The sequence below is a fragment of the Colius striatus genome, chromosome 1 (genome assembly GCF_028858725.1).
Source record: "Colius striatus isolate bColStr4 chromosome 1, bColStr4.1.hap1, whole genome shotgun sequence".
NCBI lineage: Eukaryota > Metazoa > Chordata > Aves > Coliiformes > Coliidae > Colius > Colius striatus.
In genome coordinates this window covers 91,659,539-91,731,627 of record NC_084759.1, presented here as the reverse complement: position 1 = coordinate 91,731,627, position 72,089 = coordinate 91,659,539, and the positions used below count along the sequence as shown (strand labels likewise).

At 40.5% G+C, this 72,089-nt stretch overlaps 1 protein-coding gene across 1 annotated transcript; it reads left to right on the top strand.

The window, feature by feature from the left end:
* The first annotated feature begins 23,591 nt into the window (after window positions 1-23,591).
* Window positions 23,592-71,586, top strand: BACE2 (beta-secretase 2). Its single transcript, XM_061988623.1, has 9 exons — window positions 23,592-23,903; window positions 45,609-45,697; window positions 52,762-52,978; window positions 54,578-54,706; window positions 55,881-56,015; window positions 59,183-59,284; window positions 63,255-63,404; window positions 64,588-64,756; window positions 70,825-71,586. Exons 1-9 carry the CDS (start codon window positions 23,592-23,594, stop codon window positions 71,076-71,078), a joined length of 1,557 nt encoding a protein of 518 aa, XP_061844607.1. The 3' UTR covers window positions 71,079-71,586.
* The last annotated feature ends 503 nt before the right edge of the window (window positions 71,587-72,089 follow it).

The window sequence follows — 72,089 nt, the reverse complement described above, 5'->3', positions numbered from 1 at the left end:
CTCCTTGAAATTTCATCGTCATGCTTGGCACAAACATGGAGAAACTGGCAGACTGAGGGGCTCTCTTTCATTGATCACCCCTGCCTAAGTTAAAGCCCAGTTCTCAGCAGCTTTCAGATACCCTAGCACTGCGATTTAGGATTGTCCTCTCAAAGCAGACCTCCTTGCTTTAAATATGTTGTGATCTATGCAAGTGGTTAATTATGTATTATTTTTTTTTCATAGTTGAAAATGATAGTGCATATTTTGTGAAATAAATTTTCTCAGTGTTGCAAACTGTTCTCTAAAGAAAAGTTGATTAAATTATTCAAGGTTGAAGCTAGAGATTACACTACTTTGTTCTTTAATGGTAATGGCTCTACAAGGTAATGTTATGTCTTTACATGCTGGCCCCAACTGGGACTCTAAATATTAACCCTTCAGCTTTCAGAGAGACCTGGTGACATCTGGCCTTTCACAGCAGAGAATTTACAATCTGGACAGCCATGAACCACCACCACCCCCCAAGTTAGTAACTGGGGTACTGACCATGCTGTGGTCAGACGGCAGCAAACTGTGACCGGGTTGATTAGAGATTACATCAAGGCTTTTCTCTCACAGCTTCTCTTACAGCAGATGAAGCAATTCAAAGCCCACCAGCCTAAACTTCTTTCTCTGTAAAGGTTACCATTGTCGAATCATTGCTTAGGTAACCCACTTGCACTTTCTATCTAGTATCACAGAATCACAGAATGGTAGTGGTTGGAAGTGACCTCTAAACATCACCTAGTCTAACTCCCTGCTAAAGCAGATCTGCCTAGATCAGGTCACACAGGAACGTGTCCAAGTGGATTTGAAAACCTCCAGAGGAGACTCCACAACCTCCCTGAGTAGCCTGTACCAAGGCTCCATCACCCTCACAATAACCTTTTTTACTTACATAAGAACACAAACATATTTTAGCTTCAATCTAGCCATTGCAGTTTAATCCCCCAAAAGGAAGTGGTTTTGCTCATTTGCTTGTTTTGTACACAGAAACAAACGCTATTAAACTTCTCCCCGTGTACATAGATATAACACCCTGCCAAGATATCCAGAAGTCCCTTCTGCTAAGAAAAGCTTATAGTTTAGGCCAGTACACGCAAAATAAAATACTAGTTGTAAAGTAATTTTGGTGTGTTACTGTGGAAATGGTTGGGATGTAAACAGAGACTAATATATGTTCTGTGTTCTCTGACTGGACTTACAAGAGCTCAATATTTTGCAGACAAGGGATCTAGGATATTTCTATGCAGTGATAGTCTCAAGAATTTGCTCAGACTAGTTTTAAATTACTTAATTCTGCTACATCCCTTGAAGTCCTGCAATGAAAGGCTTCCCTGTTATCTGTCCTAAACCTTCCTCTTCATTTCATACTGTCATATCTAATTACACAATTACTCTCTTCCTAGACTGATATTTATGTTGTTTAGAAACATGCTAAAAGTGTTTTTAGACAAGACATATAACATAACACAAAGCAACGTTTCTCTGATAAAAGGAGGAAAAATGTATCGCAACTTTTCAGTTCCCATGACTTTAAAGATGAGATAAAGTCCATGAGACAAAAGTCAAGAATGAATAAAGAAACTGTGCAAGGCTCCCAGCACAGAAATGAGACTCCAGCTATTAATGCTCTTTGGATTTCTGCCCTACAAGCGAAATAGGAAACAGATACTAATCTCATGTCTTAAGCCCTCTGTTTTTATCCTGAGGACACCTCTTCCAGCACTTAGAATCATAGAAAGATTTGAATTAGATGACATGGTCCACACTGCTTCTCATGGTGTAGCCAGCTTCACAGTGAGATCAAGTTGCTCCAGGCCCGAGGATGGAGATATCACAAGCTTCTCTAACTACCTGTTCCAGTATGAAGCACTCTCCTGCATGGCACATTCCCTCCCAATTCCAGTATTTCCTTCTTCACCAAAGAATCACAAGATAAGTGATAAGTCTGCATATAATTTGTTAATCAAACAACTACAAAGTATGACATTTCCAGTCCAAACTACTCACTTTGGCCAGTGGTGAGCTTCAAGGTACATTCTATCAGTCTCTCCATGACAGTCAGGTGCAATTTGGGAAATTCCACGTAAACAAACAAAAAATCAGCACATATTTTTCCCCAGTCTTCTTTTGGAGTTCCTCAACTGTCAACAGGTAGCAATTTACTCAAATTCTCCCTGACTCCAGGATCATTCAGCCAGTCAAACAGTTGCAAGTTAGCTTTTGTGAAGAGAGAGTAAGAAGAAAGTTTTGTCTCCTGTGAAAGATGGCAGTCATTTTTAATGCCTTGCTTCCCTTTCCCAGTGTCTACAGTTCCAAACAGTCCCCTAGATTACAACTCCTAGCTGACATAAATATTTTAAGAAAAACAGAAACACTTTACCATCCCAAATATTCAGTGCATATATCACCAGAATATTAAATAGTAAGTAGACAGACAGCATTGACACTTGGCCTAAGGCTGGCACAGCCAAGTGATGTTTAAGAATGTGTCTTTGAATTCTGAAGCACTCTTATTCTCTTTTCTGTTCATGTATCCCTGCTTTGAAGTTCATAAACATTCCAGTGAATGGCTTTCTGATTCATGTGAATGCTTGAAAAGTATCTATTCTCTGCAAAATGCCTGCACATAATTGAGTTTTTCAATGCAGCAGCACAAATATTTACTATTCAGTATTATACTGCCTAAAAATCTGACCTTCAGTCCAGGAACAACTATACAGCCATGCAATCAGCCATGCATCAGAGAGGGAAAATAGTTTGCACATGTAAATTGAAAATTGTTCATCTATATGATCCACTGAACACATTTGCAGAATACAGATACAACTTATAAACAGTTCATGAACAGCAAAAAGTATTTTCACAGTAATCAGTATTTTCACTTTTTGGACCATTATTCCATATTACCTTTTGCTTAAAAGTATGAAAACTGCCACATATTTCAGCGCTTTTTTTCTTTTTTTCTTGTGCATTGATGACAATGAATGATGAGAATCTGCTGCATTTCTCAACTGCAGATGAGACGGTTTGGTACTGTAGATAATCACAACATTGCCCTGGAGCAAATACCCCAGCACACCATACTTGATGGACATTTATTTAATCGTGGAAGTTTCAGTTATTAAAGAAATGAAAGTGTTTTGCAATCCTCACAAACTAGTCTTGCATAGATCGAAAGTGAAGCATTGTGACTCGAAGTCCAGCATTTGTGACAAATACTAAGCTTCATATATTCCCAAGGGAAAAAATCATATCCATAGGGTACTCACCTGTTAGAGTAGTTGTGTGACTGAAAGTACTCCTTGTGAGCTTGATTCTGCATCTTAAGCTTGTGTCCTGAAACATCAGTTATATTCCCAGCTATATTTTTATAGGTACAAACCCTACCTTTTGATGTTGTGGAAAGACGGAAATAGCAGAAGGCAACATGAGGCTTCTCACATGGCTCATTTACCATCAGGAAGAGCTAACACAATGGCCTTTTGTTAGCATTTCTCTCAATTCCTGCTGTAGGAGTGTCTATTGAGATGATGCTGCCATGCAGGACACAAACAGGAGCAACACGAGTTATAGATCCAGCCTCTTTCTCCTTCACACAGCTACAAGGGGCCCAGGGACGTAGCAAGTGACTAAATCTTCTCTGAAACTGGTCCAGCTTATGTCTGGCATTGGGTGAATGTTTGCCAGGCTGTGAGCTCAGAAGGCACATGGTCTGATGCGGCTTCCCCAGTCATCCTCAGCTTCTATGCCACGAGGAAATGAGCCCTTTATGCCCATTGCCTGCAGCAGGTAGCTATTACACAAAACAGTTGTGGTTTGACTTGCTTGTTATGATTTCACCGCCTTTTCACTCTTGTAAGGAAACTTCTTGCTCTTTGAAGTGGGAAAGAGTTTCAAGAGGGGGGAAAAAAAACCCTGTTTCATAATCATAGATCATAATCTTTTAATCTGAACTCTTTACCAAGTTATACAAGCAGTTCTTATCTACCTTCATCAAATTATTCTGATCTCAGATAATTTGATAATCTCTTGTTTCAAACTATAGAAGACTGGCCCAGTTAACCCTTCTTTGGATCATTACCTATGATAAAACAAGGGAAGATGTCAGTCTCATATGGTTCTGTTGCCCTTGCCCTAATGATAACACAAATACACTAAACATAGCAAATGTCCTAAGTATGAAGACTAGTTTGACATCCTACATATTACTTCTTTTTTAGCCCTTTCCAAAGCACACTGAAGGCTACAGTGCATCGCAACTTAACAAATTACCACGTACCAGCTGAGCCATGGTCATTATATCAGCATTACTGTGCTATGAAAACAAATAAATCCCCAAGGAAAACATCTAACACTGATGCATTATTTTGCATTAGATGCAGTTGTAGAGCAAGATTGTTTCATTGACGTGAAGGTTGTCTGAGACATTTTCAACAGATATTTTCAGACAGAACACACAGGACCTCAGCTAAGGCAGAGTCAATCTGCTGCAACACAAAGCTGTTATTTTCTAAATCGGCATTTGCAGTTTACACTAATTCTCTGAGAACCTCCCAACAGTACATGCACAGACAGTGTGGACTTCAACACAGGCACAGAGATGGACAATGCAAAAAGTGGCGGTATATACAACATTTCTTTTTTCCTTAGTATTCAAAGTTCAGGCCTTTTACAATTTCTTTGTGCTTAGCACAGAATCTGGGAAGGAGGGCAGACAATAGTGGGAGAGCAATTGGTTGCAGATTATACAAAAAAAAGTTAGTCCAGATCTGCAAAATTTGCAAAAGAGTTCTGAAAGTGCTGGCTGATGACACAGCAAGGCCTCTGTCTGCTATCTACACAAAATCATGACAATCAGGGAAGGTGACTACCGGAAAAAGGGAAGTAGCTGACATGTCGAACGGTCGAGCTTAAATCCAGAGGAACCTTGTAGAACCAAAAGATTGGTATAACAGAAACCTTCTGGCATTCAACAAGAAGCACCAAGTTTTGTAGCAGAGAGGAAACAATTCCATGCATCAGGATAGATGGAGAAGCAATTGAAAAGGGCTAAAAAGGACTTGAGGTTAGGTGAACACCAGGCTGAATAAGAGCCAACAGCATTCTTACTCTGTGCATGCAGCAAAGTCCATACCAGGCCACATTTTGAGGGCCACAGACAACACATCTGAGGAAGATGCTTACACCCTCTGGTCAGCACTGGTGAGACCACACCTAGAACAGGCTGTGGCCAGCTCTGGCAACCCAGTTCAACAGGGATCTGCGGACAGAGCAAGGGTATAGTCAGAGGGCTACCACATAGGTTTGGGTCCACAGATACAGGACCTGTGATGAGAAGCAGAGAGGAGACAGTTTTGCTTTTGCAGACAAGAGGTAAAGGGGAGATCTCATAGCAGCTGACAACAACTTGAAATTCAGCTGCAAAGATGACACAGACAAACTGTTCTCTGTAATGCCAGACAACAAGTCAAAGGGCAACACCCGCAAGTTACATTTTGTGAGGTTCAGGTTGGACATTAGGAAATATTTCCTCCACAGGAGAGCATAGCACAGCATTGATGCACACTGCTCAGTGAGATGATGGATCCTTCATCTTCAGAGGTTTATAGGAGAAGTTGTATGAGCAGAGACATAGTTGACCTAATGTCAGGAATATTGTGACTGCAGGTAGGAACCTGATCTCCATAACCTCCAGGAGTCCTTTCCAATCAGATTTTTCCATGATTTTATGACATTAAGGTGATTGAATGAATGTCCCTACATATACAGGAAAAACAGATATATTTTAGGATAGTAAAAATGCTAGGGGAGAGGAGAGAAGACAAAAGAACTCAGCAGTTTCCAAGTTTAGATGGTAACAAGCATGAGGTTCTCAGGATCAGAGTTTGGACTGAAATGCCTAAAATCCACATAGAAATTTCATGGCTTTTGAACAATTCTGTGCAGAAAGACAATGAGTAAAATAAAAATTCACTGCTGACATGACAGAATGGCATGTTGTGACTTTTGCCCAGAAAGGTGTGCAAGCCCAATTCCCATGCTATTGCAGATAGGTGGGAAGCACATATAAATCTCTTCCCTCCCACCCCTTAAGCCAAATTAGCCCAACTAACCTGCCACTTTCTATAATCTATTGCTAATATAGCCCAGCTGTGAGTCTGCATAAACACTCTCTCAGAGCATGTAAGAAACTACACTTCAGAGAGGTTTTTCTCCTGGAGAACAATTCCTTCCAGAGATGTTGTGGGAATGCAGAAAATACAATACCCTGCAGTATAGGAAACATAAAAAGACCTACATGTTGAGTTCAGCATGCAGATCAGCTTCATCAGTCTACATCCATCTCATAGCTGCAGGTGTGTCTACAACTTTTAGAGGACCACGGGACAGATATTTCCCAGGCCAACAAACCTGCCTGGTTCAGTATAGCAAAACCCATACATGCTGGTTGAGGTCCAAAAGTACTATAACTGTGTTGTGCAATCTGATAATCAAACTAAAGAATTCCTTTACACGGGATGAACTACTTCTGCATCTCGGCAGTCTCCTGAGGAGTCAAGGAAGCAGCAACAAATTGGCTATCAGAGCCACTGAACTAGGCCCATAGTTTTAATAACATATTGAAAGTGGCCACAGGCTGGTCTCACCTTCTAGGATAATGACACACTAGTTTTATTTGATTCCCCTATCTGACCCTTCCTCCCCCCATAAAAAGCCCAGGGCAGCTGTATGGAGTGAAGACCAGCATCCCTTAAGCTTCACTTACCCAAAGTCATTCTCTTCCTTTCTGAGAAGCATGATAACTCTCTCCTCTCTTCCTACGCCAGTTCCTATAAGTCAGACAGGAAATCAAATACTTGGTCTAAAACCCTGCAGCTGTGCATCACTGAATTGCACAGGAGAGCCAGCCATCCTTCCAGGTCTTTAAAGAGCCTGTGTGTTTTCTAATAGGTGTCCAAGATTCACACCTCTGAACCAAGGTCATAAACCCATTCCAGACTTAGCTACAGCTAAAAGCAGTTTTAAGAGACCTTTATCCTCTCAGGCATGCCTCCACATGAAACAGTTTCTCATAGTTCTCTCCCAGTTTCCATACGACCTAGCCTTTCCTCAGTAATTGTATCACATAAACCCAACGTCTTCAGTGATTTTTCCCATGGAAATACTTTCTCTCACTGCCCTTCCTATTACAAAGACCTACCAAATGAAATGATCCTTAACATATCTCCCCACTTCTGGTAGGAATAAGAAGTGTTTGCATGCAGTACTGTCAAATTCTGATTGCAATGGCAAACTACAAATCACCTGTCCTCCAAATCAAGAAGATGGACTTAAAAATCAAGATACAATTAAAAATAAAAAAAACTTCATACAACCACCACATTCTGGTTTATGAACCTTTCAGACATAGTCATATCAAATGTTCTTTCCTCTACAGATGTAAAGGATAGATACAGAGAGGTTTTTCGGTGAAAGAAGAAATTTGCACCAAAAATAACTGTCTACAGGAGCTAAGTGTTAAATCAAATACAGAAAGGCCCAAAATGAAACTGGGACCCTAAACAATATGGTGAATCCCCAATACAGAAGTATTTTATTTTGTCTTTTGCAGTTGGGTTCTGCCTCCAGGCTTACAGGCACCCATGAATCACAGTTTTGTAGTCTTTTTCTTTCTCCTTGTGGATCATTCAGCACTTTCAAAATCTGTGACTGACTGTATTTGGCATATGAGAGATGAAAAAGCATAGGATAAAAAAAGGCCAAGAAACTGTCTGCAACCCAAGGTGTTACATTTAGCTAGTCCTTGAACATGATCCAAAGTTTTCCTCTCCCTTCCACAGTTGGGTTGTCCAATGCAATATTTTTTCAGGCACTAAAGAAGATGTTTGTGAGTTCTTACATCTTCGATGCCTTTTCAAAAGCAGTCTTCATATATTTTTGTCTTTCTGGGAAATAAAATCCTACAATTATCCTAGTTTTAAGCAGAAACAGAACAATAATGAATATGGAAATAAAATGCCTATACTTGTAATGGTTTCCAATATGACATTTGGAGGAGGACTTCATACAAAGAAACAAATAAAACCGTAAAAACATCAGGCAGGCTCAACATCGTCCATGGTAGTGTAGCCTAGTAAAGAAAAAAAACAATGCTGATCCATGATAGACAGTATGCTTGGGATTAAGTATCAAAACAGTGAAAATCCTTTTGAGAAAAGATTTAAACTATGAAAACAAACAAGAAGTGAAAGGAGTTATTAAAAAACTCCAAAGGACAAGATGAGAAAAGCAGGAAATAGGAAAAGCAACGAATGAGAGAAGTGCTAAAATGCAAAATCTGAATTGGCAGGCAGTGAGTGAGGGAGCTTAGAAGAATCAACAGAACATCCATAATATGGATAATGTAAAAACAGTAGACTAACAATAGGTAGTCTTCAGAAAAGATGGGGATCATGAGAAACAGAGAAAAGTGAAAAAAATCTGTCTGATTTGCACAAGCATTAAAACACTGCAGAGGGTAGGTAGGAAAATAAAGAAATAGCCATAGATAGAATGGTTGATACCGAGCCACAAAACAAGAGTACATGGAAGGGCTTTTCCGCTGAATCAAAATTAAGACTCACAGTGAACTATGCTTAAAAACATACATGACTTTTTTTATAATGTGAGAGAGAAGGGTTCAGAGCAGAGCATCACTGTTTTTTAAAAAGGTATTTTCTTGGCAATAACAAAAATTACACAAATGTTGCTAGTGAGAAAAGAAAGATGAATAGTGAGAACCAGAGGGGAAGAAATGAATTTCTGGTTTTGTTATCTTTAAAGCAGTTTTATCTGTCCGAGAAGGAGATAAAGGAGGTAGAAACAGAATTATTGATGAGTATGTGAGCAGACAAGAAAGAAGGAACATACATGGGTGCTATAAGCATACCAATATTACTGGCCAGGAACAAAAGTGCTGCTGATAGGGTAAATATAAAGATAATGCAGAGACTAAAACCAATACCCTGGACACATTGCTAAGAGAAGCACCTCAAAGCTATTAAAAACTTGAGCAGAGTCAGTCAAGTTGGAAAAAAGGTGAACTGAAATCTCAGTACCGTGCTAAGGAAGAAGGAAGGAAACTGCTGTGTCAAATGGCACTGGCGATTTGATTCCTGAGCAAACCAAAAATGCTGGGTAGTAGCACAAACCAGAGCAAGAGCATCAAAGGGCAAAGTGCTATAAAGTGGCTCATCCCTTCATACTTGAGGATTATCATTAAGGTTACATTTCTTTCCTGCAGAAACTAGGTACCTTTCTAACTTGATGAATTCCATAAACTTTTGGCTGGGGTTTCTTTTCCCAGAAGGAGCAAAGCAGTCACAAAACAGGGTGAAGAAACAAAGTCTGAGGTGCAGAGAAGCATAGTACCATCATTTTTCTCTGATACAATAGGTATACTATCACTGCCCACTCCAGTAAATTGGTATTTTGACCTTATAGACTAGACTTCGGCTGTGGAGCAAACAGTTCTAGGGAAGGCTTCGAAAACAAGAGAATGGAAGTACTGAGTAACTATAGTTAAAATAACTATAAGTTATTTATATGTTATAAGGCAAAATAAGTTACAGGGTGAGGGTGAGAAGAAGACTTAAAGACTCCTCTAGTCTGTTGTCTGTAGAATAGAAAGATGCTTTAGAATGCAATGTTTTTGCAAAAAAAACCTCAACACGTTCATGCCAGCTTATATGGTAGGAAAGCATTTTAAGATTACAAAGAAATATACGGAGAAAGAGGAATCAGAACTAAGGAAGAGAAGGCAATGTTAAACTATGTGACTGAAAAAAACATAAGACAAAAACACTGATCAAATGAACTTGAAAGAGTTAAAGTAACATTAATTATATCCTTGTACATATCTTAGAGAAATAATCCCTGTAGATCACAGAATCATGGAATCACAGAATGGTAGGGGTTGGAAGAGATCTCTAAAGATCTAGTCCAACCACCCTGCTCAAGCAGGTTCCCCTAGATCAGGTCACTCAGGAATGCGTACAGGTGGGTTTTGGAAACCTCCAGAGAAGGAGACTCCACACTCTCCCTGGCCAGCCTGTGCCAGGGTTCCCTCACCCTCACAGTAAAGAAGTTTTTCCTTAAGTGGAACTTCTTATGTTCCAGCTTTTGTCCATGATCCCTTGTCCTGTCACTGGACATTGCAGAAAAAAAGTGCTACCCCATCCCCCTGACATATACCTTTCAAATACTTGTAAATATTAATGAAGTCCCCACCTCAGATGAACAAAAATAGTAGGTAAGTCCATCATAGGTACCTTGATAGTTTCAGTAGTGACATACCTAAATCTGGTTTTGCTGCCATTTAAAACAAAGTGTTCTTTATTTTTATTTTAGGTTGAAATGTAGGACCTCTGGATATGCTCAGCAGTCACACACAAATGGTGACTTTTTAGTCTTTTGTGAATTCCAGTCCAGCAACACTTGTAAGAGTCAAAACTATACAGATGAGACATTCCACTCTAACCCCATGTTTTCACTGACTCAGACTTCTTGAAAGGGGAAAGCTAACAGAATCACTTCACATTTCTAATAAAAAAGGGAACCTCCCCCCACTCCTAAAATTTGAAAATTATTCTTTGGACTACAGGGGTTTGCAAAGAGGATATGTGGACATGTTTATACCAGAAATACTTCAAAAAAGATCCCATCAAGGATACATAATGAAACGTTAAGTTAAATTCAGAATTAAAGTTGTCAGTATAGTTTTCTCTCAGGCTCCCTCCCTTTTTACTAATTATTATTTAGTATCATTATCACATTCATTTTTTTCCTGCAGGACGTCTTCCTCATTTCACTCACAAGGCAGCCAGCAATCAGTAAAGGTAATAGGTCATCACTTATCTTTTATCCTCAATATTCAGTGAGTGCTCCATGAGTTAATTATCATGACATCCAAATCCAACTTATTTTAGAGTGTTTTTATGATGCCTTTATTGTTGTGTACTAGTTCTTCACAAACAGTAAATATATTTTCACCAAGCTCTTCATGTAACTGACTGGCATTACACCTTATCACTTGAAAAGTTTAAACAAAAAGTCATTTAATACTCCACAGTACGTAATATGTATGCCCACATGGTCCTACAAAACATTGTCCTGACTCTCCTAGGAAATGTTGACCTGAAGACCAGATTCCCTGTCCATCCAGGCAGCAAGACTGAAAGCATAAACCTAGGCATGGCTAGAGGGTAACTCCACAATGCACAGAAAAACCATGTGGGGGATTAGGACCCTCTGAAACAGTCAGTTTTAAATAGGACCTTTTATTTGGAACTGTGAGGGACTACTGGGCAATTTCATTGGAGTTTTTTCACAACAGGGATATACACATAATATCTCCCAAAGACACATATTCTAGTATTCCAAGGACAAGAAAACAGTGACATTTTAGGCAAAACAGTCTGTTGGAGAGAGAGAGGTATCTCTCTTTCTAATTAGAGAGACCTACTCTATGAGACTTCATCCATCTCAAGTTGATACAAGGATCCAAGGACTACTTATGCATTGAAACCCTTCTTTCAGAGAATTCCCTTTGGTATTCGCAGATCCATGCAGACCTGGCAACACTGATCTGCAAGGGACAGGTAGGGAGGAAACGGTCTCCATCCATTTTTCTTCCTCCCCAGTTTTATTACGTAGAGGAAACACCACCTACATTTTACAGTGGAAACTGGGAGTCAGAGGGTGCATACAGCAGTGAATAAGGGTGCTACCACATCAATATCAATAATAACTTGCATAACTGACATGTGCATATCACCCATTACCACAGCAATGACAAGAACACTGATTTCTGTATCACCATGTAACAATGCTTTAATTTTATCTGCACTTTTTCTGGCAGTTATCCTGCAATTCTTTCAGAAGAAGAAACGTAACTTTTATACAGTTTTCCTAAAGCTGCTTTACTCTTATATGGAGCTTTTAACTGGGAAGAAAAGGGAATATGGAGGGAGAAGATACATCAGATTGTCCCCCACATCCATATGCATCTACAGCAAAGAGCAGAGAGAATGTTCCTCAAAACAGGTAATAAGATTCTTCAGCAAGCAAAAAATAGTACAAGTCTCCCCTTCTGTACATGCTTCACTCTTGGAAAAAAATGGTAGTGTAAGTTTAAAACTCTCTTTTTAGCTTGCGTGAGCTGCATTTCCTCAGCAGATTATAACTGATCTCACTGCCCTTGGTAGCATTAGAGGGGTCACATTTTCACATGGCTGAACTACTTGAACAATTTCTTCAAAGTATGAAATAAAAACATTCTTTCCTTCAAAGCAGCCATGCATGCTTTCTGCTTTATTCTGTTTGTTTCATTTTTCTTTTTAAGTCAATAAACACTTTATACCTTGTATTCATTGTGAGAAAAACAAATTACAGTCTATTACTAGTATCTACATTCTGTTTACAGCATCAGCTTCTGAAAATGAAGTATTTCACCTGTGTCTTAAATTCCCTTCTAAGATTTAAGTGCAATCCCTAAATAAATTTTCCCAGCAAAAGTTCTAATTGTATTTGGCAGGAATGGAGTGGGGAGTGACATCTCTGATTATCTTCTGCCCAGCTTCAAAGAGCTGCTGTGTCCTCTTTCCCAGCTCCCAGGAGAGAATCAGAACAGTAAACATCATCTTCTTAGGTACTACATGTAGCAGCAGCAGACACATTTGCAAAGGTCACCTAACAGAAGGCATTCCTGCCAACTTTCCTCCAAATCCAAATGGATATTACAAGCTATTTAAAGCAGAATGTGCTTATACATGGTGGAGTGAACCCAGACTGCATGCTATAGCTCTCTTTTGTTATAAGTGGATAAGATTTATCCAGGTATTAATAGGGTACTGAAGGTGGATAAGGGTATTGCTAATATAAAGTAACCAGAAACTAACTCGGTCCTTTTATATGGTCAAAATATGGCACTTCAGCCTATATGAACCCTAGGAAGATGAAATAACCATTCTGGGATGCTGCTTTTTTTTTTTATCTGTGAGCATGTATTCTTACACAAGTCTAATAAAGGAGATTATCTACAACATTGAGTCAACTTCTATTCCTTTTTTTGTTTCTAGACAGACTAATAGGATTATCAGTACTATATTCTGAAATTCATATTCAAAAGCAATAACAGTTGAACCTTTGCCATGGAGACCAGAATACTGTGAAGGAGGGGGTTTGTGTGGTTCTTCAGAAAGTATTAAAATGCAGTCAATAAACTCATCCAGCAGAGAGAAACTACGAAGGGAAAAGAAATGACATGCTTGTAAGAATCCAGAAGGTTTAGTTGCTCTCAAAGAAAGACAGCACAGATTTCTTTATGGTAAATCTTAATTAGTTAACAAACCACTTTATCTGAGGCATATTGGATTCATGCACTCATCTCTTCAATTGGTAAGAACTGTTATAACGTTGCTCTGGGCTTTTCTGCTCTGTCTTTTCCTACTATTCCAATATACTTACCCTTTTTTCCTTTCAAAGTCATTCAACTGTGCAGATCTGTGCACACTCACAGCTCTTCTGTCCATGTCCCTGTAGATGCCACGCCACATTGTGCTCCATTTCAGTGTGGATTTTGCATTCTCATCTTGCACTCTTCTGAGAGGTCTATTGTCACTTCTATAATCTCAGTCCTTGTATCCAGTACTGCAGTGGTAAGAGCAGTAACTCCAAAGAAGGTCTCACCAGGCCCCACACCAGGGCCAAACAGCTGTCTCCAGCCTGAAGGTGATGATTAACAAACAGATGGAATGTATTCAGTGTAAATGGGGCCCTTGGAACTAAGCTGCTAGATAGGTTGCCACTGAGTGTATATAAATTGATTTTTTATAGGATAATTATGACTACACTCAGACTTGTTTTTCTGAGAAAAATTGAAGAGATATACTTCATACATAAGCAATTTTCCTTTCAGTCTAGTATTGGGCTTGCACGGCAAGGTTTTGGTAGCAGTGGGGGAATACAGAGATGGCTTCATTAAGAAGTTACTAGAAGCTTCCCCAATATCTAACAGAGCCAACACCAGCCAGCTCCAAAACAGACCTGCTGTTGGCAAACGCCAAGCCCATCAGCAATGGTGGCAGTTCTTCTGGGATATTTAAGAAGCTGGAAAAGTTACAGCACAAGAGCAATTTGCTATCAGGACAGAACAGTGAGAATGACTGAGATAAACATCTTTGTAAACACCAAAGTCAGTGAAGAAGGAGGATGAGGAGGTTCTCCAGGAGATGGAGCAGAGATTGCCATGCAGCGCATGGTGAGGCAGGCCCTGCTCCCACAGCCATGGAGGTGATGGGAGAGCAAAGATCCACCTGCAGCCTGGGGAGGACTCCAGGCCAGAGCAGGTGGATGCCCGAAGGAAACTGTGACCCCCACAGGAAGCCCACACTGGAGCAGGCTCATGGCAGGATGTACGGATCCACAGAGAGAGAGGAGCCCACGTTGGAGTAGGTTTGCTGGCAGGACTTGTAACTCCATGGAGGACCCACGCTGGAGCAGTCTGTTCCTGAAGGACTGCACCCTACAGCAGAAACACATCCTGGAACACTTTGTGATGAACTGTAGGCCATGAAAAGGACACTGGAAAGATTTTGTGGATGATTCTCTCCTATGGGAGGGACCCCATGCTGAATCAGAAGAAGAATGTAAGAAGTCTTTCCCTTGAAAAGGAAGGAGTGGCAGAGTCATTCTCTTATGGACTGACTACATTCCCCATTTCTCATCCCCCATACCCCTGTTCTACTGTGGGGAAGGAGAAAATCAGGAGTAAAGTTAAACCTAGAAAGAAGGAAGGATGAAAGGTATTTTTAAGATCTAGTTTTTATTTCACAGAATCATAGAATGGTAGGGGTTGGAAGGGACCTTTAGAGATCATCTAGTCCAACCCCCCTGCAGAAGCAGGTTCACCCAGATCAGGTCACATAGGAACATGTCCAGGCGGGTCTTGAAGACCTCCAAGGAAGGAGACTCCACAATCCCTCTGGGCAGTCCAACTTCCCTGCAGAAGCAGGTTCTCTGATTTAACTGACAATAAATTAATTTCCCCAAGTTGGGCTTATTTTGCATATGACAGTAATTGGTCAGTGACCTCTCCTTGTCCTTATCTCAACCTGTGAGCTTTTATGTTTTCTCTCCTCTGTCCAGTTAAGGAGGAGAGTGATAGAAAAGCTTTGGTGGGCACCTGACATTTAGTCAAGATCAACTCACCACAAGTCTTTTTTTTGAGTACCTCGACATTCCATATCTAGTTCTCACACAGAAATACTCCAACATGAACTGGGCTTTCATTTTTTTTCTAAGCTGCAGAACAATGTGTTTTTCTCCAGTGCATTTCTCGGAAAGACCAGAAACAAACTTGCAGAAAATGCAATGAGTATTTGGCAGACCTACAGCCCAAAAAACTTCAGCCTCTAAGTTTAGTGAAGTTATAAGCTTCTCTAAATTGAGGTTCTGGGCATTATCAACCAGAAGTCATGCAACCAGTTCCAAGTAATGTATTTCTGATGCCCAACATAAGAAATAGTATAAATTATTAAGAAGGAAAGAAAAATTGAAGTAAAATGGCTAGATCTTGCACTTGCAAGCAGCAAATCAATCTAGCTTACTTCAGTGGGCTCTACAGTTACAAATGAGGGAAGAATCACCTGAAGTTTTTTAAGCTCTGTTTTCAGACTTCTGACTCTATTGGCTGGCTGCCTGTGAGTCTACATCTCTGAAACAGCCTCCCTGATGCATTGTTTCCTGAAAACAAAGAACACCAAAAAGCAAGCCTAATTACTCTCATTGTTGGATACTTGAAACAAATGTCTGGAGAAATAAATTATGAGAAGACCTATAAGCCTGTATCTGATGAGGAATACTAAACTATTGTAAAGACAGAGAAATATTGAAGTGCAAAGACATGTAACATTTTACACATTAATAATGGAATCAAACTTTCTAAGACAACAGAGATTTCTCTCTTTTTTTAGAAAGAGATCAGAGTGTTTTACCTTAAGACACATTTTATTTGGACCATTTCATTACCAGGTGACTGTAGGATAACCATCCTTGGACTAATTTACTTATTTAATCTTAATGTACCTAAACAATTTTTATCTCTATTCTGCAGAAAGACCAACATTCACATCTAAAAAAAGTTCATTATCTTTTTTTTTTTAAGTATGTGAGAGTTTTAAGTAGCATTTGGGGCTTATCATTAGCACAAAGAGGCTAAATACACCCTGATATATCATGAACTAGCATTACAGTTGTCACTGGAGTTTATTCTATAAAACATGATTCACTTCACCTTTCTCTAGCCCCAATAAAGCATTTCAGGGGTCTCCAGAGGCCCAGAAGGATAACAAGAAGTCATTATTTTACAAAGCTGATGGCTGCAAACCTCTCTTAGATGCACTGGGTTTTCCCCATGGCTTAGATGCCAAGAATATTTCAGTGCTTGTGGACTACTTTGCTAGTAACATATCCATTTTTCATGTACATGTTCATCTTCACGTGCATGAACAGAAAAACTTCCTTTTTTCTAAGAAGTATGGAAAAACAGAGCTCAAGTTTTGAGTTGTTTTTTTATTAGAAAGAAATGGGATACAGAGTAGGTTACTTAGATCAAGGTCACTGGGACCAGTGCAACAGTTTTATTTCCAGTGGCATGAAGACTTGACTCACATCTCTGTTATTATTTCAGACCAAAAAAAAGGGTAAAATTTATAAACAAAGTGTCACTTCAAAACTAAAAAGCCAAAAATAAAAAATAAGGAGCTCGCTGCCATACTGTACATAATCTTTTTTCAAAACAAAAAATATTTTTTAAAAATCTTGCATTAATCCTACTAATCACATATATGTAGGTTGTCATTCCAAATTCTTCTTCATCCAAGTGGCACTCAGACACCTGCTCTGAAATTTGTGGCTCACACTCAGCCTTCAGCATTTCAGACTTTATTTACTACTACAGCATCTCTAAAGTAGAATCTAGAAATCTACTGGTCCAGGAGGAGAAGGAAGGAAGAAACGAAGCTCTATGTCCAGCTGGCAGTCACTGAGTTAAGAAACCCAAGTTTCTTAATGAAACAGCAGATCATGATAGATTATGGCAAAACATATCTGCTGCATCTGGCCTTCAGAGGTTCTGCTGTGGTCAGGATCACAGAATCACAGAAAGGTAGGGGTTGGAAGGGACCTTTAGAGATCATCTAGTCCAATCCCTTTTCGGAAGCAGGTCCACCCAGATCAGTTCACACAGAAATGCATCCAGGCAGGTTTTGAAAACCTCCAGAAAAGGAGACTCCACACCCTCCCTGTGCCAGGGCTCCCTCACTTGAACAGGAAAATAGTTTTTCTTTATGCTTAAATGGAACTTTTTGTGTTCCAGTTTCTTTCCATTGTCCTGTCACTAGATATAACAGAAAAAAGGGATGCCCCAACATCCTGACACCCACCATTTAGTCATTTGTAAATATTAATGAGATCCCCTCTCAGTCTCCTCTTCTGCAGACTAAACAGCCCCAGTTCCCGCAGCCTTTTCTCATAAGGAAGATGTTCCAGTCCCCTGATCATCTTAGTGGCCCTGCGCTAGACTGTCTCCAGAAGTTCTCTGTCGCTCTTGAGCTGCACATAGTACTCCACATGATGATAAAGAAAGGTGGACCAAAAAAAACCCCAAAATAGTAAGTTATAAAGACAGCCTGTGGGAACTAATTTTGCCATGCATGACATCCTCTATTTCGTGAACTTTCCAGATTGAAGCAGTTGTGGAGACTACCACAAAAGACAGGCAGACAGCAAGTTCCCAGCTTAAAGCTGGCTGTTCAGAAAACGTGATCCACCACAAAATTTCCCAGTATCTCCATGAACGGGCATAAATAGAGACTCACAACTGTATTAGATGACAAACAAACAAACAAAAAAAAAAACCCAACAAAATCCTGATTGCAGTTTTTGAAGTGGAGTACAGCCAGGAGCGTGCCTGTAATGTCCTCATTGAACATCCGGCTCACAGGTGGTTTGGAAAAAAAACATACTCTGTGCATTTGCCTCCCCAAAGTAACTAGTGCCTAGAGTTCCAAGAGGATTGTCTATCCCATGTCCTCCACTTCCCATTAAACATTGTGGAGGTCTATACACTTCTGAAAAGTCTTGACCAAGCTGACTAGTTTTCTGCACATCCACTAACAAGAAGCTCCTTCTACTCTCACTATTAACAATAAATCATCTACCAGTGCTGGGGAAGTACATTGCAGTCCGTATGCTAATGAAAGCATCTGAGTAATCTTAGCAGTATGTGCCAACTTTCAGTGTGTTGTTTTTAAAGTGCTGTTATAGTTCACTGCATGTTTATAAATTTATAACCATTGCTGTTTGTGGTGTAGCAAGGTCTGGAATCAGAAGGTCGATATTGGATCATTTTAAAGTCAAACTCACAAATTATTTCTTCCGTGGTCCAGGGAATGGAATTGAGAAAGCCCACAGAGCTTACTGAGGAGAAATAACAGTTTTCTCAGAGTGGTCAATGTGTTCATCAAGAATGCGGCAGGCTGGCTCAGATGTGGGGCAGGAGCTTAAATCACCACTCCCGAGGTAGCAATGAGCTACACCTGGCCCAACGTTAGCAAGATTCAAATAAAAGGAGATAAAAAACAGACGAACCAAACACAATACCAAACTTATTGACAGAACTGTAGCATCAGGATGTCCATGGCCCTAAACTTGACCTCTGCTCTGTGCTGCCCCTTGAGCATATGGGGCCTGAGTAGGCCTTACTTGAGCCACTTGGACCTGCAGCTGTTTTCGTCTCATCTTCCTTTGCTCCTACTGTTTCTACAAAGGAGGAGTGGTGGATTCTGCACAGTCCATCTGCTCTAGCACTAGGACAGAAAACATGCTGATTTTTGCATCTCTTCCCTTTGATTGGTGATACATCATTTTGTCAGAGAAAAAGGGATTAAATGGGACAGAGAAGAGGGTGTTGTGTACGTAGACTTGAAGACCCAGGGGAGAAAGAAAACAACTTGGAGCATGGAGATTTCTACAGGAGAAAGGGCCTCATGCTCCGAACGGGAAAGAAGCTCACATTCTGTGAAATCTTTCTGGAGCAGAGAACCTTGTTCCAGGGAAGAAGATGCAAAACAGGGCCTCCAGCACCCAGCTGCATGGCAGCCTTTACCACAAAACAAAGTCTTGATATGACTTTTGAGATCAGCTCAGCCAGGTTCTACCAGTAATTACATACCTACAGCAGCAACTAAGTCTGATGTTTTGCTTGGTTTTTAATGGAACTTTGAAAGAAGACATCTGAATTTTCAACACCTTACCTGTCCAACTATAACCAAAAGGGGCTTATCATCATTCAGAAAACTAATTCCACAGGTAGTAATCAAAGAAGACATCCCTAGATTCTCTACCCACAGTAAGGAGATGAAGGGTACTAAACATTGGCACCTACATCGCCAGTCACATATTCCCTATCCTCAAGACTCATTTTGGATGAGGTCTATACATGGTGCATATGCTCAGTCCTTGAACAAGCCCCAGAACTGCCCATGCCCTCACTTTGGCACAGCAGATATTACCACAGCCCTAGCAGTACCCCTTGAATAGCTCTGCTGGTTGGTACATCTCTTGTCCCTTGGGGCAGCTGGTTTGTTTGTTGCCTTTGAAGACATACTGCCTTGGCAGGCATGCAACAGACCCAAATTGTGCAGCCTCTGCTGCCTCTTGATTTATTACTGTTCTGTTATTTAACAGCAATATTTCACTGGGTTAGGCCCAAAACCTAAAAAAAACCTGATTGCAAGATGCCTGCATACACAAAAGATCGTTTCAAAGTCAGGTCCGGGAAGAACAAAACTTCCCTCTCCCAAGGCTACCGCATTCTGCAAATTAACCGTTTCTGCACTGCAGGTCCAGCTGGGTTTCTTTCAGTACCAGTATGCAATTAGCAGTAAAGAACAATCAGTCTCCTCTAAAGCTGAAGGATTGATTATGCTGACGGTAGGAACACAGAAAGTAGACAAAGCAATTTTAGAACACAAGTCTTTATTTTCTACCCATCTGCCCTTATCATTGTGTAATGATAGCGCAGACCAGCCTGACTTCTTCAGATGCACAGCAGAGAACTGCTTCCATCTGAGCAGTCCTCTAATAGCTTCCTCTTTTGGAAAGAGCGGATCTCTTTTTAGCCAACCAGAGTTCCTCTGCTCGGATCAGCTCCAGCACTTCCTCTGCATCTTCAGATGCCTTCTCAATTCCTGCTTGTTTTCTCAACAATCCTGATTTAATATCTCCACATAGAAAGTGTCCTTCTGACTTATTTAATATATCTTAGTTAATATAACATACAGCAGTTGCATTTTTATGATGTGCTGTATTCTGTAATTACTGGTGGAAGGTTACATTATAGAGACATACGTTAATTCACTGTCAAGTGTCTAAAGGTTTAAAGAACCACAGTACCATCAAATTAAATTAATGCAGAGTTGGATCAAAGTCAAGATATCCCTGTCAATTTATACATGAGCAAATGACTTTTTAAAAAAGACCTGTTGAAAAGGGCTGACATTTAAAGATTTTTTTAAAAAATTATTTACTTAAAGAATAACAAAAATACAGAAAAGACTCTACAAATATTCTAGAAAACAAGGAATCTGGACACTTAAACCTATGTCTGAAATAGATGCTAATTGAATTTATTTTCTGTAAATGATACACAAATAAATAAATGTGCATATTGACTGTAGTGGCATTCATTAGATACAGACGATTTCCCCTCCAGGGACTATTGTTTAGGTTATAGTTATGGTCAGCTCCCTGGGTGGACTTTACAATGTCTTCTTTCAAAAACAGTTGTTGACATTGCTCTTTTAAGGCCCACTCCTGCCATTGTTCATACATTTATTGGGACTACTCACCTGAACATGGCACAGTCTAAACTTTATCAGATATGTTGGTAAATAAAGGTGGAGACAAGGCAAGGCACAAGTCTCACAATACACTATAGCTCAAGCCCTGCTGTAATGATGAGAGGACAGAAATGTTACCACTTCATATGCAGTAACTGTCTGATATACATTTACTATGAAAATCATCTATGTCTGTGCAAAATAGGACAAGAAGAACTTTTAACAAATCATATGAAAAAATACAAGTTTTCTCTTGAACACTTGTTGACTATGCTATGTCTTCTATACTTTGAAAACTATACACTTCTTTTGACTGTGATTGCTTTACCCAGAAGTATGGTAACGTATCTTAGCAACAGTGGCAAGGAGGAAGACTTACTGTACTATAAAAGAATTAAAACAAAATGCATATAGCTGCTGACTGTTATAAATACATCCCCACCACTCTGAGGGGGTGTTCAATTATACTCCTGATTACTTTTCACATTTCCCATTTCAAAGGGGCGGGGGCATTTCTCCAGTTCTTAGCTCACCCATGAAGAGCCCTAAGCATTTTAATTCCCCTTTAGCTTCAGTTCCGACTAGACAGACCTTACGGCACAACCTGTCACTAACCCTGCTACATTAGAAAAAGCCATTACTGGAGCACCCTGGAGATAGCCTCTTTGTGTGAGCCACACTACCACTCCCTCAGGTGTTCAGCTGCCATCAGGCCACAGCAGCATTTTCCAGCTCTATCTAGAGCAGGTGAGACTAGACATATCAGGACTGCAATCTCTCACATTCCTACTTGTCAGCCACATCAAAAGCTTCCTGCAGCAGGGGAAGTTTGCACAGTTTCACCTTTTACTAAGGTGTGTAGTTTCCCACAAGTATCATAGAATCATAGAATGGTAGGAGTTGGAAGGGACCTTTAGAGATCATCTATTCCAACCCCCCCCCCCCCCCAGAAGCAGGTTCACCTAGATAAAATAACCTCCTGAGCACAAGCTTCATCCATGTCCTCTACCCACACCCCCAACCAGGCCAAGCCCCTTTTGCAGGCTTCCCACCTTCCCAGCTGCAGCAAAGTAAGGTTAAGAGCACTTTTTACCTTCTGCACAGAGCTCGGTGGGCATCAGAGACAGGGAGAACGTCTACCTCCTGCTCTGGAGGCAAGGGAACGTGCTCTAACTGCACCAGAGGCACTGAACTGATCTAAGGGAGGAGTTATGAAGTTAGAACAAGGATTCCAGATTTTAAGTGACAAAGAGATGCAGTACTGAAAACATGAGTGAAAAAAAGTCAAAACACCTTTTTCCTTCAGCAAGGGCAGTTGGGCTCCAATTTTCTTTGTAAGGATTATTCTCTGCAAGCAACTCTGACAACAGCTACAACGGACAGCCTCACCTAAGTACCCTTATGGCAAATAATTTGCTCATCCTTACTGCAAAGGCACACTACTACTGTCTACCTCTTAGTGGAACTTCATTTAATATCTGTGAAACACCTGGAAATCTCACAGATGATTATTCCCTCTCAAAGAATGGCAGGGGAGGGATCTCAGTCGACACAGTTTTCAGCAGATTTACACACAAGGACAAATTACGTGGTTGCCTAGGACAGCAAACTGGTCAGGGGATACTGAGAGTTCGCATGACTTGAGTTGGGTATTTTTCAACTTTACCTGTTACAGAGAATGGTGGGGGAGGGGTTAGAAACAAAGTGACTGTTTAGACTTTCTCATTGTTGCTTTTCGAGGCTTTTGGAGTATTTTTCTCTACTCAGTGACCTATCTGGCACTGTCATTACTCCAGAGGTGCAGAGACTAATTCCATCCTAAGTGTTCCCATCTTTCAAAAGGCCACACTTGACTGCTGTTATTAATTCCGTGCATGATGAAGACATTTAAAGGCTCGCAGGCTTTCTCACAAGCGGATGTCTTGCATGCCTCGCTCTTATTAGTACAGCAGATGAATTTCCACACACACCCGGCTCCTCACACCAGCCGCCGCCGCTGTGAAACGCGGCTGCTGTCACCCACGCCACACGCACACATACCACCCGCATCCTCGAATGCTCCCGCACTCCCGCCTCCTCCATCACCATCAGCATTATCCTCCACCACCAGCACCTCCTCCCCGACCACAGCCTCCCCTCCCGCGAGGTCCCGAGGCCGGTAGTGAAGGGCGATCCGCCGCCGTCACACCGGGAGAGTACCGGAGCCCTGTTTCTCCGCCCGCCGTTCTCCCTTTCAAGGCTTTAGGAAACTTTTTTCGCCACAGTGCCGTCACGCTTCGTTAGTGGGGCTACGGGCTAGGCTGAGAAGAGTGGGGAAGTTTCTCTCACGGGCGCCGAACCGCAGCAACTTTCCTTTATGGTACCCGAGTAGCTGGAGCAGACTGTGACTCGTTCCCTCCAGCTGCCCGGGGGCTGTACGGGAGAAACGCGAGGAGGAGCTCGGTTAGGGGGAGGGGGAGATGAAGCCGGGGCGTGGGGAAGCCGCTCCCTCCTTTTTCTTCCTCCTCCTCCTCCTCCTCCCCCCCTCCCCGGCTGCTCGACTCAGGCAGCCAGGCGGTCGCTACCTCCGGCCGGAGCTGCTGCAGTTAGGAACCGCCCGCTGGCCCCCGCGCTGCCGCCGGGATGGGGACGCGGCTGGTGGCTCCCGGCCTCCTGCTCCTCCTGGCCGGCTCCGCGGGGCTCTGCCGGGCTTTCATCTCTCTCCCGCTCCGTGTGTCCCACCCGGCTGCCCTCGGCGGGTCGCCGCCCGCCCCGGTGGTGTTGCGTCCGGGGAGCGTCAGCCGGCAGCAAGAATCCCTCGGTGCCGCGGACGGCTTGGCCTTAGCTTCGGATCCGGCGGGCGCCCTCAACTTTTTAGCCATGGTGGAGAATCTGCAAGGAGACTCCGGCCGCGGCTACTACCTGGAGATGCTGATCGGGACCCCGCCGCAGGCGGTAGGAGCGGGACGGGGGCTGTGGGCTTGGGGGGGGTGGTGTTAACTTTTCCTGCCGGCCCCCCCCCACAGCCCCAGTGCAACTTTCTCCCGGTGCCCAGTGCTGGCGCCTCCCTCCTTCCCCCCCTCCCGAAAGCCGGAGCCGGTGCCTGACGCGGGGGAGCGGCGGCGGCAGCGAGTTTCCGCAGGCCGGGCGGGAGGGAGGCAGGCGCGTCCCGTCCCCACCTGCCCTCCTGGGGACCCTGTGAACTGGTGCGGGCAGTGCGTGCCTGGTGGCAGGTCCCCGGTTTCAGGCTGTCTCATGGCGTTTTGATCCGGAGTGAGTTGTTTCGTCAGTCGAGACGACGGTGTTTTAGTGTCAGGGGATGCGCTCTGAAAATTCTTTTTTTAAAAGCCACTATGCATTGAGGTCGGCCGCTTTGATACATCCTCCCGGTGGTCCTGGGAGAATCCCTCGACATCTTCCTGATAAACTTAGTGATGGTTAGGCAAAACCAGACTCTTCTTTCGGGAATTCATCTGGTACTCATTAGTAACACAAAGAACGTGTGTGTTTTGAATGTTACTTTCAGATAGACCGTGTTTCTTTGCATCTCCCTCATCTGCCTTCACCAGTATTGCTGAAGTTTTTCTGCAACGTAGTTGCTTTTTCATCTGTGTCATGAGATCCCAGGAGGGGAGCGGTGCTGGGCTGCTGGTGGGGATGACTAGTCAGCTGAGTGGGGATTAATTTCCTGAAAGCCCTCCGGGTTTTTCCTCAGAACTTCGCGTTCGCTTGGGGAGTTTGTGTCCTTGCGTTCCCAGTGTATACACACAGAGAGAGAGAGTTCCTTTTCCTTTAGCGCCTCTACATAATAAAAAAGCCAATGAATGCCAAAACGCCTAGCCAACAGGGATTGTTATGCTGTTGTTACGATTTTGGACTTGTGTGAGCTCTTTCTTTTTTACACCTTGAATGTGAGAAGACTGGCCACATCCTCACTCTAATCAAAATGTGTAACAGTGGGATCAATACATGTTTTGAGAAAGAGTGACGTTCTTTTATGGTCAATAAAAGGAGTTTAAAAAAATATGCTAACTAGGTCTGGTCTATCAAGGTGTGCCCACAGAGGCTGTGAAATATTTTTTTTCCTTAGTGTTACGTACATCTTATTTGACTACTTCTATTAGTGTGGCATTGTGTGTGTTTCTTTCCTCCAGGGAACGTTCAATATTGGTTTCTGCCAGCATCCAGATACCAGACTTTGATTGGACTAATAATCCAATTCAGTATGTCTTGAAAAAAAAAAGAAAAAGGTAGAAAAAGTGACTATCAAGCATATCATCTTCTTGCATGTCTAGGGGGATTGTGAAATTGGAAGAAATTGAGTAAGGGAAAAATATGACAGGTTCTTGATGGTGTGACTGGAGGTCTAAGAAGGAGAAATGTGCTGCCCTCAGTGTGCCTGGAGGCTTCACTTAGGCTTAACAGCTAGTATTACTTGTATTTTCTGTGATGTAAGATTCCAGATAAATGTGCCTCAGTGATTTTTTTTTTTTTCAATCTGACCAAAAAAAAAGCTCTGAATCTGGTTGCAAAGCTTTTACTATTTTGAACCAGTTCTGAGTTGTTGCAAAGTTAATTATTTAGAAGATCGCCACTGATGTTTAGCACATGTGAAGCTTTATTCACAAGTAGGCCCACCAAGGTTGTAAGTAAGGTTATAAATGCGCTTGTGTTTCCAAATTCAGCTCTTGATGTGTAGTGACTCAGTATAGCACAGTTAAAATTTATTCTCTACTTTTGATGGAGATGAATTTGTTATCTCATTCCTTGCCTGAAACTGGAAGACTTAAAGATCACAAATGTACTTGCTTTTCTGCTTTGCAATGAATAGGTTAAAGCAAAGCTGCTACAGGCTAGTGCTACTTGAATCCTTCACAGTGCAGATGCTAAAAGCAAGTATCTTGATACTGCCAAGCATTGGGATCATGTTAAACTCCTCGGGCAAGTAATCGCTGAAGTCAGAGTGGGTCATGATCAGGTAGAGAAGGAGCAATATCTCTTAGTGATTTTTAAATGCTTCTCCCAACCTGACTTTGCCTCATGTTAGAATCTGCTTTTACACCTTCCTTTACTCTTGCAGCCCTCCAGCGTGGGACTTTCCCCCAGGCTAACTCTCTTCCTCACTCAGACTTCTCCTAGGACTGCTGAGCCCAAGCGGGCAGGTGGCGCTGCCCTGACGTTTTGCCAAGGAGGAAGAAGGATACTGGCAATGAAGAAGGGCTGCAGAACAGCACCGCTTTGCTTCTGCGCTGTCAGAGCAGAAAGGTGCATGACAGAGCTGTTGTTCCAGACGGTGTCACAGAAAGGGGATGGGTAAATTCAAACAAGGCAGCAGTGGACCAAGACCAAATAGCAATATTCTCTAGCAAATAGCAAGAGAAGAGGCACAGGACTTGACGTCACAGTTATAGCGTTGGTGCCTGGTAACTTTGGAAGTGTGTGCGTTAAGTATTGAAAGCTACCGTGCCAGTATGGGGAATGAGCATTTGTGAAAGACTTCAGCACTACTGAGCTGGCTTTACTGCTCAACTGCATTTTTAGAAATTTTCCTTTTTTAATTTCTGTTCTTGGAAGGAAGCTACTACCAAAGAATTTCGTTTCTCAGGTCATTTAAGGCACACTGTTCAGCTTTCGTTCCAGCTCCGATTTGTCATACATATAGCAGCAGATAAACACAGCACAGAACCGAGTTTCACAATGGCAGTTCTGAAACACTTGTTCTGACGATACAAAAATAGAGCAGCTGTGTGAAGTCAAGTTTATTTTCAAGTGGAGAGATCAATGCAGTCAATCCAGTTTTGCAAAGTGTTTACAGCCAAAGTGTTTCTGATCATTTCCAGTTTCATAATACAGTATCCTTCTTAATTGTATCAGATCTCCAGACTAGCTGCCAGATCCGTGTCAGCTGGCATTAACCTCATTAATTTTCATTCATTCATACACAGACCTACTTAAGAATTATGTGAAAGGTGAAAAGGAAGGTCTATTGTATGGAAGAATGTGATACATTTGTCTCTCATTTCATGGATGTGTTATTATGTGTCCTACTTCTGACAGATTATGTGCTTTACACCTGTCTGTACAGGTGCACTTCTTCCAATTCTAGATTTAAATAAGAGATGGCAAGAGCCCAATATGAATTGTGTGCACTGTTCTTACTTCTTAGGTCTTTAAATAATCTGATGGAATTCCTTTGCTCTATCTTTTATTATTTTGCCTGCCCTGAGATTATAGGCATGGTGAAGAACTGAATCAAAGATCATCTAGGGTTTTTTCCCGATCTTCACCGCAGTTCTTGTCATATTGTTTCTCCTACAAGCATTTGACCAGTAGAATAGACAAACTCTTAACGCATCTCATGTTCTTCACAGCTTTCTTGAAGTCCATCTGGACTGCATTAAATGTTTGCCAAGAAAGTACTGTTGCCTCATCTTGCCTCTTACGCTAGTCCTCATTGTGTGAGGTAGTGGTAGTCCTGCCGGCCTCACTGTGCTTCAGAATTGTGTTTTTTATAGAGACAAGGTAAATGTTACCATAACTTTATTGCTCAGAGAGGGTGAGCGTTTGCCTCTTCATGGTCTGATTAGCGAGTACTGAAATGGCAATAGGATCTGACTTGTGCTCTGAATGCCACAGCTGCTTTCTGAAGTTTCATGTCAATTTTTCATTCTATGCATGAAGAGGTTTTCTCTGTTGTTTTTCCTAATGACAGTTTGTTCTGCGCAGCAGGTGAGCAAAAACACGTCCTGTAAACTTGCTCCAAAGTTTTAAGGTCAATTTGAATGTTGGATCTGATGACCTTCACTGCAAAACACAAACTCCAATTTCCATGTAATTGCTGGGAGGTTATCTTACCTCCAATTTCTTCCAGCTAGTAAAGAAAAGAAGGATAAAGAAGGATATATATTAAATACCTCAAGTGTGTCATGGACTCTTATAATTTATAGCTTGGTATTTTGAAGGTGATGAACCACACACATTAGAAAGTTCTGAATGTGTAGCCATTCTTCCTTAATTGTTGATAGTGTGTATTTCCTGAATGTTGGAAGGAACGAAGGTTGTGAGGAAAGATTCAACTGCTGTTGTAATTTCATTGCTTCACTAGTCTTGCTATATTGGTGATAAGGGCCTGATTTTGGGAGCTGTGCTATTCCCCAAGATGCTAAGCTGTGCTTTCTTAAGGGGGTTTACTATCTCTCTAGATACAAGAAGTTTTGAAAAAGTGATCCTTCCAGATTCAAACACTAGAAGGCAAGCTCCAACTCAAGTCTGTCTGTCTGCCTTTCATTATGAGGGTCTTTTGCGTTTATTTTTTAGCTCTTTATGAAAAAAAGTAATGGTCAAAGAGCAAAGATGAATGCTGTGGTGTATTGGAGTATTTTAAGGTGGCAGCATCAAAATCCCTCCAGATCTCTCTAATGGAAGTACTATTGAAATACTGTAGTTAAATGATGAGTTAGGTAGATTTTAGTGGTGGTTATTGTTGGATGCCTGCAAAATAAAAAGGACAAGCACCTGAAAATAAAATGCATACTAATATGATGATGTACTGTGGTCCAACATGTTTTTGACCAGAGGCAAAGCAAACAAACATAGCAGGTTTGGGTTGACAGAAAGTTCCCTGACTTTTCAAATTAGCATTCTGTCACCTCCTTCCATACAAAATAAGCCTTTGCAAAAGGGAGTGCATGGAGGCAGTGGAGCCTGTAGTATAAAAATAACCCAAAACACAAGTGTTAATTACAATGCAGTTGCCCAGAGTATAGCATGGCACAGTTAGTGCTTTGTAGCAAGGCTCTACTCAGGATGTGCTCCTCTTCGAGGGTCAGTTGGATTAAAGCCCCACAAACTGCTCCTTTAAAGGTGCTCTTTTCTCCTTCATAAAAATGATGGAATCTTTATTATCTGGGGTTGTGATTCGTAGCAGTCATATATTCAGATCCAGGTGGGTTGGGGCAGCAGATCTGTCAGAGGAACAGGGGTGGTGGCAACAGGTGTCGGGATCACACTTTTTTATTTCATTCTCTATTGAGGTAAAAACATCAGTTAAATTTGGAAAGAGGAAGGTAGAGGGTAAGCAAATAACTTGTCCATTAGAGGATGGGGGGAAAAAAGGTAACTTCTTTAATAATCCCAAACATGCAAACATACAAGAATTCCACATGGGCTTTCTTTAATCCATTGGTTTGTTTTCATCTCATTTCTACTGCAAATCCCACCTAATTTACTCCTTAATAATAGGGCTTTGAGCTCTAGAGGCAGTGTCTGGGAAGTCATATTTAAAAACCACTACACTCTGCAGGAGTTTTTATTTTTGTGAACGACACTTATGTCTTCAAGTCTGTGAGGACGTGTTAGCTATTACATTGCCTCCACATTTTATTATCATTGAAAATTTCTCACTTATTGTAGGTGAAGTAAGTCAGACCTGAAATGTTACCTGGTCATTGTTAAGCACAGCTACACTAGAAAAAGAAAGCTGATAAAATGCACGTGTGCATCTCCAGTATGAATCAGACATACCTCTTTCCCCTTTCTTGCTGTCTCTGAAATACAGATTTAATCAGATTTTTTTGTAAATAAGTGAAGGAACTGGTTGCTCCTATTTCTGTCCAGTTTAGGACTTCAGATCAGATCTTCAAAGTAAAGGAGGCAGCGATCAGTTTCCTTAGAAAAAGGAAGTGTTTTTTCCTGTCATTGATGGGACTGTCACACATCTTATGCTTTCCAGCCTAGTTTCACTACATAGGTCTGAACTCATGAAGCAAATCCAATACATGTTCTACAGATGCCACACTGCGGTTAATATCAAAAGTTTTACATTTGAATTTGTATCTATTGGTTCAGCGGCCTTCAAAGGACTCAAAATAGCCCAGGACTTAAGTTTGGTTTTACTTTTCCCTGCAAGTTTTTGAACATGAAGTCCTTTAGTTTTAATGTAACACTTCAAGAGTGTGGTCTTCTTGGTATATGCCTATATCTCAGCCACCCATGTGATTAGATTGTGGTGTTACAGAGCCAAGCTAGTAGAAACTACCAAATTTGGTCTGGTAACAGTCTAGTTCTGACAAGAGGGACCTCTGTACATAAGTGATCTACTATACTTTTCTGGGTGGCTCCACAACACGCAGTGAGCTCTGTTACTACTGGCAGCACCTGAGGTAGCTCATGCATGTCAGCAAAAACTACATTTTGGTTTTTGTTAGTGGCTGCATGCCCTGCACAGCAAAGGCTGTGGCAGCCCAGAACTGCCCAAGAGCCTTACTGGCTCCCTCCAGGCATGGCTGTCTGATGGGCTTTGGGCTGTGCTCCTCCGAGAACAGTCACACAGCAAAGTCAGCTCACAGCAAAGTCAGCTCTCATGCCTTCCCAAAGCCTTGGGCCAGAGTCAACGTTTGCTTTGTCTTTTGCCAAAGGTTAATAAAATAACAGTCTTTTCTCCTCTCTCCTCCAACAGAGTCGATCCCACGTTCTTCCTTTTGCCTTTCCCTCCTTTTTCTGCTCTCACTGCCTTTTTGCTTCCAAGAGTGTTTTACAGGGAGGGTAGGGGGTGAGAGATGTTCCAGAGCTTGGTTTTGATTTTGTCAGAGTCCTCCTCAAATAGGTGAAACCTGTGGGGTACAGCAGAGAGGGAATTCCAGGAAAATAAGCTAGACAGGAAAAATCTTATTCAAGTGAAAATTACAATTCATTGAATACAATTAATGTGTCATAATTAAAATGTTCTTTTGAAGGGAATCTGTTAAGACAGTAATTGCACTCTACAATCCTTTTTTCCCCCTCACCACTGCTTTACTAATAATTAGAAATTGTGAAAAATAAATTACGTGTAGATTTTGTCCTCTTTGCTCAGCTTGTGAGTACTAAAATTAGTTGATTTTATTTAGCTTTGTGGTTGGTTTATTTTTATACCTACTTACTAGCAAAAACTATTGTTAAGCTAGACTGTATTTGTTTAGGGAAAATATCTCTAAATTGTTGCTAATCCAGTTTCATTTTAAAAGAGGAAAGGTACTAACACTGCAGTAACACTTGGTAAGCTTCTTTTCCATAAAGACACAGATTAATCCATTCCTAGATATCTAAAACTGCTTGATAGCACTACTTTTTTCCCATTGGCATTTTTGTTTTAAAGGAAAACAGACAACTCAAGAACTTAGAGTCACCTCTCTGCTTGAGGAATGGGAGCATAACCCTTCTAGCATTAAGGGGCTGCTCCTCCCATTTGACAGGGAAACAGTAATTGGATCCTTTACTCAGCCATCTCTAAGATTATTCCTGGGTATTTGTGGATATGCCTGCAAGGGTGGTCTGTAGAAGGATGCCTGGGAGCCCATCACACTGCTGAGGCCTATGCTCAGGCCCACATCAAGGCCAGATGTGAGAATTTTTTTACCCACCTGAGCTCTCTTGTTTCTTGCTTTGCTACTGTAGGAAGCTTCATACCAGAGAGAAACCATTTGGGGCTTCTACGGAAATAAAAGGCTTACCTGCAAAGCCTTTGTATGAGAGGTTGTGTCCCCCTCTTGAAACATTTGTTGGGGAAGGAAAAAAATGTGTCAAGTCAGCAGAAGGTAAATTTTGAAGATTGCCTTTGGCAGCAGTAGTTTTGGCATAGAAAATAATATACTAGAGTGTCTCTTTTGACAGCAGGCTTTGGTCTATTTCTGAAATTGTGGCTTAGCAAAATCTTGAGGGAGATGGGTTTTTTCTCTTCTTTTTTTTTTTTTCCTTTCCCTTCCCCTACCTAATTTTGAACTACCAAAATTCCATTATGATGCCTGTTAATTCAGAAATGTTGACTGTCAGTGTTTCCAGCACAAGAAATTGACAGCTGGTGTGTCTTTTCAAGACTGAGTATGTTGTACTGTTTGGAAAGTCTTCAGGGCAATATTACCATGCTGCTTAAATGTGGTATGGAAAGACGTATGCTTTCATTCACTCTGCTGTCTATCTAGTAGATGTCTGCTATGGGTAAGAGTAAAATGTGAGCCATGTCAGAAAATGATTCATCAGTCCTACTGACACTTTTCTGTGACTAAAGAAGTTTTTATTTAATTCATTCATTTTTCTTCTCGGTGGCTCTCAGGTTGCAAATAAGACAGGAGTCCAAAGGCGGTCACACTTTACAAAAGTCTGAGAAGTGCTGTAGCGAGATAACATCTGATGCAGTCACAGTGCTTCAGTTTCTGTCACAGAATAATCTTCTCATTACTTCACAGATGCAGAGACCTTCAGGGAATAACACACATATTTCACGTGATCCAAAGTGCCAGATTTTTGCATTTGGACTGCTGAGATAAATAATGTATGGGGTGGGGGAAGAGTTAATAAAATTTCTTAGTAGCTGTAGTTGTGAATGCTGGTGTGCATTACATGTTCCACCTAAAGTTAATCTTCATTTCCAGTCTGCTGAGTCTTTGGGTTAACCTTTGCATGGCAAGTGACCAAATATAAGAGATATACCTGCATGTTTTTGTTCATGTTTGGAGACTTCCTCCTTGGCAGGTGTGCACAACAGCATTTGCTGTTACTAATGGGCAAACTTCCACAATTCCAGTGGCCTGAGTATCATCAGTTCCAGTGTATAGGCATAGTGCATAAAATGTCGGTGCCCTGGGCTGCTGTGAGGTCTGAGGTACCATCACACAATGGATTGTAACCCCTGGCCAAAGTAGAAGGTAGCTTGGTCATGTGTAGAGGTTGATATACAGAGGAATGGATAGCAGGAAGCTTGTCTTCTGTGTGTTGTTGCAGTTCGTAGTAGCAGACTTTGTCAACCTGAGAGCATAAAAAAGCATTTTAACTTACTGCCCTGTGAACTCAACCTAGTATCTGAAAATAAAGCTGTGTTCCTGCATGCATCTGTGTTCTCCTGTGTAATAAAGATTTTTATAGTGGAACTTGGTTAACAATTGTAATGATGTATGAGCCACAGGCGAAGCTAGTTCATTTCCCAGAGCTGCTGCCTCTACAGTATTAGGCAGGGTAAAAGAGTAAAGTGTGCATGTTTGCGAAGGAGAGAGAGAAATAAATGAATCCAATAGCAGGGGGAGGAACACTGCTGCTTTTAAAAGATCTTTTTAAAATCGTATCTTATTTCACTTGAGAATAAAAACTGCCTTTTTAATTGCCCTGCCAAATTTTACAGTAAAAATGTTAGAATAAATTTTAATAAAAAGGTTGCTCTTAAATTTAATAAATCTGACATATCACTGTGATGTTGTTTAACAGGTTTTTCTTTTTCTTTTTTTTTCTCGCCTTGTTTTCCCCAGTCAAATAGTCCTTCCTGGTATTATGGAGTAGAAAGCTGCTTTCTCTTTGTGCCTTTGAACACCTCTGTATAATTCCAAGAAATACCCAGAATGATAATAAAATTCTGTTCTTTGGTAATATCCTAAATAGGTCATGTGGAATGGGGAGCAAAAGCCTTCTGTCTGTTGTATTCCCTTTATTAATTACTAAGGAAATAAAACCACTGAAGTTACATCACCTTGTTTGTGCTCTGAGACCTGGGGCTGTCTGTGTACATTCCTGTGGCCACCTAAGACAGCTCAGACCAGTGGTCAGCTGTCTGACCATAAGCCTTTCCCCAGAGATGTGGCACAGCTTTTCTAGTAGAGATTACAATCAGAATAACCAAATTGCAGTCCTTGTGCTTGACATAGCTGGAGTTGAAGGGTTATTTCCTGCTTTCTTACCTCCCTCCCCTTGCCTGCAGCAGTGGATCCGGTCACGTTCCTTTGCCATCCACATAGCAGCAACCCCTGAGTTTGGTGAACGTACGTGATTGTGGTTATTTCTGGGCACAAAGGGAGAATTGGAGGTAGGTACTGCTATGGCAGATGAGAAGGTAGTTTAAGGGAGTTACAGGATGAGACCAGTCTTTCCAGCTCCCCAAGGTGAAACGTGCCAGTTTGGCAATATAAAGTGCTATAGCAGCTCGCAACTTAAACAAAACCTGGCAGTGCTACAAGCCCAGTCCTGAAGAACAAGTTGTGGGATTTTATAGAAGAGATCATGCCCTGAAGTACAGGGAGTTCATAGCTGATTTTCCAAGGTGTGTGCTGATTTATTTACTTAACCAAGATTATTGGTTATGGAGAATCCAGGGATCCCAGTGTGTGAACATGGGATTGTGGGTAGTTTCCTGGCCTCCAGGAGGAAGAGGTTGCTTTCACAGCCATGAACTTGACTTAAGGAGCAAGAGTGGGGGGTTCCCATGTAATCCTGTCTGTTGACATTCATGTTTTGAAAAGATTGGTTACTTCACTGTTGCAGTGTATGGATAGAGAAAATAAAAGAAAAATTACGTTTATCCACATCGGTTTTGTTGTGATGTTCTCGGGGAATGATTGCAAAAATATCATATAAGCATTTAATATCCTTCCTGAAGAAAAGCACTGAAAAAACCCTAAGCAGACAGTAAGTACAGGTAGAAGGACATTATAATGAATGGCCTCGCTGTGTGGGTATGGTAGTGCCACTGGGAACAGCCTGTTCTGGGGAGAACCAATAGACCTGATGTGTCAGGTGTGTCCTGCCTTCACCTCTCCTTCTTGCAGTTATCCAGGCTTCAAAAAACCTTTGCAAGTGAACACCTGCCTCCAAAACTCCCATCTTGACAGAGCAGGGGAAAAAAAAAGAATTGTGTCGCTATGAGAGTGAGTTGACAGGAGGAGGAGAAAGGAGAGATCAGACCCAATGTGCAGCCTTCTCAAAACTCTGATTTTTCTCAGTGCTGTCCTACAGACTTATTTTTTTTCCTACCTGTCTCCAAAACGTAGCCTTTTTCAAAGTTAATTGCTGCCTTCAAAAGCTTTTTAAGTATTGCAGGAACAGCTTTGGCACTTGGTTTCACATCTCCAGTACAATTTGAAATCTGAGATTTTATTTAAATTTGATATCTCTTAATGGAGGTAAAAACACAGGAGTGAGACTGAATCTCTCTTGAAAGGTTTCTACCTACTACTGAAGCACAAGGGTACTGTGGCATCTTTGACAAAAGGGACATTGCCCAAAAAAAGTCATAGCACTCATAAGACTAGATACCTCCTAGCCTACACTCAAGATCACTAGGAATGGCCTTTATATGCTGTATTGAAGTCTGAAACGTGGCCATTGATTAATTCTGTTATTTCTAAATGGCACAGTAAACATGGGCAGTGACTCGTGTAGAGTCTCAAGGTTTAAAGGTTAGTCAGTTAGGGTTTGTTGAGTTTACTTAGTATAGCTTGGCTCTGTGCAAATGTGTACAACTGTTTCAGTCTTATCGATACTGCAGTTGGAGAATTGTTGCTTTAGTTTCAAAACTTTATTTTTTAATAATATAGGACTTGTGAAGCTAGGTAGAGAAGAACTAAAAATGTTTTTGTTTGTTTTTTCTTTTTCCAGACAGCAGTTGCTGTGAGCCTGATCAACAGTAGAGGTAAAGAAAAGGGTGACCTGACAAAATAAATTGGAAGCTAATTTTGGAGAGCAAAAAATTGAAATTCCAAACTGTATGCAGCTTCTAACTGTAATCATTCACTGGGTATAATACATTAATGTAGGCTGACTGATTCCATTTCCTTTAAAACAAAACAAAGCAACAAGCCCTCCTCGGCTATTATATGCTGAAAGGTAGCATATTAGCATGATAAGTTGCTTTCTCCTTTTATTTTAATTCTTCCTTTACTAAAAAAAAATCTAAAATTGTTTGACATAGGACTATATTTTCAATGTATCATGCCCTAAGTACCACTGGTAAACAGAACAGATGTAGCAGGTATTTAATTTAACCTAAGACGCTTGAGGTGGATGGTTTGTTGTTTTTCAGTGGGAAAGTTGTCTTCTTTTTTTTTTAAGAAAGTTTAGCTTCAGGTCAACCGAAATAATTTGACAGTGGTTTTCTTAAGGAGGGAAGTGAGACAGGCTGTGGTTAAGCACAAGGGTACAAATGCATAGAAGCTTGCTGAGGGAGTTATCTGGGGACAGCAAAACCTTTTTCTGCTGGCTGGTAGTGTCTGTGGTCCTGTAGCATGAAGCACAGTCGTGCAGCCCTTTGCCCACCTCTGCTGCCCTCCTGTTTACTATGGAGCTAGAAGCTGTCCCTCTTCTCAGGTCCTTCTACAACACCCATAGCACCATGGGCTAGTAGCCCTCTAATGTGACTGTCCACTGCTCAAAAGAGTTCAAAATCCTGCCGAGCAGTACCCAGCAGATCTGCTCTGTGGTGGCCATGCTTGGTGGTTTCAGTAGGAGGTTTAGTGTGAGAAGGTGACTATGAAATCGGTAATAGCATTCAAGAAGAGTCATGCTGGTGGTAGAGACAGACTTCTGGCATTTCTTCAGCTTCTTTTTAGCTGTTGAATTATTGAATTAATAGCTGTCTCTGCAACACCTTTGGCAGTCATGTGCTCTAGAGAGGGAGCATCTCTGGATGAGATGGTTACTAATTCAGATATGGCACTGAGCTTAGACGTAGCCTGTCTCTAAACCAAGGCTGCGTGGGCATTGGGATTCCTCAGGAGTCTTGCAGTTTTATGTAAGAGTTGGTCCCTGTGGCATTCAGCTTGCAGTCTCCCTGTCTCATCAGTAATGCACTGTAATTAGCAGAAAATTGATGAATGTAATTCCTGTACACCTACTAACAGGTGGAAACATGCTTTTGGATTTAACAAGAGCTCTGTGTGTACTTAAGTATAAATAGCTGATGTCTGTTCTCAAACTAGTTCAAGACTTTCAGTGGTTATTTACAGGTGAAATTTTTCTAGATGTCTAAATTATTGTTACTGAACTTTAACTAGTCCAGATTTTCCTTAAGACCCAATGCCTAGAGCAGACTGTGACTTCAGCAGTAGCTGATTTATGTGAACTAGAAGGTTGCCTCACACAAAAAGTTTTTTGTCACCTATATGGTATGATATGGGAGAGGGACTTGTATCTGGGGAAAAAAATGAAAAAAGGTTAATCTTTTCTGAAACGGCAATGAGACAAAATTGCTACGATTCACGCAGCTGGAAGATAAGCAAGTAATAGCTCATGTTCAACAGCAAAGCATGTTCATATAGCATGAATAGGATGGATGTGCGGTATGATAAATCTAGACACAGCGAATAAATTTCAGCCTGAAAAATAAGATACCACATGAGATGGCATGTGCAGAAAGAATGCTAATGTTTAGGGAGCCAAAAGCACTGGCAGAAAGGAGAGCACAGAAATGAAGAATAGATATTTTGTTTTGTTACCAGGATTGATTGACTGCCTATTTTTTTTTTTGTCTTTAAACCATAATAGTCTTCCCTTATTGTCAAAATGATAATATATATAAAGCACTTCCTATAATATTTCTCTTCAAAATAACTATTCATCAGTCCCAGAGTCAGATGCTTATATTTCAACTCATAATTTAGTTTAGCAAGTTTATACTTCAGAGCAATCAGTCATTTTAGCATTTGTGTTTTTAATACAAATCTCAACCACAGAAGCATGCAGTACTCTTAAGCACGTATAGATTGGCTAATCCAGATAGTGCTTTGTAATCTTCTAGCAAAGAAAGAGATTGCTTTCAGAGGGGGGAAAAAATTATAAAGTATTCCTCCCAGTCTAGCAGTGCAGATCATGAAAAGATCGAGGGCAAAAGACCTGATCTTCTGTTAGGGGCATTGCAGATGTGTCTAGGGATTGCTGAGTGGTTTGGGTGAGTGATGGAGAGAACGAAAGAAAAGGTGGTATAGGTGTGGGGTCAAATCCAAGGTTCTGACACTAGCTGGGAATATGGTGAGGGGAATGACAACAAATGCCAGACATGCGCTGATGGGATTGATCTGCTGCTGCCTTGAAGAGCCTCCATTTGCCACTTGTTTTTCTGCTTACTGCACAACCTACAAACGCACCATAGTTTCTGTGGCAAACTTCTGCCATTATGAAAGCAGGAATTATCTTTGGTGATATATCTGACCTCCTGGTTTAGCCAAGTTTTCATGCTGCAATAAATCACTTTCCTCTCTGTCCCTAGTGTGACGCAGTGAAACATAGACACCACCTGCTGAACAAACATCATTAGAAAATCTTTAATCTCTATCCCATTTTTCTTTCTCACAATGCCTCACTTACCTTGGCTGCATGGTTAAACCCTTCTTATGACTATGAAATGAGTTTTTTGGGATGTGGAGGCGGATAGGTCCATTGTCTCTGCTGAGGTGACCTCCCTTGAGGGTACCAGGGGAAGTACTTCTTCCCAATTCAGCATAGCATGTGGTCCTGCCTCTTTCCTCCTTCTTCTCCTCAAAGGTGAAGTAGGGTACTGTCCTAGCTGCAAATAGTCATTTGACTCTGGGTGAGGTGTTTCTCACTAATGGCCATGCAGCTATCAGCCAAAAGTCTGAGTTGTTTTTCTAGATTCCTCTACTTGGCATTGGTGAGGCCACACCTGGAGTGCTGGGATCCAGCTCTAGTCTCCTCAGTACAAGATAGACGTGGACATATTGGAGAGAGACTAGTGAAAGGCAATGAAGACATTTAAAGGATTGGAGCATCTCTCACATGAGGAAAGGCTGAGAAAGCTGGGACTGCTCAGCCTAGAGAAGTCTTCAGGGAATATCTCATCAATTAACATAAATACCTAAAAGGAGGTGCAAAGAGGACAGAGCAGGATTTTTTTTTTTAGGTGTCTAGTAACAATACCAGAGACGGGGGGAACAAACTGAAACAGAAGAGATTCCTTCTAAACATAAGAAAAAACAGGTTTTTTTATACTGTGAGGTGACCAAGCACTGGCACATGTTGCCCAAGGATGTTGCGGAGTCTCCGTCTTTGGAATGATACTCGGGGCACGGTCCTAGGAAGCTGGCTCTGAATGACCCTGCTTGAGCAGAGGATTGGACCAAGTGACCTCCAAGGGCCTTTTCCAACCTCACCATTCTGTGAAGTGCTGCAATGAGGCCTGGCCTGGTCCAGTCTAGGGGCCACTTATGAGCAATGAAAAATGCGAGTCCTATCCCTGCCTCAGTGTACAAGGGCAATGTGCTGGTCCATCCAACCAACAAACTTACCCCTCTTTGGTTTCAGTCTTACCTGTTCAGCAAAACATGTATTGATCTGTAAGTGGAAATGTGTCGTTGTAGAGTTCTTTTCGGTTTATATCTAACTTTGTTCCTATATCTAGATATGCTTCCAAATATTCCTCTAATTCATCTTTTATTTAGGTTTTATTTCTGTATCTTAAGAGAAATAGATCTATATTACAGCCTAGTCTTCTGAATTTATTAGAAAGTAGGCAGTAAAGGATTCCAGTGATAGAACTAAGGGTAATGAACAAAAAGCTGGAACACAAAAAGTTTCACTTAAGGAAAAACTTCTTCATTGTGAGAGTGAGGGAGCCCTGTTACAGGCTGCCCAGGCAAGGTGTGGAATCTCCTTCTCTGGAGTTTTTCAAAACTCACCTGGACACAGTCCTGAGTGACCTGATCTTGGCAGATCTCCCTGAGCAAGGGGTGGGAGTTGGCCTAGATGATCCTTAGAAGGTCCCTTCCAACGCCTATCATTCTGTGACTCTGTGATAATTCCAAGTAACACAGGAAAAAAAGAATACAACAACTCAGTGCTTTAAAAGTTGCTGTATATTGTAACATTATTAATTTATAGAAACAAATTGCTGAAATAACCTGACTGATGGTCTGTGCCAATAATAACGAGTAATAACTGTGTGAAAACATGACATATAGTTACTAGTGTATTTTCCTTTTTGTGTGGTGGTTATAAGCAATTCTTGCCAGATGGGGTGATAATGTAATTAGGAATCATTGTGTTAAATGAGGCAGTATTTAAGTTGGCAACTAATTTTCCTATCTATTAACCAGATTGAAAAAGAAGAGCTGTTAGCCAAATAATTTCTAGCTGCCTAACAAGAAACGTAGCACTTCTTTGCACCTTTTTTTAAGCACTGTCTAGCAAATTATTTTCTGTGGGATTTATTATGTGTTGGGCAAAATAAGAAAGAGGAGGGGTTAGGACACATTACAAGTTCAGGAGTTGTTATATGGGATGGACTTCGAAGTCAGTGAATTGTGTTATGTGGTAACAGCTCATGAGCCAGTAATGGGATGCTTCTTATTTATAGTCTCTACATGTGGACAAAAAAGCCATTTTTTACTATGTGGCATACTCCATCAAGCAGAGTAGGACTGTAAGCCTTATTTTAAGTGTGTGTGTGGGAGAAATCATGAAAGCACAGCAGGACAAGATTTTGAACGGCATATGAATGTTACTAGTGTGGAATGATCGTTCTCTTTATTGGAGATGGGAGAGAAGGGAAGAGAAATGAGTGCCTTTGGGTCAAGTTAAAATCCCAGAGAAGACATGATCACTTGTACTTTTCATCATAAACTTTTACTGAGCCAGCTTCTTCGGTCTGCTGGCTTGTGCAGTAGAAGCTATCAATTGTCTATCATTAAGTCTTTGACTGAATCCCAGAGTAAATGTAAGACTGAGTGAGACTGATTATTATATTTATGGCTCTATCTGTGCAAATCTTTTTTTTCTTCCCCCCCCCCCCCCAACCTCTGCTGAAGCAGGGATGAAGAGACCAATACATTTTTGTGGCCTGGTGTCTTCTTTCCAGAGGTGAAAATATATTGCTCGACCTAAAAAGATCAGACCCATTATCTTTAAGAAAACTGACAGTGGATCTTTCCATGGGCCAGTCTTTTAATGGGTATGAAGATTATCAGTAGTGCAGCGTGGGTTACCGAGGGAATCACATCAAAAGCAGCAGTGTGACAGAGTTGCATGCAAGCCCTAAGGTTTCCACCTGGAAAAGGCTGTGTATGCTAAACCTTGCAGACTGAGACTGCTGCTTCAAAGAAGTATATTATGCACATTTAGCCTGTGGGATTTATTTTGTATATTTTTCTGAAAGTTACCAAAAATGTCCGACCTCAAATTAAAACAGGAAAGAGAAACTTCAGTCTGAATAAGTTGTAGAGCAGAACAGAGGCAAGATCTGTCCCTCCTAGAAGATGCTAGCAGCCTCAGTGCAACAAAGGTGGAAAGAGTGGAACATTCTGTCACTTTTCTTTGAAAATATGAAGGAAGTCACTTTCTGAATGCATGGTGGTATAACTGTAAATTACTGTTCACCAGGCAGTTAAATGAGGCATAGATAATGCGAGATGTTGATGACGGCGCATTGACGCCACTTGTGTAACAGACAGGGCGGATGCCTGACCCACAGGCAGACAAAGCTTTGCTGAATGAAGAAAAGATGACAGGTCAGTAAGCAATGCTTTTTTTCTGATATCAAAATACGACCATTTTCAGCAATAGAAAGCTTAAAAATATTAAAGACATAGTGGTGTGCTAAATTATTGGAGCAAGATGGCACATAGTAAGTGCTAATTGATGTTGTTGCTAAATCAAGCAAAGTTTGAGGGGTCCTTTGAAGTATTGACAATATATTTGACTTCCAGTTAAAATAAATCACTGTGACTGGGGGTTTTTTCAGTGTCTCTACCCCTTCAGAGCAAAAAGCATATAAAACACATGGCCTAAGGAGGCTTCAGCTTTCAGTGTTTGTGACTTTCAGTAAACAGGTTTGGATTTGTTTCTTTTTATAAGCACAACTTTAATGGCATATAGATAGAGTGTCAGATTTCCTCTGTAAATTTGTCATGGTAGAGGTGGATGTTGCTATCATACTTACTCTATATAGCTAAGGATCTTTATGAACCTCTTAGTAGTAATAACAATGCTATTTCCATATAGGAAATGCATCCAGTGAAATAATCTCCAGGTACGATACTAGGTGCAGATTTTATTCCTCCACAGCTGTGGTAAAGGTGACCTTCAGGGGAAAAAAAAGCCTTTTGCATTTATTGTCAGCTTTCTGAAATTGAACTTGGAAACCACAATCAAAAAAAACCCCAAAACCAAAAAAAAAACCCCAACAAACACAAGGCTTTCATTTCGTGCTTCTAAAAGCAAAAGGAAAATAGTTTTTAATTGTTTTTAATGCTGGGCACGTGATTGGTCATCAGTCTTTGGGCAGCTTTTCTGTCATGTCCTTGTTCATAGCTGAAGGTGAGGGAGCCGTGGAACAGCTGCCAAGGGAGATTGTGGGGTCTCCTACTCTGAAGGCTTTTAAAACTCGCCTGCATACATTCCTGTGCAACCTGATCAAGGTGAACCTCCTTTACCAGGGCATTGGACTAGGTAATCTCTAGAGGTCTCTTCCAGCCCTGACCATTCTGTGATTCTGTTCAGCCATGTCTCTTCAACCTTGGGTCTCACAAAAACTGACTTAATCTAGTAAAACAGTCATTTATCACTAAATAATCAGTTCTTGGTGACAGGAAGTGATTCACTCAAGATGACCATCATAAACCCAAGGAATCTGCTTCTCCTGCCTCTGACAGCTCTGATTCACCATCTCTGGGGCAGCTGGAGGGGACACTACCACCACTGTTGACTCTGCCTTGGCATCAGGGTCTTCTGTCCCTGTGGCAGAATGGCAAAGGCACAGAGATGTATGACCACTCTCCTGCTGTCACAGCGTGTAGCTCAGTGAATCAAGTTGGTGCCATTGATTCCAGGTTTTGTTTGTAAACTGGGCTGCAAAATGCAGCAGATGGGGAGGGTGTTTGGCTTCATCTTTTGGGAGAGGGCAGGGCTGACCTCTGGATGTGAAGCAGCTCCTCCGGTTTCCACCCTTTGAGTCACCAGAGCTTGCCTGAAGCTCCCCCAGCAGCACCATTAAACCAGCAGCAGGCAGTGCAGAATAAAGTAGGCTCCAGTGGTGACAACATGAAAGTGGTTCTTAATGAGACGTGAAGGCACTAAAGAAAATTCAGACCCAAAGGGTAGCCAGGAAAGAAAGAGAACTCAGTAAGTTATACCCACCCCAAAATGAGCTGCTAATCACTGGCTCTATTGTGAGGACTACAATAAATCAGTGTCTGCCCTGGCTGCCTGCATCTCATTATGCGCAAACATGCGGATAGAGAATGTCAGCCTCAATAGTGATCTGTCATGTGAATGCTGCTGTGTCCGAGTGGGCTGGCACTTGCATGGTTAGCCAGCTTTGTATTTTCTTCTTTTTTTAATCTTTTTTTTGGGGGGAGGAGGATATCTGTTTTCTTTTGGAAATGTTGATTTGCTCCATACTGTGGGTAGTAAATTTGCCCTTTTCTTCAGTGATTTGTGAATTCTGTGATGATAACATTGTATTTAAGGTGTGGGGGTAAAATATCTTTCATATATGTCATATTTAGTGATGAGATTTTTGTTTGGGGCTTTATTTTTTCCCCTCAAGTCCTCCTCCGTGCATAGTGTCATGCATATTACTGAAGCTAGGGAAACACCTACATGTATTTATGCAGCTGATGTATAGTGCCCATTACTCAAGCATCACAGATTGCCTCCGAAAGGCTAATTAATTTAAGCCCTGCAGCACCCCTTTGAGGCAACTTTTGTTGATCCTGATAGATGCACACCTTGTAGCTGCTCTTTGTTCTTCATTTTTAATATGATTTCTAGCCCAGAGAGGGGGGAAAATGAATTGTTAGATAGTTGACAAAATGTTAGGCTTTTGATGTCGTTGAAATAAAGTATATAGCAAACTTTGAATTTTATTGCAAGCCATGCCTCAGAGGTTTCTATTTTCTTTTAAGGCTTCAGTTCCTGGAGCCAAGTGAACTTGTAGGTGTCTTTTTGGTTTTAAATGTCTGTGTCTGGTTTGTGTGGTTGGAAAATAAATTTTAATGTATTGCCTCCGCTTAATCTAAAATCTGGGATACAGTGAGACACTTGAATAAAATTGTTGGGTTTGTTTCTTTTTGCATTGTTAGGACTGTGAATACCAATGAGAGAGTGTGCATGCGGTTCAGAAGAGAGGCCTACAGATTACTAGTTGGTTTTGTGTTTGTTTAAATGTCAGAGCTCCTCGATCCCATACTGTGTTAACTAGGTAAAACAAGGATAATCATCTCCTCTCTCCTTCACCTTGAGCAAACCAAAGATGTTTTTGAACATCTGGAATAAGCTGCCCACGGTGGTTGTGGAGTCTCCTTCTCTTGGAGGTCTTCAAGACCGACCTGAATGCGTTCCTGTGTGACCTGATCTAGGTGACCCTGCTTCTGCAAGGGGGGCTGGACTAGATGATATCTAAAGGTCCCTTCCAACCTCTACCATTCTATGATCATCTCTCACTTGTCCATGCTTGGTTTTTAAACTCATTAAAGAAAGATTCCGTATGGCTTCCCCAAATGCTTTATCCTTCTTTGTCTTTACTCTGCTTTCTGAGATCAGCCCTATTTCTCCACTTCCTTTGTCAACACCAAACTCATTTTGTCTGTCATTCTCTCTTACTCTTCCCGTGTCCACTTTCAGTGCTAGATCCCTAGCTACCTCACGTCATAGGGGAGTGATGAGGACTACCAAAGTGGCCAGTTTGAGCTGTCTTCACACCATGGGCAACCAAGTCCTCATGTCTCACTCTCTCCCACGAAAAATTATTAATTCCTTAACGTTTTTCTGGGGAGCGGGTGTGTCCCCTACTGCCTACAGCATAATTTCACAATCATTTTAAGCCAATCTGAGACCACACTGTCACCAAAAGAGGCAATCACCCTTTTCTAGTATGTTCTCCTACCATCTCTTTTCAAGTAGCTGTCTGATATGGCAGATTGCTAATTTTTTTTGTGTGTATGTGAGTGTAGGTGAGGAACCTGATCTGATTTGCATCACACATGCCCCATGGGCATGAGTGCTTATGCCAAAGAGCCCTGGGAAACATCCAGCCAAGAGCAGGGGAAAAGTATGACTACTGCTTTTGGTAGCAGTACAGTCTCTGACTGACTTAAATTATCATTTAATGACACTACGTTTAATGTCTCACTGAAAGAGGTGATCCTGTATCTGGCTGCTTGCTCCCATGCTGTTACCTTCTGCTTTCTGTTAGCATAAACCATCATGTAGCTGTGGGGAACCAGCCTGGTTACCTGAGCCAAATGGGGAAGCAAGGTGTCTCGTTTTGTCCATGTGGTTTTGTTAGGCAATTTTTGTCGTAAGTCATCCTCCCAGGTAAGCAAACAAATAGCCTGCTCTTAGGGAAGCTTTCAATCAATCCTTTTCACGATGTTTATAAATCTACCATCATCCTATTTAAAGGCGGTAAAGGCTGTGGTAGGTTCCTGTTGCTTGGGACAAGCTGGGCATCGTTCCCACGCTTTCCAAGTCATGGGGCAACTTTGTGCTTCTGCTTATTTCTTCTTAGACTTACATTCAGTTTCTACCTTGAAACTTCATAAGCTCTAAGGCAAACAGTGCTTTAAACAGTATGCAATTCAGCCTGTGTCCCAGATGAGCCAGGCTGCCGAGACACATGGATTGGGCCAAAAAGAAATTTGAAACAGTTCTGAATTCATCTGCTGTGCGAATACGAGCTTGGCGGGTTTTCCCCCTTCCAGGAACAGGACTATTTTAAAGCACTTCAGCATGATCAGCTGTTTTGAAGGGGCTGCAGCAGCATGTCTTTCTCAAATGTGACACTGCATTTATTTTTCATCATCAATTTAAAACTGAAGGTAGTTTAGGAAAAAAAAAGCTTTAATGATTTTTTTTTTTGCATCTATTTGTTTCATTGGATATGAAAACCACCTCTCCTTTCTTCTGTTCCGGCAGTTAAATATTCTGGTTGACACTGGGAGCAGTAATTTTGCTGTAGCAGGTGTGCCTGATCCTGATGTCACCTCCTACTTCAATACTGAGCTGTAAGTACCTGTTCTGCACACCATGATGGGTTAGGATGTCTTTTTAGATTCTGACTCCTCCATGAGAAAGAGGATGATAAGCAGTTCATGGGGCTCCTGTGACATCCTATGCGAGTGGGATGTTTGTTGCCTGAATGGGAAGATTGGCCTTGCCTCATGCAAAGTCCTGACTGACACTATCAGCAGTCCCAGTGATGGGGACTGATGAGCTCTGAATCCAGTGCTGATTGGAGAAAAGGGAAGAAGATTGCAGGGTAAAAATCACTTGTAAAATCACACCAGTTTCAGTCATTTTCTTATCCAAATAGTTTTGGAAGGAGTTAAAATATAAAATATAGTTTCTGTATGTTTAAAAACAAAAATTAGAACCCAGTGATTGTATCTGTTACTCAACATTTTATTCAAAACCAAAATTAGTCAAAAACTAATTTGTCATTTAATTTGGCCAAGGACCTCTATCAGTTAGTGATCTGGACAGACCCTGATGAATTTGGTTGTTTATAAGATATGACTTGGTGGTTTTGGTGTTATGCACTAAATTTGCAGTGTTTAGCATGAGATGATATTAGTCACAACCAAGCACAGCTTTGTCTTGTCTGAATCACTCTCCTTTCTTCCTTCCTATCTGGCCTTCTCTAGTTTCAATTATTTCAGGTAAACTTCTCCAAAACACAGTGTCTATCTTTAGCTGAAGCACATGGATGAAAATACTGAGAAAACTGGGAGGCTGGAGAGTATCACCATTCCCATTACCTTTTAATGTATTTTAACATGTGGTTTTGCACTTCTTTTTCCAGTAAGATGCACAGGTGACGGAGAGAAAAATTATATTTTCATGTCACTTACTTACTAGAATAGCCATACCTCTTGTCACATATTCAGATGTTAATGGAGATATTTTACATCTCACTCTGGTATGACATGGGTCTGGAGAGTCCAGAACTTACGCTTGAAAGCTATTTCTGCAGTACTGCAATGTTTTACATTCCAGATACTCCCTTCTATAGGTAGTGAGTAGAGGAAATTTAATTGCAAGGAATTAAAAGCTTAAGTATTCCTTCTCTCTTAAGTCAGGAAGGGCAAGGCCTTTCTCATAAGAACCACAGACCATTTGAAAGAGCAACAGTGGCAGAGGTTGTATGTTGAGAAGGGCTGTGAAATCACTTGAAGGTTACATTTGGTTATCAGTGTTCTCGGTGTACACTTGAGTTTTGAGAACTTTGATATAAAGTTAATAATAAACCCTTGAAATTTAGGCCCCTTAGAACTAAGAATGTTTTGTAAAATAATTCAAACTCCAATCATGACAGTCCAAAATTGCAATTTCTTGCTTGGGTAGGATTGATGGAGTACTGCAACCATTAACGTTTGAACCTGGCTACACCATGCTTCTTCCATTTTAAGTACTCTAAATACATTTAAATAAATGCCATCTGGGATGGATCGCGGCCCTACTGAAATCAGTTAGATATTTCAAAAATGTTGTTTGTAAGAAACCTTTCTAGGTCACCTAGTACATATCTCAAATGAAGCAAGACTCTTACCAGATCAGGTCAGCCATGACTCAGTCCAGCCAAGTCCTGTGAACCTTTAAGGGTGGAGCATTCATGGTCTCTCTGAACAGTGTGTCTCCATGCTGTGCTACACTCTCTTGTGGTGGAAATTTTTCCTGATGTCCAACCTGGACCTCATAAAATGTGACCCATGGGTGTTGCCTCTTGTGTTATTGCCTGGCACTACAGAGAACAGTTTGTCTGTCATCTTTGCAGCTGAATTTCAAGTTGTTGTCAGCTGCTATGAGATCTCCCCTTTGCCTCTTGTCTGCAAAAGCAAAACTGTCTCCTCTCTGCTTCTCATCACAGGTCCTGCATCTGTGGACCCTAACCTATGTGGTAGCCCTCTGACTATACCCCTGCTCTGTCGGCAGATCCCTGTTGAACTGGGTTCCCAGAGCTGGTCACAGTCTATTCCAGATGTGGTCTCACCAGTGCTGACCAGAGGGTGTAAGCATCTTCCTCAGATGTGTTGTCTGTGGCCCTCAAAATGTGGCCTGGTGTGGAGTTTGCTATATAGACTCATTTAGGTTGGAAAAGACCTTTAAAATTGAGTCCAACCATTAACCTAGTGCTGCCAAGCCCATCACCAAACCATGTCCCTAAGCATCTCGCCTATAAGGCTTTTAAAGACCTCCAGGGATGATGATTCCACTACTTCTTTGGGCAACCTGTTCCAGTGCTTGACAACCCTTTCAGTGAAGAAATTTTTCTTAATATCCAATCTGAACCTCCCTGGCACAACTTAAGGATATTTCTTCTTTTTTTGTCATTACTTGGGAGAAGAGACTGACACCGCCTCACTACAGTCTCCTTTCGGCTAGTTGTAGAGTGATCATGTCTCCCCTCAGCCAGGCCACCAGGCCAAACAGCTCCAGTTTCCTCAGCTGCTCCGTGTAAGACTTGTGCTCCAGACTCCTCACCGGCTTCATTGCCCATCTCTGGACATGCTCCAGCACCTCAATGACACTCTTGTAGTGAGGGGCCCAGAACTGAACACAATATTTGAGGTGTAGTCTCACGAGTGCCAAGTACAAGGCGACAATCACTTCCCTGGTCCTGCTGGCCACACTATTTCTGATCTAAGCCAGAATGCCATTAGCCTTCTTGGCCACCTGGAAACATTGCTGGCTTATATACAGGCATGTGTCAAGCAACACACCCCAGGTTCTTTTCCTCCGGGCAGCTTTCCAGCCACACATCCCAAGTCTGTAGCATTTCATGGGGTTGTTGTGGCCCAAATGCAGGACCCAGCACTTGACCTTGTTAAACCTCATACAATTGGCCTTGGCCCAGCCTGTCCATATCTGTCTGAAAAGCCTTCTGTAGTTCCATGGGTTCTGCTTTTCTCTTTTTGAGACTGGCCTTATGACAGCATTTTCCCAGTGGTCAGGTTACCTTTGCTGGTTGTTAGGATTTTGCATAGCTGGTTTTATCACATCATCTGGATCTGTAAAATGACATAAGAATGACCTTTACCCACATGTAAATGAGACAACTAATGGGTATGTTAATTCCATGCTATGTGAGACACTTCAAGATTAGATAGAGGTTTCCTCTCATCTGGTAATCATTCCTGCAGTTTTATCCTATAGTGTCATGAATTGCTTCCATGTGGAAGTCACAAACTGTGAATTGAAGATGAGGGGAAAGAAAGATTCATAATTTTGTATGTTAATGGGGCTGAGTTACATATACGTGCGTATTAGAACACTAATACTGTCAGAGAAAGAGAATGATGGGTCTGAATTTTCCAAATTACCATGCTCTTAGTTCAGTGCTACTCAGGTGATCAAAATCTGAAATTAGCTGCATGATTTTTTTTTTTTACTGAAATTTAGGAGAGTGCATAGGAAAGACATTACCTTTGTTTCAAAGAACCTAAAGGAAGTTTTGTTCAGAAAGATCCCTCCTTGAGCAATTTTAAAACTAGATTATTGAATGATGTTGTGTGTCATATAATCCTATTATTTAATTATCTGGAGTTCTCTGTACAAAATAAATAAAGCTGTTATGATTAACTCTTTCACAACTTGGACTTTTGAGTGGCTTTGACAAAACGTTACTGTGAAAAGTTCTGAGTCTGCTGTGATGATTATGCTGTTTGTCATCATGATATATAAGGTTTTGGGAAACGACCTAATTTGTTGTGAACTGAAATCACAATATTTGTTTCTCATGCTGTTCAAAATAACAAGTAGTTTTTGATGAGTATGATACTTACGATAAAAGAACTACTTAAACAGAGGTATAAAGAAATTTTTACACTTGAAATGATCAGTGATGGCTCTGTAGCAGTATGTGAAAGAGTGACATGATCAGGGCTGTCAGTATTCAGCAACAGTATGCAGTTTTATTTCAATGTGGGTGCTACTGCCTCACTATCTAAAGTTTCAAGAGCAAATTGTTCAAGAGTTGATTGTTCCAAGAGATAGGGAGGCAAGAAAATTATGGGCAATAAATTGAGGTAGTACACTAAGTTATATACCAGTGAACAAAATTAAGTTGCTGGTCTGCAGTGTAATCCTGTGAGTTTGGTTGTGTACACTGTACAGTTTGGGGTTTGCAGTAAATTATACACTTTTTTCCAGAACCCCTGCAAATTACACGGGACTTCTTTGTTAAAAATTAATATTGATGTTGGGTTTTCTTGTTTGCCTTGTCTTAACGTCATTGACGGTGAGTCACTTTGCTTGTGCCATCTATCTATCTATCTGTCTTTCTATCACCAGAGATCAAAACTTCTGTTTAGACTTTTTTGCTCGTTGTTTTATGTCTCTTCTTTGTCATTGCTGTCTATGGAGATGTTGATTTGGTGCTTAGGAAAAAAGTGAGTGGGTAAGCAGGAAAATCTGGGGTCCTGGTTTGTTGCAGACCAGCAAGAGAGCATGGAATTAAGAAGGAATTGCATGTGTTTCACAAGGTTGAGGTTAAACTGGGTTTTCTGTGTAGTGAAATTGCTGTTGCCATGTTGAGCTTCCTCTAAATGAAACATGACATGAAAAATAATAATTTGGTTATGTTTTGTTCAGTGCTGTATGCTAGTAATGAAGAGTATCTCCGCATGAGAAAATGAACCCATTGCTATTTTTCTCAGCTGAGACTTGAGATCCTACGAGATTTGAGTACCATGTTTCTCTTGGCAGCTTTGGAGAGAAGATAGTAACCAGGAAGGTGAGGGAGAAGGGAGTAGTGCTACTACAGCACCATGATTTAGGAGGCCTTTTTCCTTGCCTCTGTCCTTCTGGAGGAGACGAATTTCCTATTTTCTCATCATAGCCAAAATGGTTTGTTTGGAATTTTTTGTGTTGCATATCTTTTTTAAAACACTTAGCCCATGAATTAGAACAAGTCTCTAGTTTTGACCTCTAAAGAAGTTTTCTTCCTTTAGGCTAGTGAGGTGAAAGAACACATGCTGATTACAGTCAAGAAGATAAAGCAGGAAGTGGTTTTGCAGAACAGAATATAATTTACTATCAAAAGGATTATATGACATCCCTTCCAAGATTAGTGTTTTTGCTCCTTGAAGGAAATAATAAGGCCTTCTCTTCAGTACAGCATTTGTGTGCTTTATAAATGAGTATCCTCATACCCATTTCTGAAGGTAGGGAAGCTGAGGCACGGAGGGAGACAGAGTGATTTTTCCAGCATTTTCACAGGAAGGCTCACCCACTGTGCTGGAATACAAACCCAGTCTTTCTGTGTTCTGATCCACAGCTCAATCCATCAGTTTGTTACTGCTTATGGAAAAAGACCTATGTGCTGCTTGCCGTTGCTAGACATGCAGTGTCTGTATTTGCAGATTTGCTTTGCTTTATTCTCCCAGCATTCACTTTTCTCTCTGATTTCAAATATTTCCTCTTCTGTTGCACAGCCAGACATTTTCTACGTGAACACTGTATTTTCCCTTTTTTTTCTTGCCCTTGCCTTCACCCAGTTTTTCTCATGTCAGTAATGATTCTGACTCTATTTTCATTTCTAAAATGTACTGGCAGAATCAAAGTGGTACTCTGAAGACTCTGCCTGAGCAGAGATATCCTTTTCTCTAAGTGTATACAAATGCAGAGTTATGCAGAAAGGTAGAACAGCAGTAGCAGTAGAAGTGACTGGATGTAGGTAGTAACAGCATCTCTGGAATTTGTGCATTTTGAAATATAATCTGTGGGGCTTATTATCTCATGTATTTCTGCTGTCTTAATGGTCTAAGCTCCTGAGCCCTGAAGACCTTTGAAAGGTTAGGCGTTGGGAGTATCAAGAACTGTTTGGAGTTAGAGCCTGGCCTCATATTACTTCCTCACTCCCTTAGCTAGAAAGAGGATCAGTTCCATGGTCCATACGGCCAAACTGTCCTTCAAGATAAAGCATCTGCTTGAATGGATGAGAGTTATCTACATTGCCATCTAAAGGTTGTTCCCCATAATAGGCAAAGTCACACCAACTTCATTCAAGGTCAGGTACAGGGGACTGTGAAGCCATTTCATATGTCTGTTTCTGTCACAGCAGCTGTTAGATTAAAGCTGGGTTAATAAACTGTACTTGCTGAATCACCTGCACTTTCTATTGTTTTACACACATGTAAACATGGGGCTATGAAATTATTTTAAACTGACTGTCAAGTGAAGAGTCTGTTCAGATGAACTGAGTGTGGTCATCTTTCTCTTTGGAAGGGGAAGCTATGTGCCAAGGAATGGGACCAAAATAAATTGTAAGGGATCTAGAACTTTTGTAGCTCTTCAGTAATGATATGGGTGGAAGATGATTACTATATACTGCAGGATTTTAAAAGAAAAATCTATTGAAGTTTTCCTTTTTTTCAAACATTTTTATTAAGCCATCTAAACAGGATTCTTTTCCTTTCTTTGCTTGACACATTTAACTGCTTCTTTACCTGTGCTGCCCTGAACTAGAAGGAACTCCCTTTCCTCCTCCAGATTACTTATTAATATCCAAATCTACTTACTTCCTGATAGATGGACCAAACTGCTGATTTAGAAAACTTATGTCTTACTGCTGATACTCAAAAGAAGATTCCAATTTACCTCAAATGGATATTTAATAATATTAGTGAGGTATTAGTCTACAGCCATTCAGTTAGTTTGGCATTTCAGTTTCAGATTTGAGTTCAGAAGCTTTTCATTTCCTAGCACCACTTAATGCAATCTGACTCCAGTTAAAGCATATTGCTCCTATTGTGATGGACCAGTCTGCATCAGGGACACATTGCACTAGGTGGCATAATACCTTGGATTAAAAACCAAAAAAAAAAAATCAAATCACACATTGTAAAGATTTGAGTCATTGATATCTTCAGGATAAAAACAGAGCCTCGAGATTTTTTTATTTCTACTTTTTACTGCTTTTTACAATCCATCCCCCTTCTTCTGAGTGCATATGACTGACTTCGCAGACTTCACTTTTTTCCCCTCTCTGGGAAAAATTGAGATTGAATCTATTCTGTTGTCTTGCATTGTAAATTAACAGCTCGTGCATAAATGTCTTTTGCTTTTAAAGGTCAAGTACATACAAATCTCAAGGGATTGATGTCACAGTTAAGTATAGTCAAGGAAGCTGGACTGGAGTGCTGGGTACAGATGTCATTACTATCCCAAAAGGAATCGATGGCAGCTACACAGTCAACATTGCTACCATTCTTGAATCAGAGAATTTCTTCTTACAAGGGGTTAAATGGCACGGTATTCTTGGTCTTGCCTACAATGCCTTAGCCAAGGTAAATCATCCTTTCCCCATCTGTTGTCTTTCACAATGACAATAAATAGAAATCTAACTATTAAAGTGAACAGATGATCTGTTGGTATTAGACTTCTCCCTTCAAACCACTCTTTCCTGTGTGTCATTTGCATTTTTTCCAGAAAGAGTAAATTGGGTTGTGATCATACCACAATCTCATGTGAGGATTTTGGTTTTTCTGGTGATGAAGGCTTTCATTTTGGCTCCTCTGGATTAATTAGCTTTTACAGAGCTTGTAGTATCAGGGCATGGGAGTAAAAGCGTGTGGAGGACGTGTATTAGGGTTCTGATGATTGTTAAGGCTCTGATGATTTCCCTCAAGACTTGTCAGTGGACTGATGAACTTACTTGGCAAAGCCCTTGGCAGTTCATTCGAAGACATTCTCCACTCATCAAGTAAAAGTTGAGATGGAGGGCATACATGGATAATTTCAGAACAAACATTAACTATGGCATTTTTGTGAGCACAGAACACAGAATCAAGCACATCTTGTTCTTTTACCGTAAAAAATCAAGGTAAAACTTTAAATTAAAATCTAAAATGTATAGCCTAAAATTTATAACCTTGTGACCTGAAACCAAAGATGTGATTGGAACACTATATAGTCATAATTTTCAACCTACACATAACTATCTCACAATTTCACAAACTGAGATATATCCTGTTAGAACAAATCATTGAATATTGCCTGCTGAATCTGCATTAAAATGCAAGAGTTGTGTGATCATTGTATTGGCTTCTGCCATACTTGCTGTCATACACTGTTGACAGACAGACAGAAAAAAAGCTGCTTCTCAAACCCTGTTTTGGGCAAATAGAGTATTCAGGGCATTTAATGTTCTGTTCTTCCAAAGACTTAAGTATTGCTGGCTGTGAGGCTGCTTTGTGCTTTGTGTAGTAAGAGCACTTGGCACTTCACAAGCTAGCCAGGGTCTCTGCCTGTCATGAGATGTACCTGCACAGAAATCTGAATTACAATGAAACAGCAGTACTCTAATGAGGGGAAAACATGACATGCAGTACAGGAAAATCTGTTGGCCAGTAATCAGTGAGCCTGCTTGGGTACAAAGTTCTTTACAAGAAACAAAAGGAAATGAGAGCCATTGAATTCAAAGTTGTTTAGAATTAAACTATATTTTAAAAATGAAAATTGTCACTCTAAAACTCTGGCATTTTAGTGGGGAAAGGTGCAAAGGGCAAGTTACATTAAACTGTTCTAATAACTCAAAGCCTTTTCTAAACAGAAAGTGTCAGTAAGAGTTTCTACCTGAAACTGAAACTAGTGTTTTCCTTTGAAAACAGCAATTGAAAAGTACTCTTGTCTTGTGCTTCAGAGATTCCTATGACAGTGGTCAAGAGTAAAAATGTTTTTTAAAACAACAGAAACAGGAAAATGACAGATGTTGTTTTTTTCATAACTTATTATATCTAGAATTTTCATCACCTGGTTGTCAGAAATGCAATTTACTTGTGAAAAGTGATCTTGTTTGAATGATTTGCTCATTTCTGCAAAGAAACTTTTTAATGAATGCTGCTGCAATTCTTTTGAGTTTTGTCTTGTTTTTCAACACCCTCAAGCCTTCAAGTTCTGTGGAGACGTTCTTTGATTCTGTTGTGAGGCAGGCGAAGATCCCCAACATTTTCTCCTTGCAGATGTGTGGTGCTGGACTGCCCGTTTCTGGAAGTGGTACCAACGGAGGTAGTCTTGTGGGTATCTGTCAATCTGAGAGGGAAGATGTATCTTTGTTAATCTCTCTCCCTCTTTTCTTTGACTATCCTGCTTATTCCAAATTTAGTGTTTAAATATACAAAATGTTTTACATTTTTTAAGGAAAAGCTGAGCACTTAAGCAAACATCCAGTGTTATATTTATTTTCATTCTCCATTCTTTTTTTTCTCTCTCAAGTTTCAAGAAATTTCTGGATTTCAAGTTTATTTTTAATAAAGGAAAAAATATAAATATTTTGATGTTTCCTCAGGACAGATTCTGCTGCATTTCTCAGCAGCTGACTAAGGGACTACGCAGTTTAAGCTTTTTCAATCTTATCAAAACACTACAGTACTTTTTTTTACATGATGTGAAAAGGGGGAGAGGAATCAAGGCTCTTTTGCTTTTTTATAGACAACATATTAAAAGAAAAAATCTGAAGACCAAAGCTTTCACTTGTTGATACACTGGAAAGTCTTTCCATCAGTTTTAGTGGAACCAAGAATTGGCCATTATTTATCTGGAATTGGAATAACTGTTCCTGAATTATGCTGAAATAAACAGAATAGAGTGATCACAAATCGTTGGTGTGCTGTGAAGGCACAAACTGTAAATAGTAACACACTGAGACAAGAGGGAACTCGCATTAGTTCAATTTAAAGTGTGATGGTCTAATACGCCCCAGGTCCGTTTCAACATAAGTTTGGATGGAAGCTAATAGCGATAGCAACGTTTGAATGGTCATATTCCATTTTGGGTGTGTGTAAGAAAAATGAGAGGTTCTTGAACAGTATTAAGGCATTTCTAATATGTTAAAGTGAATTTATGATGTGCTAGGATGATATTTTGTCCCATTTCTATAGATTGCCTGAACTAAACACTGAATATACTGTTCTGATTGTAAACAGTGGAGCTTCTATTAGAGAATCTGTGTGAGTTTGTAGATGAACATGCTGATGATTTGGCCCAATATGGGAACTCTGTTTGACTGAAGTACAATCTATTTAACGTCTAGAAGTTTCACACTGCTTTATTATTGGCAAAGAACTTTTCAAATGGTGCTAAATTAAGATCTTGATTTCCTGTGCATCACAAATATTCCCCTTTTTTTCCTATACTTGCCCCAAAACTAAACATCTGGGATTTTAAAGCATGTGAATCCCTTTCCCCTAGGTTCTAGGTGGAATTGAACCAACTCTGTACAAGGGTGATATTTGGTACACACCAATCAAAGAGGAGTGGTACTACCAAGTTGAAGTTCTCAAACTGGAAGTTGGAGGACAGAACCTTGAATTGGACTGCAGAGAGGTATTTGGGATTATGTGTTTCTGTCTAAATAAAATGCAAGTTTGGTTAAGGAAAAAAAACCCACTTAACTGATTGGTTTGTCTTTGCAAACAGATACGTGTGCAGTCTCCTCTTGAGAATTAAGGCTGCATGGTGATTTTGAAAATGAACAAATGAGCCATATGAAATGTAATGTGTATCTTAACCGTGCTAATATTGTTTCAGAGAGGGCTGAAGTAACTTGTACTATTTTCAGTGAATTAAGAAGCTACAATTGTTAAATGAATGGTTCACTGCAAGTAAGCCTGCCGTGTTTTGGATGGACTGCATCTCTTGATTAGTTTCAGTTGCAGCAAAGGTGTCTAAACACTGAAAATTACACGTTGATTCAAGGAGACAGCAGTCTTTAAACTATAGTTTATGGTTTTCTCTTATACAATGCAATCAAACCAAAGCAATTTGGTGAAACAAAGAAAAGGGATTTTGGATTGACCACTGTGGGAGGTGTCCAAGCATATAATTCATGATGGCAATGGGCAGGATGCGTCCCAAAATATCTCTTCCTATGCCTTTTTTTTTTTTTATAATCCCCTTTTGCTTGCTACAGCCTTGCCAGTTATTATTCCTGATGGACATGTTTTCTGTTTTTATTAGGAATAATGTTCTACTGTCTCTGGATCAGTCTAATGAGATTGTTGTTGCCATTTTTATTTTGAAACTGTTAAATTTTCTTCTGGGGAATATGTGTGTGTGTGTGTGTATGTTTTATTTGTTTCTTGCTGTTGCTTGCTGCAACTCAGATTTTTATTTTAGTTATGTAATTTTCATGCCCTATTTTCATGAGGCATCTTAATTTTATCTTATCCTTGTTCTCTTAGTTGGAAATCACTGGGACATGGTAGTTCTGAAATTTTTATAGTTCATACAAATTAAGGGAAATTCATGATAAAAAACTTACACGTGCATAAATATTCTATTTCTATAGAAAATATTGAAATCATATTGTGATATAAAATGTTCATAATTAGTCTTATTGTCTTTCAACTTAATAAGCAATATAAGATTTATTTAAATGCCTCTCTGTTGTACTGTTAGGAGAGCAAAACCACTGGCCCTCTAACAAATGTTTGTTTGTGGTTTTCTTTCTTGCCTTAAGAAACAACATGTTTTTGAAGAGGAGCTCTTGTACTAATTGTTTAATACACGCTGTTTCCAGAAAACAACACACTTAAAAATCTAGCTGTGTTACAAAAGTTTCCTGTTATTGTGGCTCTTTTCTGAGCCAGGGTTTGCTTTCACATTGTAGGTATTGGCACAGTACCCTAGTCATTGGTATGGGAGGCCTCATTCCTTTCGTGATCAAAGGGGATCTTCCCACAAAAATTTCAAGGCAGATCAGTAAATTAGAAATGATATGATTAAAGTGTGGCTAGTTAGGGCCTTGCAGAGCACACGTAATTCACTGTGTAGGATGATGAACTATGTGCCCTCTCTCCTCTTAGTTGTTTTCTAGGAAATGGAACATTTTTTGTATCCATCACCAGAGACTACTCCTTTCCTTGCCAGGGAAAGTAGTCCCCTCGCTTCAATGCTGGGAAACTGTCCAGTGTTATGCTGCAGCTGTGGCCTTGAGCCTGGCAGACCAGGGCTGAGACAAGTACTGAGCTGCCAGCAGTGCACTCTGCATAGGGTGCACTGTTAAATATTAACCAGGAAGACTAAGAAGGCAAGTTACTGCCCGCTGCAAGTATGCTGTACACAGCATGAAAATCCAGGTGCTTAGTCCCTAGCCAAGCAATCCTGCTGCTCCAGGCATTTTGCATGGGTTTATGTTAGTGGTTGACCTTCTTGGCTGTGCCTCCTACCTATTTTTTTTCCAAGGGTGACTTTCCAGGATGCTGGCGATTGCATATTGTGGTAGAAATCTGTTAAAATGGGCTCCACAATGCCTTGATATTTCTCTCCACTCTTTAGAAGTGTTTCTGAGTGTATAATAAATGGTTTCCTGTTTGATTTTGTTTCAGCTCTGCTTGGCAGCCTATAGCAGCTCTTCTTTCAAAAAAAAAAAAAAAAAAGACCTAAGTCAGAGTTACTTTTTTACTTTTTGGTGGGTTTTATTTTTGTCACTGTGCTAAAGATATTCTCTGTAACTTGATGACATCTAACCAATGTATTTTAAATTTGCTTGCTGTTTGACCTCTTCTTAAAAAAGCTTGTGCTGTTTATTACCTTGTGTCTTATGATTATGCCATAAACCTGTCACTGTTCAGTTATATTGATCCTGCTGCCTAAGCTGGTAACAAAAGCAGTTAATGCAAACAGCTGCCACTGCTATTTGCTTTTTTTTTTTTTTTAGCTCCTCTACAATTAATCATAGTTTTTAAGGAGTTCATTAAAAAAGATGTACCTTTTAAAATATTTTATTCTTTTTTACCATTTCTGAAGTTTGTGGAAGTCTCTTAATGTGAGGGTTGGAGTTTTAATGATGAAGATATATACTGGCTTAAGGTTTTTTTAGTAGAGATTTTGAGGCAGCCAGATTGAAAATTCAACTTTCTTTGTCCTTGTTTTTGTCTGTGTTTTAGTAGTTTTCAACAGTTGAGAGAGAACTATGTGGCATTTGTACTCTTGAGCCAGTAACAAACATGATGTGTAATGAGGCCTACTGTTCTCTGACTATTTTTAAATTGGATAAACTAGCCATTGAAAGTAGGCTGCTGTATTGTTTTAAACTCGAGTGAGTTGTTTCCATGATAGCAGAGACCTTGATTCAGGGCCTGGCTATATGTGTAGGCTACATCAGCATGCTTAGCATCTCTCTGTACTGACAGAGTGCTTTTGACCAAAACATATGGGAGATAAAGAAGATTAGCTCACACCTCTGAGAAGGGCTGGGCTTTACTTATTTTTACAGTGGTTTGTCCATTTGCACCAGCCATAGTGACATGCAGTAATTTCCTGAGTGGTGCAGATAAACTCACCCTTGTGTCTAGGCTGCCCGTATCTTGCTTTTGCTCTCAGATGTAATTTGAATTCAAGCCATCAATTAGGGAGAGCTGCAGACAGGTATGACATGCAGGTTTGGGAAGACAGCTACCAAAACCCAACAGCTCTGTCATTGTTATGAAACAGTGAAATCTACATTCCGTTAATTACAGTGTGTAATGTCTTTTTTTCCACCTCTTTAGTATAATGCAGATAAAGCGATAGTAGACAGTGGAACCACGCTCCTCCGTCTGCCCCAGAAAGTCTTCAGTGCTGTTGTGCAAGCAATAGCTCGCACATCCCTGGTAAGATAACATCATTAAATCTGCTCAAAATGTTAAATTTCTATTAAGTGATCATATGATCTTTGAAGGAGTGTCATCTTTGCCTTGTAGGTCTTAGGGTTTTAGCCTTAGGGAGCACAATCTTTCCTGGTCTACTCCTGGTAATAAGTGAGAAATAACTGTTAGTCTTTCAAGGAAAACAGGAGAGGTGAAAAGGAAAAAGGAGGAGGGAAAAGGGAGGTCCAAGTATAGACAAGGAGTATGTCTGGGGAAATGCATCAGAAATAGCGCAGAGACAGAATATTTTGTTCTAAGCATTTCAGAAACGTAGACATAATCCCTGTTGCTCTGATTGAAAGTTTTAAGAGTGCAAAAATCAGTCCTTTTCATTCAAAATGGAGTGTTTATAAAGTAGAAGAACCTGCCACTGCAAGCACTTCCTTTCCAAGTATAATGCTTATTGTTGTATAGAATGGATGACAGTCATTGGGATTATCTGTATCAATAAAGCTGCTTTCAACCTTCAGTATTGAATTATTTATGTTTAAAAAGCATCTTTCCTTGGAAATAGAGTGGGCTTTAGAAGTAGGGCATGGCGATGGTGGATTTCACACGGAGAATAGAGTAACTGAAGCCGTATTTTCTGGTTAATAAAAACTTTTCCTAAATTTTGCTTGAATGCAGTGAACAGCATCAAGAGTGTTAAAAGATGAAGAATAAATCCCAGCTCTTTCAATGTGAACAATTTTTAGCATTTTTCTCATGGATTAACAATCAGACAGCAGTGGTCATTTGTAAATCACAGGAAGTACAGTATCTGGATTTTTGACTGGCTGCCCAATAGATTCAAGATTGAGATCCTTTTCCTATCTTATTGAGAGCAGGGATTTGACATGAAGTGTTCTTCACTGTCTGTAGGTGTCCAGTATCTGAAATAAATGTACCAGTTACTTTACATAGTTCAGCTGCTTCTCTTTGCAAAGCACTTAAGTATTGACTAGAACAATTTCGGTTAATGTGGGGGTGGAGAGTGAGGGGATAGCGTGGGAAATGAAAGAGGCTTCTCCAAGAGCTCTTACAAAGCACCTTGTAGATGGGGCATCCTGCTGTGAAGTGGGTCACAGCAATCCACACTCCTCTCTGATATTGGTTAGGACATTTGAACTAGGGCCTTCCACAGGACAAGTAAATAGTCAACTGATCAATAAGATATTAGAGGAGAACCACTCACTCTGCTTAATGGTTTTGTTCTTCCTATTAAAAATGCATAAACAAACTCTTTTAGGGTTTCATTTTGATCTCAAGGACACTGCTGCTATACCCCTTTCCCTCCACTCATACCAAAAATTACTTTTGCAGCTGTAAGCAAAGGAGATAGTCTATTAAATAACAAAGTAGTTACAAGATGTAATGATAAGATTCCAGCTGTGAAGGAGCAATATAAGGGAAGTGGGTATTTTCAGCAATTGTACCATGGCATCACAACCATACCCTTAATACTCTGTGTTTCTGGCAGGCTATGTACCACTGAAACATAAAAGATCAGCTGCTGGAGTCAGACATATTTCTCTGACCATAGGTGAACCAAGTTAACAAGTTCCTGCTCCTAGCAGCTTGTTATGAGCTTCCCAGCAAGATGTTATTGGCCCCTCAGGTATACTGGGATAACTGCGTGTAAAGCATTCCTTTATGCAGCTCTGTTAAGAATCAAGGCCATGATCTAAATGCTTTTCATTGGTGCAGATTGCTTTTTAAAGCTTACTTATTTGGACTGAAGTCTTTTAGGGAACAGCTATAGATGCAGTTTGATGTTGGCAGATCTGAAGGGTGGTGGTTCTGGCAGATGGGCAGAAATGAGCCACAGAGGGGTAGCAGCTACTACACCTTACGGAGCTGAAATCAGAACAGCATGTCTACTCACAGTGTTAATATAATGCTAAGTTAATAAGGAAGAAAGGAAGGCTCAAATAACCCTAAGATCTTTATTTTTAATAATCTTTCAGATGTCATACAGGCAAGTGCCTTCCCCAATGCACTTCTTTAGCGTATAGAAGCCAAAGAAATGCAATGTAATAAGCAGTCTTTCTGGGAAATGAAAGTAGACTCTTAAAATAGAGCACTTCATAGACTTGGTCTGTCCAGTCTGCGTACTGTCTTCAAGTTTTTCTCACACAATGGAAAGAGAGAACTATATTTTTTCAGCAATTCTGGCCTAGGACTTAGCTGTGAGGGACAAAGGGTTCTGTCTTGTGCCAAGACATGTACTTAAGTGTGCATTGAGAGTTAGGGGTAAAAAGCAGTCTGTTTTTCATGGTAAGTCTCACTGTGTCTTTACATGAGTGTATGCTTTTGAACTAAGAGCAGAGATGAGCACCTGGTAGTGTTAAATCTGTAATATAGTGCAGCCCTAACAAATATTTCATTGTCGGGTGTTTGGAGTGGGGTAAATACCTGTCACCTGTAAAATGCCGTATAATTAATGTCTGATGTTTACAGAATAGTTGATATTATAGATAAATGCAAATTAGCGGAGTAGAGAGGCTAGATTCCATCTTTCTTCTTCAGACAAATGGGAAGCTTTGGCCGTGCAGCATCTGGACAAGTCCAAGATACTGCCTTGCAAGTTGCTTCCTGTTGGAATAAGAACCACCATGAACATATTTGTCTTAACATACACTCTACAGAGCCAATAAGCTCTGTACAGGTTTACCTTTTGCTATGTTAGTACCATGGATATAATAAAAGTAGTTAATCAACTGTATTTCAAAAGCCTGTCAGGTTGTATTGGTAGTGATTGGTAGGGGAGCAAGAGAGGGATATATTTTTTTCCACTGACTGCAGAATACCTTGATTCTCTTAGATGCCAGGAGATTTGGGCTTAGCCCTTGGCTTCAAAACATCTGAAGTTAAGTAAAGAGTTGTAGGTATGTGAGGAAGGGAGATGACTCTATTACATATTCATGTGATATATGTTTTTTTTAAATAGTCTGCTGCTTCAGAATGTCAGATAAGAGGTAGACAAGTAGTAAAAGCCCATTGATACTTTACCTCTTTGTCGTATTGATTGCTCAGGGACATCACATATGTTTATTGCAGAGGTGAAAGTCATGAGACAGAAATGAGAAGGAGAGAGCTAAACTTGCTTTTGCCTCTTCCCCTTCCTCCAAGACATATCAGGCCTGGATTCGTACCTGGATTTATGTGTTGGGTTTTTGCCTTGATCCCTAAAGAAAAAGCTCTTTGTCAGATTTGTGTTCATACTTGACTTTCTCCATGGTAGTGTGTCCTGGTTTCAGCTGGGGTAGAGTTAATTTTCTTCCTAGTAGCTGGTACAGAGCTATGCTTTGGTTTTATACTAAAGAGGATTTTGATAATCCAGGGATATTTTGATTATTGCCAAGCAGGGCTTGCACAGCGTCAGCCTTTTCTGCCTCTTGCCCTGCTCTGCCAGCAAGTGTGCTGGTGAGGCACAAGAAGCTGGGAAGGAGCGTGGCCAGGACAGCTGACTCAAACTAGCCAAAGGGCTATTCCACACTATGTAATGTCATGCCCAGTATATAAACTGGGGGGATCTGGCAGGCAGGAGATAGATCACTGCTTGGGCATCAGTCAGCGAGTGGTGAGCAGCTGCATTGTGCATCACTTATTTTGGTTTTTTCTCTTGAGTTTTATTTTTATTTTTCTGTCTGTTATATTTGTTTTCATTGCTATTGTTATTAGTATATAATGTTATTGTTTTTATTTTGTTGTAGTTAGTAAACTGTTCTTATTTCAACTCATGAGTTTGACTATTTTTTTTACCCCAATTGTCCTTCCCGTTCCATTGAGGGGAGTGAGCGAGCAGCTGTGTGGTGCTTAGTTGCTGACTGGGGTTGAACTAACAGAATGGAAGAAATATCAAATAGTAGTAGAGATCATTTACAAAAATATATCAAAATGTATGTAATCTGTATGTATCACTGGTTTTATTATTTTGGTTTTTTTTTAACAGATACAAGAATTCTCTTCTGATTTCTGGACTGGTTCACAGCTTGCATGCTGGGATAAAACAGAAAGACCCTGGTCCTTTTTTCCCAAACTCTCCATTTACTTGAGAGATGAAAACTCCAGTAGGTCATTTCGGATCTCTATCCTACCACAGGTATCAACAGGTCTCAACCTTCTTTGGTTATTCAGTTATATGTTTATTTTTACTAGTATAAAGCACATGCCCTTAAAATGTAGGAGCTATTTTTAGCAGTAATAGAGAATTGGCTTATTATGTGCAAGATAAATCTTCTTAAATTAAATTTTTTAAATCTAATTTTAAATAGGGGAAAATAACAAACTTGTCAAACCTAAAACCAATAAACAACACTCTTTCCTTCTGAGTGCAGTCCGTGTAGTTGGGAATATTTTTTTCAAATTGTTATGAAAAATAAGCAGGCTTTTGTTCTGGTTTCATGAGCTTTAGCCACATTAGATGTCAATACAGAATGTCTCTGCTTGTTTTGATCTTCTTGCTTTGGGAAGCAAATTGATTTGTTTTTCATGGCATTCTGAGTTGGAGCACTCCCTTTGAATATGACAGTCTTGGCAATGAGCCTAGGTGATCTCTTCACCAGTTTCTGTAATTTGGTTGGTTTTTCTTGTGTTAATATTTCAGCTTTTAGAATAAAATGTGCCATTTACATTTTTTCTCTCTAGCTTCCCTTCCCCAGTATAGGTTACAATACAGACTAGTATGCTCTGACATTGCTAATACAGTCTTGTACCTCAGGGATGGTCAGGAGCAAAGAAGAGAATGAACCTGTTAAGTACATTTTAACTTGCAATATAGTAAAGCCTTATGATAAGCTTTTTTCATATTGATCATGTAGCTTGGCAATCCTTCATCTTCCCTGAGGAGACAAGGGGTACAATGTGACTTGAATTTATGAATCTAGAGCCTTGAAGCTGACACTGAATGCTCTCAAATCAATTACATCCTGATAATTTTTTAAATAATAAAATTATTCTCTAATTTGAGTTCATATCACAAGTTCTTTTCCAGCTATCCTTCCCTTTGCAAAATACAGTACAAAGTGTCTGTCATTAATTTGCTGTTGACCTTCACATAGTGACTGGCAGTGTTCAAATTTAAGCTTAGAATCCAAGATCTTTAACTCTTACCTACATATAAGCTTGGACCAATTTTAAATCATGTACAAAAATCTGTTTGCCCTACTTGTTCTCTGTTTCCAGTGGAGTTAGAGTGCTCAAATATAAAAATCAAAAGGATTGAACTTCTGGGTACTGTATGGTGTTGCTTCTTACAATATGTCTTTTTTTTTTTTTAATAATAGCTTTACATTCAACCCATCCTTGTAATAGGAGAGAATTTACAATGCTACCGATTCGGCATCTCTTCCTCCACAAATGCTCTAGTTATTGGTGCTACAGTCATGGAAGGCTTCTATGTAATATTTGACAGAGCTCAGAGGAGAGTGGGCTTTGCAGTGAGTCCGTGTGCAGGTAAGAGAAATGTTGTTCAGGACTTGGCGAGTGAAGAAACACCAGCTCTCTCAGAGAGACCTTTGCCATTTTTCTCATAGGGAAACTCATGGTTACTGATGAAGTGTGAAGGGTAAATTTTTGAGCAATCTCAAGCTATTCAGATTTCAAGGGGAGGGGAAAAAAAAGCTGCATTAAATGCAACAATCTCCAGACATGAAGTAAATCAGCCTTGGCTCTGGGTGTCTCAGCTGTGTTCTTCTCTCTGAGAGATCTTCTTTCTGAGACATCTGTCTCTGTGTGCAGTTTTCCCAACAGTTCTAAGACTCATCTCTGTTTGTAACGCAGCTTTATTTTTATGTAGTTAGTTTTCTAATTTGCAGATAAAGGGAGTCTTCAACTGACTACCCTACTCATGCCTTTCTCTTAAATTGTGCCTTTTCAACCTCTCAGAAATAATCATAGAGCTAAGATGAAAATGAGACTCAAATTAAGACTTGCGGTATTTGTGTTAGTTACAAACAAATCATTTTCCCAGAGTTAGTAGAAAGCTATTAATTTTTTAACTTAGCTCCCAAGAAAATGTGGAAAAGCTCATAATTTGGGGCTGATTTTACAGTGCTGGTTATCTTTCTTTTTCATTTCTCTTGTCTCACCATGGGTAGATAAAAACAAATTTTTTCTGGTTTCCTCCTCCCATTGATGAGACATTGCTTCGGCACCACAAGGACATACAAGTGGGAGAGTAGGGAAAGAATGTGCACCCGTATGACAGTCCATCCCAAATGCCCTGAAGAGCATTGTAATATCTGAGATTTGCATGAGAAAAAGATTACAACTGACAGTGCTTCTTTAATCCCAGTATTAATGTTAGAGAGGGTAAGGGCAGTAAGTACTAGAGTAGTTAATGCAGCCAGGTAATTGAAGGGCAAAAGAGAGATACTAGCTAGCTGTGTTGTAGCTCTAGGGCATTTTAAAACCATTTTTTTTTTTCAATTTCTCCATTGTTAATAGTTTCAGATTTGTCTTGTCTGAGCTTGCTATGAATGAAAACCTGGATATTGATGTGGGTTGCTTAATGAAGACCTCTGTGAGGTACCATGCAGTGATGAAAGACACCTTTTGAATGCATCTGAAAGGACAGTGTAACTAGACAAATACTGCAGACCAGGTTTTCCTGCCTTGCATTCTTCCTTGTGCTTCTTAACTGCAGTTCTAGCAAGTGTAGAGGTGCCTCCTGTCCCTGCCGTGCTTGCAGCCATTAAAGGAGAGGGAAGGAGGCATTTTGACAGAGCATATTGACTGACATGTGGTCAGCAGGTGATGTGAGCCAGCTGGTGTTCTTAAGAGCTGCTTTGACAGCACATCTTTGATGAGAAAAAGAATCAGGGAACCATAATAACACCTTAATGTTAACGTTGCTTCCTAAAAGCAGTGAGTTTGGGCACTTCAGGTGTTTCTGTAAACCTCACCTAGAGAGAAAGAACTGAGCTTGCTGAATAGAAATAAAAAGTGAATTTACATGAGCTTGGACACATGATGTTACCCAGCTGGTGCTGGAAAGCATTTCCTCTTTGTTTCGTTGTCCATGTTTCATGCATATGTGTAACCTAGCATCATGTGAACTTAGTTTCTTGAGAAATCAGATGATACAAGCCACTGGCTGAGAGAAGATACACTGATTTGTCAGACTGTACTCACACGGGGCAGATGACATTTTGCTGCATGTGCCAGTTATTCTGACTTCACTTCTTCACAGCTTGTGGTTTCCATATTTAACACTACTTTCATCAGAAAACCACAACTGTGAGTGGTTAGCAGGCAGTGTAGTGTGAGGGATTAAGCTGCCTAACTGGCTTCCTGTGGAGGCCAGCCATGTCCTCCATAGCAACTATATTAATGTAATTTATTTGGATCTTTTTAGTCTGTTCATGGGCATAAATTAAATTGAATTACTAGTGGCATAAATCTTCAGAAACTGAGAAATATAAAAGACCATTTGGTGTGGCTTTGCAATGACCTGTGCTTTTGTATTTACAATGAAGTGTTAACACTAAATTTAAGCCCTTGTTTTTATAAGATGTTAAATGAGTATGTGCTGAGTACAAAACTGAGGGGAGCAGGACCGAAAAAAAGCCTTAACTTCATTGGACTCTCAAGTTTCTATTGATGCTTAGCTAGACATGGGAACTGGCTTATTGCAAAATACTCCTTGCATCATTTTCATTCTCCAGGATGTACCAAGAGTGAGGAGAGCCAGACAGATGGCTGCAGGAAGCTATTCCATTGTAGCAGGGAAAGAAATTTGTTTTTTCCTCAATATGCAAAACCCTCTAAGATGTATTCTGGCTGTTACTAATTTCAAATTGTTTCAAGTTGCCTGTTGATAATTGCATGGATAAAACCTCCTGTTTACAGGATGACTAGGAAAGGTTTTGGATCAGATCCCTTCTTGCAGTGAGATGTTCAGAACAACTAGTTAGTATTAGTGAAGCAACCTAATGGAACCTCAGCATCAAGCAGTATTAGATCCCTAGTATTTTTGTAGTGAGAGGATCATAGGAGCAACACTTGGATATTTTTTAGGGAAGAAATGCATCAATCGATGTAATCTTAAATGACTTCTACACTAAACTGTGTTGAGAGAGAATGTATCCAAATTTGCAAGCACTAAACTCTAGAGTATGAATGATATGGTTAATAGTAGAACTATTACTACTACTATATGTAAAGAGTGGATGTCAGGAGGATGGAGTCAGGCTCTTCTCAATGATGTCCAATGACAGGACAAGGGGCAATGGATATAAGCTGGGACATAAGAGGTTCCAAAGTAATACAAGGAAGAATTTCTTCACTGTGGGGATGACAGAATACTGGCACAGGCTGCCCAGATGGGTTGTGGAGTCTCCTTCTCTGGGGACATTCGGAACTCACCTAGACGAGTTCCTGTGTGACCTACTCTAGGTGGTCCTGCTCTGGCAGGGGAGTCGGACTAGATGATCTTTTGAGGTCCTTTCCAACCCTTAAGATTCTGTGATAAATTCAGTCCAGAAGGACCTTGGTAATCTGGAGGACTGGTCAGCAGAAATCTCAAAGAGTTTCAGAGAAGTGCAAAGTTCTTCACCTCAAGCAGAAAACCACCATGCATGGGTATAGTCTGGGATGGGACTGGCTGAATAGCAGCCCTGTGGAAAAAAAATGAGGTTATTGTGGGCCTCAAGTTCAATGCAAGCCAAGGGTGAGTGCAAGTGAAACTACATAACAAAGGGCAACATCCACCAATTACATTTGGAAAGGTTCAAGTTGGACAGGAGGAATTTCATCTTCAGCAGAAGGGTGGCACCACTCTGAAACAGGCTGCCCACAGGGATCATGGGATCTCTGCCCTCATGGTTTAACAAGACCTGTCTGGTATTTTCCAGAGGTGCCATTTTTGTTCTGTAGCAATCAATAATGAAGAAAATCCCATTTATTCCTGGTCAAGAGTTTACTGTAGGTAGCTACCATGAGATATTCTACTAAAAATATTACAAAATGTCCTAATGCAGCTAATGTGTAATGTGCTAAGTGCAGGTAACTTTCTGTTTATGTTAAGGGCTTGTTTGAACAATTTAGACAAATTTCCCCTCTTTTGATTTCTTCTCAGTTTCTCTCGAGGTGGAAGGGGGTGAGGGAAAACTTTTCTTTTTAGAGGGAAGAAAGCAGAGACTGTGCTGCTATCAAGCATTCTCAAAATGTAATTTAAAATGTCAGCCACTATGGCAACAGTTTTGTATTACCTTTTTTAATAGGAGTAATTATTGTACTCAAGCCAAATAATGAGTAATTAGGGACTGTTTATTTTCAAAGCTATCTCAAAGGTGGGAAATTGTGCTGCCTTTTTTTTTTTTTCCCCCACTTCTTCAAAATACTGAATTCATAAGTAGTAATACTTATGCCTTGCATTTCACTTTAGTACTAAACTTTAGTTTGGCTTTGCTGCAAGACTTCATAGAGACAGATGAAATGGTGTGAGAGGAAGAAACAATTGTTCCAGAAGAAACAATTGAATGATAGACAAAGTTCACTTCTGAGACTCTGAACAAAATGGATTCTGCCATGGCCTTTTACAAGTCTGCCCAGTGCAGCTACAGTGTAGCTGCCTTACCATGTCTATATAACAACAGTCTTGACAGAGGGATGCTGACGATATAGGATGCACAGGGCAGTTTATTACCATCTGATGAGCTGAGAGAGTATGTGTTTGGTATTCACCATTAGGGGGCCTTTGGGTGCAGCATCAGGTTTCCCTCAGTTCACTTTTAACAGCATATTGCTGCTAGAGGAGTCTTCTTACACTTGCTGCAGGAGAAGGGCTTGGTTCAGTTGAGTGATCCTATGGAAAGTTTCGTTTGGGCATTTTGTTTGTTACAACAAGTTGATTTTCCATCAGATTGGTGAGTTGCCCTGGCTCTCCTTGGAGCCTACCAGTTGCTACCGAAAGGCAACAAGGGGACAGGAACAAGGGCAAGAAGGACTGTGTCTTTCATCAGTAGCCTGTGATTAAGTTGAATTAAGTCTAACAACAGTCAAACTTCTAAATAATACAGGGTGTTGGGAAGCCAGGGATTGGATACAAACTAAAATCTCTCCCAAAAAATTGCAGATAAAGCATCCCACCTATTCTGCATTTTCTTTCCCCAAAGAACTGTAAAGGCCATATGCGTGCCTTTCCAAAATCCAGGCTCCTCTCTTCCTTCCAAAGGGCATTTCATACTAATCTCTTTAAACATGCTTCCAGGAGTCATGTCTAAGTGTAAATAAGAGATACTGTTTTCAGTAGGCAGGGTCACTTAAAATTTGGCAAGACTACGTCTGTGTATAAAATGAACAAGAAATTAAGCAGAAAGGTTAAAACTGAGGCCTTTCTAAAAATACAGAAATGTATCTTGAAATATGTGACTAGAGAAGTGAGTTAAAAATGTTTGGAAGGCTCATTAAAATGCACAGAACATACTAACTGCAGCTTTCTAGTTGCCCCAAGCAAGCTAAAAAGTATCTATCCTTCCCCTGCTTGAGCACCTGCAGATAGGAAATGCTCTGAATATTTTGTTGCCCTAGGCAACTCACTTACTCTGCCTTTACAACAGGCATAGCCCTGTCCACAACTCAGGGGAACTTTGCTTCGCTTGCCACGGTTACTGTGACAACCAGGGGCAGCATAACCCTTTTTGGCAAATACTGGTTTGTAGGGGTTTGTGATGGTAATGAAACAAGTCAAGCAGTCTGTGATGTTACCAAGATGAGTGGCTGTTTGAAAAGGTACCCCTTCATACTTCTTGCCTTAGCTTTGTCATCCCCATTTTTTGAGCTGCTTGGTTAGCTTCTCCCTCCCTGCGCAACAGCACTGCTCTTTCATGTCCCACCTCTTCACTGTTGACATTGACCTTCCTCTCCACTGTCTCCCTTTTCTGGACAGCTGTCACCCAGCTCTCCTTCCTGCCTCACTTCCCCATCCTTCTGAATGTTTTCACTTCCGCTCACAAGAGTACCTGTGCTGCTTTCCACCCTGCATCTTGTGCTTAGAATACAGTCCTTTAAGATGGCTGTGAAACTAATGAATCTGCATGCTTCTCCCTGAGACCCTGGAAGACAGCAAGCACGGAAGATGTTAAGTATTGTTTGAGGTACTCTTCGAGTTGTTGTGAATGCCAGAAACAAACAAAAGCTGCCCAGGTCCTGATCTGCTTCAGCATGGGCACTGTAGGATTTTAAAGCTTTGTTAAATTGGCATTTCTGAAAGGTTAGTCCAGAAACAAAAGGTGGCTCATTGGCTTGGGCTTTAACTTGGTCTGTGGGAGACCTGATTTAAATGTTTTTTCTCTCATTGGCAGCCTGTGTAGGTGTGGTAGCGTCATGTGGTTAGATCTTCTTATGCTTCAGATTCTCATTTTATAAATGTGGAATATTAACAGTCAATAAAATGTGAGTATGCTGAGATGTATGATGATGGAGGGAAAGGAATATACACATATTTAGGTGAGATGTTTTGTAATTTGCTTTTACATGGTGTCTATAGACATAATGTTTTTCTCTCTGTAATTTCTCAGAAGTTGATGGCTCTCCAGTATCTGAGATTGAAGGCCCTTTCACAACAGCAGATGTTGCAAGCAACTGCGTTTCTAGCATTTCTTTCCATGAACCAGTGTTGTGGATCGCCTCCTATGCTCTCATGAGCCTGTGTGGACTTATCCTCCTTGTACTGATCATCCTGCTGCTTATTCCACCACGGTGTCAGCATCGCTACCCTGACAATGACGTGGTCAATGATGAATCCTCCTTAGTGCGTCATCGATGGAAATGAGAAACTTGATCATGAAACGTGGAACTTAAATGGAATGAAGAACAAAGTACCTTGCCAAGGGGAAGAAGCCAATGCCTCGGTCCTTTCTACATTCATTACAAATTGCTGTTGAAATCCTGCCAAATATCCTGCATCTGTAACTTTTTAAGCTTTATTTTCTAACACTGATTGTGAACCAAAGCACTGTTAACCACCTCTTAAGTGCTATGGTACTGAATTTCTTACTGAAGTACAATGAGCCTTTATGCTCACAACAGTACCTTCTTTTTTTTAAAAAAAGAGAAAAAAAGAAAAAAAAAAGGAAAAAAAAAGAAAAACACACAGTGATGTTCTTCCAATGTCTGAAGTAAATTGTCCATCCCTCTTTTACAAAAGAGGAGCTGTCAGTATTTTCTAACTAATCAATCCCTGACTGTAGAAAAAGAGAAAAAAAACCCTAATAACCTTTCTTATTACTTGCATTAAATTAATATTGCTTTCTGTTTACATCAGTTCATTTTGAAGCTGTGCTTATGGTGTGGGGGAGGGAGAAAGGTCAGATTTAAGCAGCAGAGAAAAGCAAGTGAGGTCAAGAAGAAACGCTGGTTTGTAGGTTTTTTTCCTCAAGATCACTGCTGCCACTTGAGAGGTTTGCCCTTCCTGAGTGTCTTTATGAAATAGTTTGAGGAGGTGAAAAGTGGGAAACAAACTTGTTCAGCCTTAGTGTAAAACAAGACTACCTCTCTTAACTTACAAGGATGCTACCACTGGTAAGCGTGTGGCTTAGAACTGGTCTTGAAGCACAAGATGCGCCATACAACCAAATGCAACTCCTTGGCCTTGAAGTAGTGGATTTTGTAAAAATTACTATCTTGTGACTTTCCAGTTTCATGCACAAAAAAGCGCCTTTCAGTTTTCCCCCTTATGTGGGATTTTGTGGGGTTTGTTGTTATTTTTTAGTTGAGGATGACTGATACTTAGAAAAGACTAGTCTACATATGTATGCACAGATGCTAAAGCTGAAGTCCATGT

Bases quoted from the DNA above. Each gene is read 5' to 3' on its own strand.
- BACE2 (XM_061988623.1), top strand. From the start codon at position 23,592: ATGGGGACGCGGCTGGTGGCTCCCGGCCTCCTGCTCCTCCTGGCCGGC. The intron at 52,979-54,577 runs GTAAATCATCCT...AACACCCTCAAG, and splicing joins CCTACAATGCCTTAGCCAAG to CCTTCAAGTTCTGTGGAGAC. The intron at 56,016-59,182 runs GTATTTGGGATT...CCACCTCTTTAG, and splicing joins TTGAATTGGACTGCAGAGAG to TATAATGCAGATAAAGCGAT.